Raw genomic sequence first — 63,192 nt, 5'->3', positions numbered from 1 at the left:
GTTTTCCACCGTTTTTGCTTAATTCATGGTTCAATATTTAGATACAATTTGTACCACTTCAGATCTGTACTCAGACAAAAATATAGTAACTTGAAATATTGTGTTTAAAGAAATTTGAGTGTTCTATCATTAAATTATTTACCTAAATAAAAATATTTATTGAATTCACACCATTTACAGTATACTGTATTGAGCTCTGGGTATTCAGATGTTAATGGTCTGGTTTCTGTTCTCAGGGATCTGATGGTCTAGATGTTTGTTTTCAGTCAGAAGAGCAATATTCTAGAATACAATTTAGAACAAAAAAATAGAATCCAAATTATGTGTGTATATGTGTGTGTGTGTATGTAAAATCAATGATGTGTATGTGTAAAATCTTTTCCTTAACTGTGTTTTTGTTTTTATATTGTGGTTTCTTTGTAGTCTTTAAATTAGTTTCATGGTATTTCTTTCTTTTTTCTTCCCCAGCTTTATTGAGATAGAATTGACAGATAACATTGTGCATGTTTAGGGTGTACAATGTTATGATTTTATATATGTGTTTATTATGAAATGATTATTACAATAAGGTTAATGTCCATCACCTCACAGGTTACTATTTATTTATTTATTTTGAGGTGAGATGGTATTTATTTCTAAGATTTAAGTTGGTCAACTCCATATTTCTGATGCCTAGCCGCATTTTAAACTTTACTACCACATAGTATAATTTATCCCTCAACTTTTTAAAAATTATTTTTTATTGAAGTATAGCTAATTTACAATGTTGTTAGTTTCCAGTGTACAGCAAAGTGATTCAGTTATACGTGTGTGTGTGTGTGTGTGTGTGTGTGTGTGTGTGTGTATACTCTTTCAGGTTCTTTTCCATTATAGGTTATTACAAGATATTGAGTATAGTTGCCTGTGCTAAACAGTAGGTCCTTGTTGTTTACCAATTTTATATATAGTAGTGTGTATATGTTAATCCCAAACTCCTAATTTATCCCTCCCTCCCCCACTCCCCTTTGGTAGCCATAAATCTTTGACTCTATTTCTGTTTTGTAAATAAGTTCATTTGTATCATCTTTTTAGATTCCACAAATAAGTGATATCATATATTTGTCTTTTTCTGTCTGACTTCACTTAATATGGTAAACTCTAAGTCCATCCATGTTGCTGCAAAAGGCATTATTTCATTCTTCTTATGGCTGCATAATATTCCATTGTGTGTGTGTGTGTATGTGTATGTGTGTATATATATATATATACATACCACATCTTCTTTATCCATTCATCTGTTCATGGACATTTAGGTTGCTTTCATGTCTTGGCTATTATAAATAGTGCTACTATGAACTTGTATGTATCTTTTAAAATTAGAGTTTTCTCTGCTATCCCTCAATTTTTTTTTTTTTTTTTTGGGCCATGGTGCAAAACTTGCAGGATCTTAGTTCCCGACCAGGGATTGAACCCAGGCCATGGCAGTGAAAGCACCGAGTCCTACCACTGGACTGCCAGGGAACTCCCTGGTATCCCTCAACTTTGAAAAATCTTATTATACCCTTTGGTCTACTGTCAGGACCAGATGGTATGCATCTTGCAATGCTATAGTGATACTTTAGCTAGAAATTCATTCTCTGTTCCAGCTTTCATGGGATCCTAATACCAAGCTACAGCAGTTAAGTATATGTAATATCTCAGAAGGACCATATCTGGCAGTGGAGTATCAAACTTGATCATTTTCTTGAATTAAACAAGAAAATGTCCCCAAGTTGTTGAACTTGGAAGAAAAAGCCTGTGCGTCCGGAGCCTGTGCTCCGCAGCAGGAGAGGCCACAACAGTGAGAGGCCCGCGTACCAAAAAAAAAAAAAGATCTGAACCCATTTGTCTCTGATATTCCAATCAGAAACCTCTCATATTAGTAGTTCTGGAACTAAGTCTTAGTGATGTTGACATCCCCAGAATGCTCAGAAGGTGGCCCTATGAGCAGCTCTCCACTGAAGGCTCCTTGTTCATCCTCCACATTTGAGTATCATTGAATAGGAGCAGAGAGAATTGAAAGAGGAAGATGGCTAAATCAAATTAGTGATCAAGAGGATAGAGCATGTGTTGGCTTGAGTAAACTTCTGTGGGTGGTTCAAGGAACAGAAGGTAGGGCTGGGATAGGTCCTAGACCAGGTATGGCATGATTATGCCAAATAGAAGGTGGCTTCTAGTTGTCTTTAGTAACAGCACAAGTTTGTGCCTGGCTGTGTCTGTCCCTTAGGAGCCTAGATATGCTTCAGTGCTCTATACTTCCAGGTTGTGGGTCCATGTGCTAAACATTAAGTACTTTGAGGCTTTGAATCATTGATAAAATAGTCATGAGTTATAGCTCATCACCATCCAGGATACCACCTTGTTCTACCTGGTACCAACTCAGTACACAATATAGGATTGCTTAGCAGTGGGTTTTCTTTGTCATCCAGCAAGTTGGGTGTGTCATCCAGGACCACCATATGCAGCACTGTCATGCATATTAATCAAGACCATGTGTTTTCCCTGTAGGTAATTCTCATGTATCAGTTACTTCAGTTACAACTCATTTTCCTCAAAATCAGCTTTACTCTAAGATTAAATCAGCTTGTTTACTCTAAAGATTGAAAAGTAAATGATGTCTTCATTAGCTCTCGTGTCTATAGCCTTATCAGACATCATGACAGCCAAGAAGCAGAGGGTGACAGTCCCTAAGATTTTGCTTCATAGAGCAAATGCAGAGCAGTGCCACCCAAGGGAGACTGGGGCCCAGCTCAAACACATCATTAGGTGTTGGTCCAGAACTTCTACTTGTGTGTGGCAAAGTTGAGCTAAGCTTCTTAATTCAGGCTTGGATTTGTAGAGCCTGAGGCTGCAACCACTTTGAGACTCCTTCCTCCCTTTGCAAGACTACCAAAACCAGTAATGGTATGAGGGAAACCTCCAATAGAACGTGAGTTCTCAATAAAATATCACCAACTAACAAGACTAACAGTGTGCAAAACAGACTCAACAAATAAAAGATGTATACAGAAGAAACAGAGATTGGAACAATATGGAAAGAACTTAAAAGTATAAGATATTTAATTTCCTCCAACAAAAAAGAAGGAAATGGCAATTGTTTAAAAAAAAAAAAAAAAAAGAACAAATTGTTGTGAAAACCTGCCAAATGGAAATTTTGGGGGAAAAAAGCCCACCAAAAACTATAGTTAATTTTTAAAAATTCAGTATATAGGGTGAATCTCAGGTTTAGACCTAGCAAATATCAGAACATCAAGAATAAAGAAAACATCTTAGAGTAAAGAAGTTTACAGATAAAAGAATGAGAACTAGACTGATAGACTGTTCATCAACAGGCTTCAATACCAAAAGAGGGAGAAGGAAAATTAGTTTACATTTTATTTTTTTATATAAATTTATTTATTTTTTTGCTGCGTTGGGTCTTCGTTGCTGTGCACGGGCTTTTGCTAGTTGCGGCGAGCGGGGTCTACTCTTCGTTGCGGTGCGCGCGCTTTTCATTGAAGTGGCTTCTCATGTTGCAGAGCATGGGCTCTAGGCGCGTGGACTTCAGTAGTTGTGGCTTGTGGGCTCTAGAGCGCAGGCTCAGCAGTTGTGGTTCACGAGCTTAGTTGCTCCGCAGCATGTGGGATCTTCTCATACTAGGGCTCGAACCCGTGTCCTCTGCATTGGCAGGCGGATTCTTAACTGCTGCACCAACAGGGAAGTCCCTAGTTTACATTTTTAAATCTATGACCAACCAAGCTATTGGCTAAGAACATGAGGATTAGACATAGAAATAACTGAATTATGCCTAATAGGTTGCCAGCTTTAAAACATGTAACAATCTACTCTAAGAAGCAAAATATAGTAGTGGAATATATTTTTTTAAACTGTCATTTTTTAAAGTCCCCATTTGCAAGGAAGCCATATTTAAGGATTAAGGAAGATGTATTAAAAGTGTGGTAAGTTAGTTCACTAGTTTTAATGAGTGATATCTGAATATAGTTTAGTCTTTTAACAACTCTACATAAAAGTTTAAAGTTCATTTTCATCTCTTTGCCTTTCAGTATTAAAAACTAGATTAGAATATTAGTAAGAGATCAATCTGGAAATAATCCACATTAATGAATTTGTCCATCCTTTAAAAGAAAAACGACTGGGAAATTGTTATGAACGTAGAAAGTCATCATTTTTACCTAGTGCTGGACTTTCGGTTAGGGGAATTCCAAAAAGTGGCAAAGATAGTTAGTACTATACATATAGTGCCCTCTCTGTCATGTACTTAATATAATATCCAGGTAAAGAAGTTTCTGAAAGTTGTCTTCAAATAAAAGGGTAAAAGGTTTCCAATAGCCAAGAAATAAAAGCAACTTTGAACCAAGAGTAAGGTATAATTTTTTCCTATCTTCAAAATTAGTCCATATGATCTTTTCTGGCTTTACTAAACTCTGATCACTTCTCAACAATATGTGAATTCAGTGCATCTATCAACTAAGATATTATTAAGTATCTGTTCTTCTTATGTCTGGGTCTAAATAACTCCCCGGTTATATAGTGCCTCCAATTTGAGTCCAAAATCATATACCATATTGGCCAAAAAAGAACTGGCCTCCATATTTTCTGTAGTTGAAAACTTCCCTGGTTCTGACATGAGCTGGAACTAAGCCAGCCAAATACAGAGAAGTCTTGATCAGAATTCTTTGCCTTTTCTCTGATCTTCATGAAAATTCAGCTAAGTATGAAAAGAAGAAAAAAAAATCTGACCAAAGAGCCAGATTCAATATCTCTATAAAGTACTTAATGAGTGAAAGGAAATACTGTCTTTCCCCTGATTACTAAGGATTCATATATTTGACTCTCATACATAAAATAACACCATTTTAATATGATTATAACTTTATGTGTGATTGAAGATATGTCAGTATTAAATTTTTTTGTTTTTTTTTACAGTCATTAAGGGGTTTTACATTTTTGAGCTGTAATTGACATGTAACACTATATTAGTTTCAGGTGTGACAATGATTCGATATTTGTGCATATGGCAAATGATGACATAAGTCTAGTTAACATCTAGTTAACAACATTCTTTTTCTCTTTTGAGAATTTTCAAAATCTTTGAGAAACTTCAGTTCTCTTTCTTCTAGTCATGAGTATTCAATTTCTGGAAAGTTCTATGCCTCTGGATGAGAAAATGCCTATGAGGAGAAATTTTATTTTTTCCCAATCAGATTTTTTAATTGGGGACTAAATATTTTGTACTTTAAAATAAGGGTTTTTTTCCATTTCTTTCAAAATAGACATAAAAATTGATGTTTGGTTGCTTCAAGAGTTTATTCTTAGTTGTAGTTAATTTAGACTTTCACAGTGATACCGCTCTCTCCCCTTTAGAACTTCCCATTCTTCTAATCTTCTTTTAATTACTCTGTAGGAGGTAGAATGCTGATGTGGTTGGGCAGTGTTTATCCCAGAAGGACCATACATAATCCTAAGTCATGTCAGGTTGACATCTGAAGGAGGGAACTAAGAGAGGAAACAAAGAAAATATTTCCTTCATATATCACCATATAAATGCCGAGTAGATATTAATTTTTTTAAAGTAGGATTGGATGGGACACCACTTTTGCTATAAAGCATTTAGAGAACATATATACATGTACTTTCTTGAAATTTTTTAAAAATGGCCCTCAGGTTGCTAATACTTACCTCTCAGAAGTTAAAAAACAACTTGTCATTCCACCAGACGCTTATTAAATAATCTTTTCATGCCAAACGGAAAAGCACGATCAGTTGTTCAAAATGCCTATGTTTAATTTTTTTTCTCAGTCATCCATCATAAATACACTTGAGGCAAATGTAAGAGTAATCTGACCTATTAACCTACATTTTTGGTCCACTTTTAGCCAATATAAGCATATACAGTGTTGAAATATTAATTGCAAATGTCAAAACAGAAAATGAATTATATGTGTAAGTTTTATTTGAGTACTCAGCCCCTACAGGATGATACACCTTAAAATGGTACATATTAAAACATTTTTAGTTATCCACTTCATTAACCACAGACAAAGCTGCTTTAGGAGTATTATAAAGAATATTCCCTGACTATATTCAATAGGGTAAATTATAATATTGGTGGTTCAGAACTCTCTCTACATTGCTTTGGATAGAGAATTTGAAATGACTACCTTAAATAAACCTATTTGAAATCATCATTAAAAGATAATGCATTTATTTTTACTCACCTATTAGAAAAAGAAAGAGGCATTAACACTGGATTGAAAAGGTAGGAAGCAGATGAAAAAAGAATATGCAGGGTTAACTAGACAGAAAGTAAAATCAAGATATAAACAAAATACTATATCAACTCAAGAGCCTTGACTTAAAAGAAAGCATTCATAGCCAGACAACTTTCTGATTCTTCTGTAAATGAAACCTACGCTATTCTTGCAATTGCCTTTTTGCACTAGCCCTGCCCAGTGTCTTGAACCAGACCACTAGGGAGAATCGGCTTCAAGACGTTAAACTCATTTAACCCGGAGCCTCCCGTCAGACACACCTCGTACTGGTAGCTCTGGGACAGGGTCCCCGTGCCGCTGACGTCCACCAGGTGGCCCGGAAAGGGGCCCTCGGGCACCGAGCAGCGACCCACCGAGGCCGCCCCGCCCCTCCTGCACAGCCGCACCGCGACGAACGCCAGCACCGAGAAGAGGAAGAGCGACGACACCGACGCCAAGGCGACCATCAGGTAGGCGGTGAGAGGGGTGGTCGGGGCCGCGTCCGCCGCTTCCGCTTCCGGGGCCGGCAGGTAGGGCTGCGAGAAGCCGTCCACCAGCAGCACGTGCAGCGTGACGCTGGCCGAGAGCGGCGGCTCGCCGTTGTCCTTGACCAGCACCAGCAGCAGCCTGTGCTTGGCCGCGTCGCGCTCGCTCAGCAGCCGGGCCGTGCGCACCTCGCCGTTGTGCGCCCACACGCCGAACAGGCCGGGCTCCGTGGCCTTGAGCAGCTGGTACGACAGCCAGGCGTTCTGGCCCGAGTCGCCGTCCACCGCCACCACCTTGCTCACCAGGTAGCCCGCCTCGGCCGCCCTGGGCACCAGCTCGGTGCAGGGCGCCGAGGCGTTCTGCAGCGGGTACAGCACGAAGGGCGCGTTGTCGTTGTCGTCCGCCACGAGCACGCGCACCAGCGCCTGGCTGCTGAGCGCGGGCGAGCCGCGGTCGGCGGCGCCCACGCGGAACTCGAACGCCCGCAGGGCCTCGTAGTCCAGGGACCTCAGGGCGAACAGGTGGCCGTTGTCCGGGTTGATGGACACCAGGGAGGCCAGGGGCACGTGCGCGTCGAGGGTCGGCAGCAGCGAGTAGGTGACCTGGGCGTTGGCGCCCTCGTCTCTGTCTGTGGCGCGGACGCTGCCGATGTGCAGGGCGGGGCTGTTGGTCTCGCGGACGGACAGGGTGTAGGAGGTCTGGGTGAAGGCGGGGGCGTTGTCGTTGACGTCGGACACCAGCACGGTTATGTTGTGCTGGGTTTTCAGTCTCGGTGTCCCCATATCTGTGACGGTGATGGTGATGTTCTATTCGGATCTTGTTTCTCGGTCCAGGGCTGTGTTTGTGGCTAAGTTTAGTAAAAATTCTCAACAGAGGGTTTAAGAATGAAGGGAAGATCGTCTTGGATGGAGCAAACCATCCTTCCATTGTCTCCAGAGTCAGGATCTGAAACGCTGAATACAGCAATTACAGTCTCCTGCAAGTTTTCTGGGATCTCAGTGATAAGCGTTGCCATGGTCAGTTCGAGCGGGTTGTCATTCAAATCCATCACTTGGACAAACACCACACAACTGCCCGAAAGGCCCCCACCATCTGTCGCCTGAATATTTAATGTATAAGTCTGAATAGATTCAAAATCCAGTTCCTGTGTTAAAAGGAGTTCTCCCGATTTTGCATTTATTCCAAATGTTTTCCGAATATCCTCAGATGCTTGGGAAAGTACATAAGATATTTCTCCATAGGTTCCAATATCTAAATCTCTGGCAGAGACAATGGCAACCTGGGATCCAATGGGGCTGTTTTCTAGGACATGCGCCTCATAGTGCAGCTTTGCAAACTCGGGGGCATTATCATTGATGTCTAAGACTTCAATGCGATTAGGGCGGTCCCAGACCTGGGTGGAATCCCGCCATCCAGTGCTGTGACGGTTAATCTGATCTCAGGCTGTTCCTCTCTATCCAGTGCTTTGTCCAGCACCAGCTGTGGTAATATTGTGCCGTCGGAACTGTCTTGTAATTTAAGATGGAAGTGGGAATTGGGGCTGACTGTGTAACTTTGGAGACTGTTGCTTCCTACATCTAAGTCCTGGGCACGCTCTATTAGGAAAGTAGTTCCAGGAGTGATACTTTCTGAAATTTTCAATATTATTTCTTTGTCTAGGAAAACTGGAGAATGATCATTTATGTCCCTAATCCGTAGCTCAGCCTGGAAAAACTTCAAGGGATTTTCCAGTAACATCTGGAAAGGTAGTACACAGGGTTCGGTAAGGCCACATAGCTCCTCCCGGTTCAGTTTCTCATTTAACAACAAATCCCCGGTCTGCCTATCAAAATGCAAACGCATTTTTTTCCCTTTGGAAACGACCCGGGGGGCCCGCGCAGCTAGATCATCTACCTCCAACCCCAAGTCTTTCAACAGATTGGCCACAAAGGAGCCACTGTCCATGTCCTCGGCCACTGAATAACGCCTAGGCTCAGAACCAGCCTGAGCTATGCCCAGCCAAACAAAGAATATCAAGACTTGCCTTTGTTTCAGAAAGCATTTCTTCCTCTCTCCTGCCTCCTTTGCTCTCTCGTCTCCCAGCAAACTTGACCCAGCTCGGATTCACGTTGTCGCTGATCTGTCTCCCAGTATCACTCAGACACTGGGATAAGTGGAGATGCCTATGGCCCTGATTTCCCGGAGCAACTGCCTTAGAAAGCCTCCTTTTCCTGCTTGCTTCTTTAGCAGAGCATCTGGCTAGAGGAGCGCAGACTGAGGAGCTTTCTTCCTTCTACTTCTAATGCTGCAGCGCCACCCTGCGTCCTTTCCGAGTGTTTATTTTTTCCAAAACATTAAGGAAATCCCAATCGTTTCTTTCAGACTGATGGCAATCTAAATGGAATATTTTCAAGTACTGTCTCTCAATGTACCGAAGTAACAATAATTCCATATTAACTAAAATCCAGTCCCTAATAACTTTTTAAAATTATCCTTCCATTATCCTCCCCCGGTTTTCATCAACTTAAATAAGAATTCATATTCACTCTTGAATTCCTTTTACAAATGCACTTATTTTCTTAACCACTTGACATAAGGAATGTCTTAGAAAATTTGTTTTTAAACCAAGTTTCATGATTGTATTGGTGCTACATCTGTTTATTCTAGAACAGTCCCCTGTATTTTATTGATATTGGATTTTTTGAAGTGTCCAGATCAGTTGTCTTATAGGTAAACAAAAGATAAAAATAGCTAAGGCATTGGTACTTGTGACTATAAATTAACAATTAGCTATGCTTCAGAAGAAAAGAAAACACTACTCAAGATAGAGCAATAAAACAACAACTATAGCATTATTCAGAAAGGGGGTGTTTCCTCTGCTTTTTACCCAGAGCCAAAAAAGCAAGAATGCCAAGGGTGATAGCTGTCTCCACATACTATCTTGTTTTTAGCTTCAAAGAACCTAATTTAATTGGAGATAAGGTGATGTTAAAGAGATGTATCTCCCGTCTCTCTGTCTTGCATTAGGTTGGCAGGATATGGGGATTTTTTTTTTTTTTTTTTTTTACATTCAATGGAAAGAAAATTCTGGAAGGAAGGACCAAGGCATTTTCTTTTTATTCCAGAGTTCTGAGATAATCCTTAAAGAGGTGAAGTCTTCTTCTGGAAGTACTTGTAGGATGAGCAGGTAAGTGTCAACATCACCAATTTTATGGAATTGTCATCCAACATCTTTTACATGAAGAAAGGTATTTCTGAAACTACTTCCTATGTAAATTGCCTGAATGTTTGCCATGTAGCCATGAAGTTGCCTGGTAATTTTCTTGCAGTGGATGTTTATAATGCACAGATATGAGTGGTATTTAAAATGTGTGGTGAGTACACACCAGAGATTGGAGAATTCAGTGAGCCTGGAGAATTCTGTGAACAGCTCCTTAATAGACTGAGATTAAATCTTGAGCAGGCTTTGACAACCAGGTTGCTGAAGAGCATGCATCTCAAAGGTTGTCACTGCTTGTCACGATCTGGACCTTAGGAGGTCTGAGACTAGTGTTGATACCTACCATTTTCTTCTGTGAGAGTTAAACTTACCATAGGTTGTTCTTCATCCAGTGATTTTCCCCCAAGAATGGGCAAATTACTCACCCCACTATTGCATCGCCTATTATTGTGAAATTAAACTCCCTGTGTGGTTTCCAATGGTGGGAAATTCAACCGAATCTCATGCACATCCCCATGCACATTCTGAAACATTCACAAGAATTTTTCGAAGGGGCAACATCTCAGATTCATGGATTTTTCTCAGAAAACAAAAAAGTTTACAGGTAATACTTGGAAATGTATAGTTTCTATAGGTCTGGCTTCCTATTCGGGAGGAAAGGCTCTTCTGTGGGTGTATCTAAAATATTCTTTGATCTCTTAATAGTTTAGATCCACCCACAGAAGAGCCTTTACTCACGAATCTTTGGTCAGTTTGGAAACCACCTTGCTCAGGTCTGTCTGCCCGCCGCTACGCAGACACTCCCCTTTCCGCTGCGAGGCCAAATCTCCAGGAACCGGCTATAAAAAGCAGCCTTCCTTTTCCTGGACTGCTTACGCTACGCCCAGGAAGAAAAGGAAAACTCACCACTTGCCTTTTTCTGCTGGATTTTCTCTCAGTTTCCAGCATAGCCTCTTTGACTGCGTTGTCTTTAAAGAAAGAAGCCTTCGGAAGTCTTCCAGTAGGGATAACATCAATATACGTCTAGTTCCCCTTTGTTTGAAGAAAGGTCTAAACTCTCAGCTTGCTGCCGACGTTTTCCAAGGCGCGTCAACCCCCAGCCCCTCTCAGTTTTGTCTTTTGTAAAATGGGGTCTGTGGCAAGCGCCTGGCTCCACCTCCATTTTTAGCCTGCAGCGCCGCCAGGCGTCTGAACTGCAAACCTGGTTTGTACAGTGCTTTCCCTCAGAAACTGTCAAAAACCAAAAAACTGTTCGTGTCACGTGGTCTAGTGGCACAGTTCTTACCTCCTGGTAGTTTAAATTACTTCTCCGGCTTTTGGTTTAGCTAATTACAATTTTTAATTAGTATACGGCTTTCTTATCAGCCAGCTGTACAATTTCTTTTGAGAGTAATTTGAATTTGATTTCTTCCATTTTAGACAGGCCAGTCGTTTGGCTGTACATTCACTGAGTTTTTAAATTCATCGGCAGGTGTTTATTACACACAGATTAATTTCAGGCACTGTGAAAGGCATTAGGGATCTAAAATGGAATAAAGCCTGGTACTTACACTCCAAGAGGTTACAGCCTAGAAGTAAAGTAAAGCGATAATTACTGTAGTGAGTCATAAGTGCTAGGACAGAGATTCGCACAGGCACTCTGAAGTACTCAAAAGGAATATTTAAGTAAGAACAGAAATGGGGTATCAGGAAAGATTCTCAGAGGAGGTGAGGTTCGAGCTAAGTTGAATTTTATGGTACCAACTTAAAAAGAAACCCATTGAAATAGTTTTCTACTGCAGATAAAGTATTTCTGATTTTACAGGAAAGAAGATTTACTCAAATGATGGGAACATCATGGCTTATTTGGGATACAGTCTTTTACTCAGTCAACATCACAGAGTTCTGTATGACGTGTTGTGGGGTGACAACTAACTAAAAGACTAGGGCTGGGCCCTTGTTTCCTATTTCAATTTGCTCATCTATCTAATACGCAACTTAAAGGAGAGTCCTAAGCATGAGTATGTGCGTGTATGAGTGGCTTGTTCTGTTAACAATATCTTTAGGAGATATTTTTGAGTGGTGATTAAGAGCACAGACTTTTATGTCAGGAAATATTCAAATACTGGCTCTGCTACATTGTATATGTTAAGTTAGGAAAATTCTTTACTCTCTTCAGACTTCAGTTTCCTCATCTGAAGGAAAAAAAAAAACACAATGGATGTAAGGATGGTATCTACTTCATGAATTTGTAAGAACTAAGTGAAACAATGCTTATGAAATAGTCAGCCTAGTGCTTGGAACATCATAGTGTTTCATAAGTGCTAGCTATTTTAAGTGGTGATACAATGAAAACAAGGAACTTATCTACATAGTTCGGTTTACTCCTACCAACAAATGTAAGTCTAAATGAGTCCCTTGTGTATGTCGGTGGGAATGTAAATTGGTGCAGCCACTATGGAAAAGAGTATGGAGGGTCCTCAAAAAAAGAACTATCATATGATCCAGCAATTCCGCTTATGGGTATATATCTGAAGGAAATGAAATCACTATCTCGAAGAAATATTTGCACCCCTATGTTCATTGTAGCATTATTCACAAAAGCCAAGACATGGAAAAAACCTAAGTGTCCATCCATGGATGAATAAAGAAAATGTGGTGAGTATATATACATGGTAATTATGTCAGAAAAAGGATATGTTGACTGACCTTACTGTAGTAAACATCTTGCAGCAGAAAGGGGAATATTAGAGTAGTGGCAAGAGGACAGACCCAAGCAGGGTGGTTTACAAAGAAACCAAAGAATATCTTAGATCCACCCACAGAAGAGCTTTTGGTTCCAAAGGGAAGGCAGATGTATAGAAGCACCACATTTCCAAGTATTACTTGTAGACTTCCTTTCTGTATTCTGAGAAAAATCTATGAATCTGAGATGTTCTCCCTTTGAAAAATTCTTCTAGAGTACCAGAATGTACATGAGGAAGTGCATGAGATTTGCGTGAATATTCCATCACTGGAAACTACACAATCAGTTCAATTTCCGTTTTGTTGTTGTTGTAATTATGGTGACAATATTGAGCTCCCCTCTCATAGCAACTTTCTATTATTGAAGTATAGTTGATTTACACTATCATGTTAGTTTCAGGTGTACAGCAAAGTGATATAGATATACATACATACATATTTATATATTCTTTTTCAGATTCATTTTCATTATAGGTTATTACAAGATATTGAATATAGCTCCCTGTGCTATATAGTAAATCCTTGTTGTTTATCTGTTTTATGTATAATACTGTATATCTGTTAATCCAAACTCCTCTTTTATCTCCTCCCCCTTCCCCTTGAGTAACCATAATTTTGTTTTCTGTGAGTCTTTCTAATTTGTAAACAAGTTTATTTGTATTATTTCTTATATTCCATATATAAGCAATACCAGATAATATTTGTCTTTCTTGCTCTGACTTACTTCACTTTCTATGATAATCTCGAAGTCCATCCATGTTGCTGCAAATGGCATTATTTCATTCTTTTACACGGCTGAGTAATATTCCTTTTGTATATGTACACCACATCTTTATCCATTCATCTGTTGATGGACATTTCCATTGTTTCCATGTTTTGGCGATTGTGAGTAGTGTTGCTCTGAATGTAGGGGTGCGTGTATCTCTTTGAATTATAGTTTTGTCTGGATTATGGCGAGGAGTGGGGTTGCTGGATCATATGGTACTCTATTTGTAGTTTTTACAGGAATCTCCATGCTGTTCTCCATAGTGGCTGCACCAATTTACATTCCTACGAACAGTGTAGGAGGAGGGTTGCCTGTTCTCCACACTGTCTCCAGCATTTGTTATTTGTAGCCTTTTTTTTTTTTAACATCTTTATTGGGGTATAATTGCTTCACAATGGTGTGTTAGTTTCTGCTTTATAACAAAGTGAATCAGTTATACATATACATATGTTCGCATATCTCTTCCCTCTTGCGTCTCCCTCTCTCCCACCCTCCCTGTCCCACCCCTTTAAAAGATGGCCATTCTGACCGATGTGAGGAGGTACCTTATTATAGTTTTCATTTGCATTTCTCTAATAATTAGCGATGGTGAGCATCTTTTCATGTGTCTGTTGGGCATCTGGATGTCTTCTTTGGAGAAATGTCTATTTGGGTCTTCTGCCCATTTTTTGATTGGGTTGTTTGTTTTTTGTTTGTATGTTTGTTTGTTTTTTGGTATTAAGTTGTATGAGCTGTTTGGATATTTTAGAAATTAAGCCCTTGTTGGTCGCATCGTTTGTAAATATTTTCTCCCGTGCTGTAGGTTGTCTTCTTGTTTTGTTGATGGTTTCCTTTGCTCTGCAAAAGCTAATAAGGTGGATTAGGTCCCGCTTGTTTAATTTTGCTTCTATTTCTTTTGCCTTGGGAGACTAATCTAAGAAAATATTGCTATAATTTATATCAGAGAATCATTTACCTATGTTCTCTTTTAGGAATTTTATGGTGTCTTGTCTTATATTTAAGTCTTTAAGCCATTTTGAGTTTATTTTTGTGTATGGTGGGAGGGAGTACTCTAACTTCATTAATTTACATGTGGCTGTCCAGAGTTCCCTACACCAGTTGAGAAGAGACTGTCTTTTCTCCACTGTATATTCTTCTCTCCTTTGTCAAAGATTAATCGACTGTCGGTGTGTGGATTCATTTCCGGGATGCTTGTTCTTTCCCATTGATCTGTATGGCTGTTTTTATGTCTATATCACACTGTGGGTTTTTTTAATAACATTTTAAAAATTTTGGATTGCACATGGGCAAGGGCGAGGGATCTGGTGTGTGTTTGTGTGTGTGTGTGTGTGTGTGTGTGTGTGTGTGTGTATGTGTTTTCCACTCATTGTTTTCAGAGCTTGGGACTGCTAAGGTCATTTCTTTGGTTAAGACCGTGCTGTGCGGCATAGGGGATCTTAGTTCCCTGACCAGGGATCGAACCTACGGCCCCTGTATTGGGAGCACAGAATCTTAAACAATGACTCGCAAGGGAAGTCCCCACACTGTGTTTTTTGTAATTTATTTTATTGAAGCATAGTTGAGTTATGATGTTGTGATGATTTCTGATGTAGAGGAGAGTGATTCACTTTTACATATATACAGATACTTTTTCATATTCATGTCCATTACTATTTATCGTAGGATATTGTGTATAGTTAAATGTGCTATACAGTAGTACCTCATTCTTGATCCATCCTCTATATAATAGTTTGCATCTGCTAATCCCAAACTCCCAATCCATATCTCTCCTTCCTGGCAACCACAGGTCTGTTATCTATGACTCTGAGTCTGTTTCTGTTTGCAGATGAGTTCGTTTTTGTCATATTTCAGATTCCACGTGTAAGTGATACCATATGGTATTCGTCTTTCTCTTTCTGACTTCCTTCACTTAGTTTTGGGAAGTGGTAGTGGGAAGATATTTTCCATACCATGTCACGGAAACACCAGAATGAACGTTTTGGCCAACCCAATGTGATAATCACTTGGTCCATCCATGTTGCTGCAAATGGCATTATTTCAGCTTTTTTTATGGCTGAGTAGTACTCCATTATATATGTATATATACACCATATCGTCTTGATCCCTTCATCTCTTGACTGACATTTAGGTTGATCCCATTTCTTGGCTATCGTGGGTAGTGCTCCTGTGAACCTAGGGGTGCATGTATCTCTTTAAATGATCGTTTTGTCTGGATGTATGACCAGGAGTGGAATTGCAGGATCATATAGTAATTCTAGCTGTACTTTTTTGAGGAACCTGCCTACCGTTTTTTATACTGGCTGCAACAATTTATATTCCCCCCCCACAGTGTAAGAGGGTTACCTTTTCTACACTCCCTCTCCAACATTTGTTATTTGTAGACTTTTTAATGATGGCCATTCTGACCCGTGTGAGGTGGTACCTCAGTGTACTTTTGATTTGCATTTCTCTACTAACCAGTGATGTTGAGCATCTTTTCATGTGTCTATTGGCCATCTGGATGTCTCCTTTGGAGAAATGTCTCTTTGGCTCTTCTGTGCATTTTTGACTGGGATGTTCATTTTTCTTTTATACATTTGTTACTATTAGCTGTTTATATATTTTAGCAGTTAAGCCCTTGTCGGTCACACGCTTTGCAAATCTTTTCTCCCATTCCGAAGGTGATCTTTTTGTTTTGTTGATGCTTTCTTTCGCTATGCAAAAGCATATAAGGATGATTAGGTCCCATTTGTTTATATTTGCTTTCATTTCTTTTGCACTGGGAGACCGATCTAAGAAAATATTGCTACAATGTATGTCACAGAATGTTTTGCCTATGTTCTAGGAGTTTTATGGTGTCCGGTCTTACATTTAAGTCTTTAAGGCATTTTGAGTTTATTTTTGTATATAGTGGGAGGGAGTGTCTACCTTCATTGAATTTCATGTGTCTGTCCTCATTCCCAGTACCACTTGCTGAAGAGACTGTCTTTTCTGCATTTTATATATTTGCCTCCTTCATGGAAGATTAATCGTCCATTGGTCTGTGGATTTCGTGCCGGGCTCCTTCATCTGTTACAGTGATGTATGTATCTGTTTTTTGCCTATACTACATTATGTTTCTTTCAATTTATTATATTGAAGTATAGTTCATTTACTGTGCTTTCTGCTGTAGAGCACGGTGATTCAGTTTTACATATATATATATATATATATATATATATATATATATATATATACACTTTCCACATTCCTTTTTAGTACAGTTTATCAGAGGATATCGAATGTACTTCCCTGTGCTGTACAATAGGACCTTGTTGTTTATTTATTCTCTATAGAATAGTTTGCATCTGCTAATCCCGAACTTGCCATCCATCCCTCTCCCAGTTCCTCTCCCCCTTGGCCACCACAGGTCTGTTTTCTATGTCTTTGAGTCTGTTTCTCTTATGTAGGTAAGTTCATTTGTGTCCTATTTCTGATTCCCTGTATAAGTAATATCACATGGTATTTGTCTTTGTCTCTTTGACTTCCTGCATGTAATATGATAATCTCTAGGTCCTTCCAGGTTGCTGCAAATGGCATTATTGCTTTATTTTTTACGGCTCAGTAGTACTGCATGGTATACATGTACCACATCTTTTTTTTCCAATTTTTTAATTTTATTATTATTATTGTACACCTTTATGGGAGTATAATTGCTCTACAATGGTGTGTTAGTTTGTACTTTATAACAAAGTGAATCAGTTATACATATACATATGTTCTCAAATCTCTTGCGTCTCCCTCCCTCCCATCCTCCCTATCCCACGTCTCTAGGTGGTCACAGAGCACTGAGCTGATCTCCCTCTGCTATGCGGCTGCCTCCCACTAGCTATCTATTTTACATTTGGTAGTGTATATATGTCCATGCCACTCTCTCACTTTGTCACAGTTTACCCTTCCCCCGCTCCATATCCTCAAGTCCATTCTCTAGTAGGTCTGTGTCTTTATTCCTGTCTTACCCCTAGGTTGCTCATGACATTTTTTTTCTTAGATTCCATATATATGTGTTAGCATATGATATTTGTCTTTCTCTTTCTGACTGACTTCACTCTGTGTGAGGGACTCTAGGTCCATCCACCTCATTTCAAATACTTCAATTTCGTTTCTTTTTATGGCTGAGTAATATTCCATTGTATATATGTGCCACATGTTCTTGAACCATTCATCTGTCGATCGACAGTTAGGTTATTCCCATATCTTGGCTTGTGAATAGTGCTGCTGTGAACATAGGGGTGCATGTATCTCTTTGAATGATAGTCTTGTCTGGATATATGCCAAGCACTAGGATTGCTGGATCATAATCTACCTCTTTTTGAACTTTTTGGAGGACACTGCTTACTGTTTCCTCTAGTTGCTACACCCATTTACATTCCCACCAATAGTGTAGGAGGGTTTCCTTTTGTCACACCCTCTCCAGCATTTCTTCTTTGTAGGCTTTTTAGTGATGGCCATTCTGACTGGTGTGAGGTGATACCACTTTGTAGTTTTGATTTGTGTTTTTCTAATAATCAGCAATGCTGAGCATTTTTCATGTGTCCATTGGCCATCAGGATGTCTTCTTTGAATAAATCTCTAAGTCTTCTGCCCATTTTTGGATTGGTTGTTTAGTTTGTTGGTTGGTTTGTATTGAGTTATATGTGCTGTTTGTATATTTTAGAAGTTAAACCCTTGTCGGTCACATCGTTGAAAACATTTTCTTTCATTCTATAGGTTTTTTGTTTTGTTTTGTTGATGCTTTCCTTTGCTGTAGAAGAGCTTATAAGGTTGATTAGTCCCGTTTGCTTATTTTTGTTTTAAATTCTTTTTTGTTGGCAGGCTGATCTAAAATAGCATTGCTAGGATTTTTGTCAGAGGATGTTTTGCCTATGATTTCTTCTAGGTGTTTTATGGTGTCATGTCTTTATATTTAAGTCTTTAAGCCACTTTGAGTTTATTTTTGGGTACAGTGGGAGAGAGTGTTCTAACTTCATTGATTTACATGTGGCTGTTTATCTTTCCCTATACCACTGGCTGAAGAGACTGTCTGTTCTTCATTGTACATACTTGCTCCTTCATCGCAGATTATTTCACTGTCGGTATGTGGATTTCTTTCTGGGTTCCTTATTGGGGTCCATTAATCTATATGTTTGTTTTTGTGCCAATACCATACCGTGGTGTGTTTTTTCAATTTATTTTAATGAAGTATATTTGATATACAATGTTGTGTTAATTTTCTGCTCTGCAGCACAGTATTTAGAATTAGTATATAAAGATTCTTTTTCATATTCCTTTCTCTTACACTGCATCACAGGATGTTGTTTATAGTTGCCTGTGGTATACAGAAGGACCTAGCTGTTTATCCAGTCTCCGTGTAATAGATTATATCTGCTAATCCCAAACTCCCATTCCATCCCTTCCCTGCCCTTCTGCCCCTTGGCAACCACTGGTCTGTTCTTTATGTCTCTGAGTCTGTGCGGATGAGTTCCTTTTTGCCGTATTTCAGGTTCCACGTGTAAGTGATACCATATGGGATTTGTCTTTCTCTTTCCGACTTCCTTCACTTAGTTTTGGAAAGTGGTAGTGGGAAGATGTTTTCCGTACCATGTCAAGGAAAGACCGGAATGAAATTTTAGGCCAATCCAATGTGATAATCTCTTGGTACAGCCGTGTTGCTTTAAATGGAATTATTTCAGCTTTTTTTTATGGCTGAGTAGTACTCTATTATATATGTATATGTATACCATATCGTCTTGATCCCTTCATCTCTTGACTGACATTTAGGTTGATCCCATGTCTTGGCTATCATGGGTAGTGCTCCTGTGAACCTAGGGGTGCACGTATCTCTTTAAATGATAGTTTTGTCTGGATGTATGACGAGGCGTGGAATTGCAGGATCATATGGTAATTGTAGCTGTACTTTTTTGAGGAACCTGCGTACTGTTTTGTATAGTGGCTGGAACAATTTATATTCCCCGCCCTAGAGTGTAAGAGGGTTACCATTTCTCCACACCCTCTCCAGCATTTGTTATTTGTAGACTTTTTAATGATGGCCATTCTGACCCGTGTGAGGGGGTACCTCAGTGTACTTTTGATTTGCATTTCTCTACTAATCAGTGATGTTGAGCATCTTTTCATGTGTCTATTGGCCATCTGGATGTCTTCTTTGGAGAAATGTGTTTGGCTCTTCTGTGCATTTTTGACTGGGATGTTCATTTTTCTCTTATACATTTGTTTGTATGAGCTGTTTGTATATTTTAGAAGTTAAGCCCTTGTCGGTCACATGATTTGCAAATCTTTTCTCCCATTCCAAAGCTGATCTTTTTGTTTTGTTGATGCTTTCTTTCGCTATGCAAAAGCATATAAGGATGATTAGGTCCCATTTGTTTATATTTGCTTTCATTTCTTTTGCACTGGGAGACCGATCTAAGAAAATATTGCTACAATGTATGTCACAGAATGTTTTTCCTATGTTCTAGGAGTTTTATGGTGTCCTGTCTTACATTTAAGTCTTTAAGGCATTTTGAGTTTATTTTTGTGTATAGTGGGAGGGAGTGTCTATTCATTGATTTCCATGTGTCTGTCCTCATTCCCAGTACCACTTGCTGAAGAGACTGTCTTTTCCGCATTGTATATACTTGCCTCCTTCATGGAAGATTAATCGTCCATTGGTCTGTGGATTTCGTGCCGGGCTCCTTCATCTGTTACAGTCATGTGAGTATCTGTTTTTTGCCTATACCACATTATGTTTCTTTCAATTTATTTTATTGAAGTATAGTTCATTTACAGTGCTTTCTGCTGTACAGCACAGTGATTCAGTTTTACATATATATATACACTTTTCACATTCCTTTTTAGTACAGTTTATCAGAGGATATCGAATGTACTTCCCTGTGCTGTACAATAGAACCTTGTTTATTTATTCTCTATAGAATAGTTTGCATCTGCTAATCCCGAACTTGCCATCCATCCCTCTCCCAGTTCCTCTCCCCCTTGGCCACCACAGGTCTGTTTTCTATGTCTTTGAGTCTGTCTGTCTTATGTAGGTAAGTTCATTTGTGTCCTATTTCTGATTCCCTGTATAAGTAATATCACATGGTATTTGTCTTTGTCTTTTTGACTTCCTGCATGTAATATGATAATCTCTAGGTCCTTCCAGGTTGCGGCAAATGGCACTATTGCATTACATTTTACGGCTGAGTAGTACTGCATTGTATACATGTACCACATCTTCTTTTTTTTTCCAATTTTATTTTCTTTTATTATTATTGTACACCTTTATGGGAGTATAATTGCTTTACAATGTGTGTTAGTTTCTACTTTATAACAAAGTGAATCAGTTATACATACACATATGTTCCCATATCTCTTGCGTCTCCCTCCCTCCCATCCTCCCTATCCCACCCCTCTAGGTGGCCACAAAGCGCTGAGCTGATCTCTCTGTGCTATGCGGCTGCCTCCCACTAGCTATCTGTTTTACGTTTGGTAGTGTATATATGTCCATGCCACTCTCTCACTTTGTCGCAGGTTACCCTTCCCCTGCCCCATATCCTCAAGTCCATTCTCTAGCAAGTCTGTGTCTTTATTACTGTCTTACCCCTAGGTTCTTCATGACATTTTTTTCCCTTAAATTCCATATATATGTGTTAGCATACGGTATTTGTCTTTCTCTTTCTGACTTACTTCACTCTGTATGACAGACTCTAGGTCCATCCACCTCGTTACAAATACTTCAATGTCGTTTCTTTTCATGGCTGAGCAATATTCCATTGTATATATGTGCCACATGATGTAGAACCAGTCATCTGTCGATCGACACGTAGGTTATTCCCATATCTTGGCTTGTGAATAGTGCTGCTGTGAACATAGGGGTGCATGTGTCTCTTTGAATGATAGTTTTGTCTGGATATATGCCAAGCACTAGGATTGCTGGATCATAATGTACCTCTTTTTGAACTTTTTGGAGGTCGCTGCTTATTGTTTACTCTAGTTGCTACACCCATTTACATTCCCACCAATAGTGCGGGAGAGTTCTCTTTTCTCACACCCTCTCCAGCATTTCTTCTTTGTAGGCTTTTTAGTGATGGCCATTCTGACTGGTGTGAGGTGATACCACTTTGTAGTTTTGATTTGTGTTTTTCTAATAATCAGCAATGCTGAGCATTTTTCATGCGTCCATTGCCATCTGGAAGTCTTCTTTGAACAAATCTCTATTTAAGTCTTCTGACCATTTTTCGATTGGTTGTTTGGTTTGTTTGTTGGTTTGTATTGAGTTATATGAACTGTGTGTATATTTTAGAAGTTAATCCCTTGTGGGTTGCATCGTCTGAAAACATTTTCTTTCATTCTGTAGGTTTTTTGTTTTGTTTTGTTGATGCTTTCCTTTGTTGTGGAAGAGCTTACAAGGTTGATCCCGTTTGTTTATTTTTGTTTTTAATTCTTTTTTGTTGGCCAGCTGATCTAAAAAAACATTGCTAGGATTTTTGTCACAGGACGTTTTGCCTATGATTTCTTCTAGGTGTTTTGTGGTGTCATGTCTTTATATTTAAGTCGTTAAGTCATTTTGAGTTTATTTTTGGGCACGGTGGGAGGGAGTGTTCTAACTTCCTTGATTTACATGTGGCTGTTTATCTTTCCCTATACCACTGGCTGAAGAGACTGTCTTTTCTTCATTGTTCATACTTGCTCCATCACAGATTAATTCACTGTCGGTATGTGGATTTCTTTCTGGGTTCCTTATTGGGGTCCATTAATCTATATGTTTGTTTTTGTGCCAATACCACACCTTGGTGGTTTTTTTCAGTTTATTTTAATGAAGTATATTTGATACACAATGTTGTGTTAATTTTCTGCTCTGCAGCACAGTATTTAGAATTACTATTTAAAGAACCTTTTTCAGATTCCTTTCTGTTACAGTGTATCACAGGATGATGTTTATAGTTGCCTGTGGTATACAGAAGGACCTAGTTGTTTATCCACTCTCCGTGTAATAGTTTATATCTGCTAATCCCAAACTCCCAATCCATTCCTTCCCTGCCCTTCTGCTCCTTTGCAACCACTGGTCTGTTCTTTATGTCTCTGAGTCTGTGCAGATGAGTTCCTTTTTGTCATATCTCGGATTCCATATGTAAGTGATACCATATGGGATTTGTCTTTCTCTTTCCGACTTCCTTCACTTAGTATTGGGCAGTGGTAGTGGGAAGATGTTTTCCGTACCATGTCACGGAAAGACCAGAATGAACTTTTTGTCCAAGCCAATGTGATACTCTCTTGGTCCATCCGTGTTGCTGCAAATGGCAGTTTCAGCTTTTTCTATGGCTGAGTAGTACTCCATTATATATGTATATATACACCATATCGTCTTGATCCCTTCATCTCTTGACTGACATTTAGGTTGATCCCATGTCTTGGCTATCGTGGGTAGTGCTCCTGTGAACCTAGGGGTGCGTGTATGTCTTTGAATGGTAGTTTTGTCTGGATGTATGTCCAGGAGTGGAATTGCCGGATCATATGGTAATTGTAGCTGTACTTTTTTGAGGAACCTGCCTACTGTTTTTTATAGTGGCTGCAACAATTTATATTCCCCCCCACCAAGAGTGTAAGAGGGTTACCTTTTCTCCACACCCTCTCCAGCATTTATTTGTAGACTTTTTAATGATGGCCATTCTGACCCGTGTGTGGTAATAACTCAGTGTACTTTAGATTTGCATTTCTCTACTAATCAGTGATGTTGAGCATCTTTTCATGTGTCTGTAGGCCGTGCAGCTGGATAAGTCTTGGGTTCTGCCTTCGGAGGGTGCCGCGGAACCATTACTGTCTTTTGTAATGCATCAAGGATTTTAGCACACACCGCTTTTTATTTTTAATTCTCTGCCTCTGTTTTTATGCTTGCCTCTGCACTTCTCTGTGCCGTGTGGAGTCAAAGCTGAACCATGTCGATAAGAGCCTTGCACTATATCCAAGTGTTTTTCCTCCAGGTTGATTCTGGTCTGTTAGTGCGAAGAACTAGGCAGGAAGTCTCCTGGGTTTCAGGACTTTCGCTCCTTGAGAGAAGGTCTAAAGGCTTGGTTGAGCTTAAACATTTTTGGCAAGAATACTTCATTGGTGATTCTGTGTGCTTTATATTCTCTCACATGTGCTGTTTTGTTTTATTTTTATATGGTTGGACCTCAAGTTCACAGAATTGGATTATGATAAACTGTCATCATTAGTCCATACCTGACCTGAATTGTTTATTTACTTACCTATCCAGTATCATTAGCTGTATATCTATATATGTAGTTATCTATCGAAATAGTAATAAGAATTTGTGAACACAGTACCTCCCCACAAATGCCAGGACCTTGGTAGTAATATACATCTGATCGTACAAATGGTCCCTCCTACCACTCCCTGGACCCAGCAAATCAAGGTAACTATCATCCTGAATTCTATGTGCATCATTCTTTGCTCCTCTGAATTTTTTTTTTTTGTATTATATGTTACTCCCACATATGTATTTTTCTAGTTGTTTTAAATTTTATAGTAAGGGTAAAATACTGTGTGTGATACTTTGGTACATTTTTTTCTCTAATATTTATTTTTAAAATCCAATCATCTTGTGTTCCTGTAATTCATTTATTTAGACTACTGTAAAACATTCCATTTTGTGAGTATGCCGTAGCTTATTCATTCAGTTGATAGGCATATGGATGGTTTCCTGATTTTTGCTCCTGTTGCCCACTGTCAATATAAACATTCTTATATATACCTCCTGATGCAAATGTGCAAGAATTTCTTTTGGGTATATAACTAGGAATAGAAATTCTGGAACTCGCAAGTATTTATCTAGGAGTAATCGTTATATTTAATAGCTAACATGCAACTCTTTTGCAAAGTAGTTGTACTGATTTTTACATGCACTTGCAATATATAGGCCTGAATCTCTTGTATCCACAGGCTTTCCAACACTTGGCATTGTCAGGCTTTTAAATTTTTGTCAAACAAAAAAATCTACCTGATCTTGATTTTGATCTATATTTCTCTAATTACAGCAAAAGAACATCTCTTTGTGCATCTATTGGTTATATGTTTCTTCTGTGAAATGTTTGTTCATGTCTTTTACCATTTTTCTATTGTTATTTTTATTTATATTGGTTTGTAGGAGTTCTTTATATATCCTTGATATTAATTCTTTGTCAGTGTGTATATGTGAGTATCCTCTCCTGGTTTGTACCTTTTCGCATCTTTAAGATGTCTATTGATAAATGAAGTTTCTTGATTTTATTACAAATGTATTAATCTTTTATTCTATGGTCAGTGTCTTTTTAAAGAAATTATTTCTCGCCCAAGGTCTAAAATCCATTAATCTGTATTTTCCACTAAGAGCTTGAACGTTGTTTTGGGTTTTGTTTTTGTTTTTGACATTTGAGTCTTAGAACCCTTAGAAGTTGATTTTTAAATTAAGACCCAATTTAATATTTTTCTCTTTGGATAACCATTTTTAACTGAACATTTCATCTTTTCACATTGATCTGTGTTATGGACTGAATGTTTGTGCCCCACCCCCTACGCTAGTTCATATATTGAAGCCCTAGCCCCCACTGTGATAGTGTTAGGAGGAGGGGCCTTTGGGCACTAATTAGGTTTAGATAAAGTCATGAGGGTGGAGACCATGATGGGATTAGTGTCTTTATAAGAAGAGGAAGAAATATCAGAGCTGCTTCCTTACCCCATGTATACATACGTGGTGTATGTATACGTACATGGTGTATGTATACGTACATGGTGTATGTATGCGTACACGGTGTATGTATGCGTACATGGTGAGGAGGCTGCAGCCTGCAAGCCAGGAAGAAGACCATCATTAAGAAACCAGCTGCTACATGGAGAATGGACTTGAGGACACGGGGAAGGGGAAGGGGAAGCTGGGACGAAGTGAGAGAGTGGCATGGACCTATATACACTACCAAATGTAAAATAGATAGCTAGTGGGAAGCAGCCACATAGCACAGGGAGATCAGCTCCGTGCTTTGTGTCCTCCTAGAGGGGTGAGATAGGGAGGGAGGGAGACGCAAGAGGGAAGAGATATTGGGATATATGTATATGTATAGCTGATTCACTTTGTTATAAAGCAGAAACTAACACACCATTGTAAAGCAATTATACTCCAATAAAGGTGTTAAGAAAATTAAACAAAATTAAAATTTCAGTTCCCTGGGATTTGCCTGGCAGTGTAGTGGTTAAGAATCTGCCTGCCAATGCAGGGGACACGGGTTCGAGCCCTGGTCCGAGAAGATCCCACATGCCGCGGAGCAACTAAGCCCGTGAGCCACAACTACTGAGCCTGCGTGCTGCAAGTACTGAAGCCCGCGCACCTAGAGCCCGTGCTCTGCAACAAGTGAAGCCACCGCAATGAGAACCTCACGCAATGCAACGAAGAGTAGCCCCCCGCTCGCTCCGACTAGAGAAAGCCCGCGCGCAGCAACAGAGACCCAATGCAGCCAAAAATAAAATAAATAAATAAAATTCAGTTCCCCAGTCAAAACAACAAGAACAACAACTGGATTTATCAATAGACATTAAGGTAATGGTGATGTGGCAGTGCCCTTAGCTTTAAGATCAGTGTAACTACCCCTCAAAACATAGCATTCAGAAAACGTATTAAACTCAAAAACAGAAAATATGTTTCAGGATTGAAGGAGGTAGATACTTTAGGGGACACTTCAGTTGATCCTTTTAATTAACTCTGACAACCTTCCATTTCAAGGTTTAATAACTAAATACACCATAATTTTGGCAAATCTGAATTGCCCAGAATTTATCTCAAGTTATCTTCTGTGACAAAGATATTTGAGCATCATAAAACTCATAGGCAATTAACATGCAAAGCAATCTTTGGATTATTTTCATGTATAAGCATGGCCTCACATTTTATAGGGTTAAATAAAGCATTATGCAAAGGCTAGCATGCTAAACTCATATCTATGAAGTAAGTAAAATCAGGTACAATTAAGGGACAAGCACATTGGAAAAACTTCTTCAAAAAGAGGAAATAGATCATCCTGGAAATTACATATACATCAGCTAACGTTCTTCAACACATTACAGTACAAAGAACTAAAGTACAGTTATGTAGAAGAGCATAATTTTCCTTCACACTTAACATAAAAAACCAGACTGGTACCAAACCATTTAAATTCCACCCCATGACACACAGTAGCACAGTCTACGAAACAAAAGGGGTCACATTCACACACGCTATTTGCAAACTTCTGGCCTCCTAACAATTGGCACGGTCCGTGACTGGAGAGGAAATGTATATATAAAGTGGCTCTATCTCATTTTAAGGCGACACAGAATGTATTTTCTGACAAACTATGATAGGATTTAGATTGTATTTATGTTCTTTCTGGATGGATCAATTGTTTCATTCAATTAGCAGATATTTTTTATCTCCCACGTTTTGACACTAGGCACTGGGACCGGATGAACATGATATTAGACTCCTGATTATCATGGAGCTTCCAATCTTAGGTGAGGGAGACAATAAGTACATAAAGAAATAAAGTGAATTTTATAAATGTTAATCACATTTTAAGTGAATTCTCTAAAACTTAGATGCAGGTGTTGATATATTAGAGAATAGAAATTGAAATTTTAATGACCTCGATAGTCTACCAAATTGATCCTATTAATAAGTAAATGGAAATGAATAGGAATAAGTGGAAACTTGTTACACAGTTAGACTGAAGAACTATAAATACATGTTGAAGAATACTTGACCACCTAAAGAAGAGGCAGGCAGAAAAGTTATCCAAACAGTAGAGGTGGATTTTTTAAAATTCCAAACTAATTTAAAAATTAACTGGCAAATGAGTAGAAGGAAGTAATACTTCAATTATATTCTACTTTAATCAGACTATTCGTCTTTCAGCCAACTGTCCTAAATGAACGTGGGCCTCCAGAAGAACACTACCTTCTCTGTTTACATTTATATCTACGTCAAACACATTAAAAAGCGGAATCACTACTCAGCCATAAAAAGGAACGAAATTGGGTCACCTATAGAGACGTGGATGGATCTAGAGACTCACAGAGTGAAGTCAGAAAGAGAAAAACAAATATCGTATATTAACGCATATATGTGGAACCTAGAAAAATGGTACAGGTGAACCGGTTTGCAGGGCAGAAATTGAGACACAGATGCAGAGAACAAACGTATGGACACCAAGGGGGGGAAGTGGCAGGGGAGGGGAGGGCGGGGATGAACTGGGAGATTGGGATTGACATGTATACACTAATATTTATAAAATGGATGACTAATAAGAACTTGCTGTATAAAAAAATAAACTAAAATTAAAAAAGAGGAATCACCCTTGTTCCCTCACGGTGTGTGTGTGGGGGGGGGGGTCTTCAAAAGAGAAACAGACCGAGTCACGGGCCCCCTACAGCCATCTTGATAATCAACAAACACAGACTTAGAATTATCGTGGGCTGCACGTCCTCACTCCACTGACTTGGGTACTTTAAAATCCACGGTATGGTTAGTTATGAGTTTTTTTTATCGGCTCCAGATTGAATATAGCCTGTGGAGATGCCGAGATGTTTCCAGAAACAAACACCATTTCCGCACGGCCGCCCTATCTCCGGCAATCACGCGGAAGCCTAGGAGGTATCCGGCCCCACAGAGATCCGGTAAAAGCCCTGGCTTAGCGGAGGCGGGGAGAATCTATGTCCTTTTTATAACGGTTTTTTCTAAATACTTTTAAACCAACAGCTTTTTTGTGTGTGTGGTACGGGGGCCTCTCACTGTTGTGGCCTCTCCCGTTGCGGAACGCAGGCTGCGGACGCGCAGGTCCAGCGGCCACGGCTCACGGGCCCAGCCGCTCCGCGGCACGCGGCGATCCTCCCGGACTGGGGCACGAACCCGCGCTTCCTGCGGTGGCAGGCGGACTCCCAACTACTGCGCCACCAGGGAAGTCCTAGACCAACAGCTCTTTACGAAACATAGTCTTCGTCCCGTTAAGGCCAAGTTCTCGCGAGACGACAAGACACGCCGGATAGCGTATTCGGGCGTTGCGCCTGCGGGCGCTGGGGCAGCCCGCACTTCCGCCCGAGGCGTGTTGCGACTCCCAGCAGCTTCCCGTCCCGTGTGGTGACGTAGCTCTCTTCTCGGCTAGGTCGGCCGTTAACGGACTCAGGCCCGCTGAGCTGCGGAGTTGCAGAATCTAGCGTTTGGAGCTGCGGTCCTTGGCGAGATTTCGCGTTGCCCGTCCTCAGCCGTTTCACCGATTATCAGCGGATCGCTTTGCCAAGTGCCGGGAAGAACAAAGGAATTCGGAAGGAGACGCTCGGCTCCCGGCCCCCTTGCTCTGAGTGGCTTCCTTTTCCGCTCGCGCCTGTCCGGAGAAACTGGACTTATAATCGTCACTGGATCGTAAGTACCCGAGGCGAAGAGAGCTCACTACGCCCCGCTTTTTGCGTATCTTTGTTCCGGGAGAGTTTGTGGATTGGGAGTATCTGCTGAGCCTTACTTTCTGTGCCGAACATCATTCCGTAGGAGCCGCCATTTGCTTTCCCTGCGTTGTCCTGCAGCGGCATCTAGAGGTTGGAACTTGGCATTGCAGCTGATAGATTTAAATGGACTTGAGTAAGGCAATGCGTCAGTAACGACTGGTATTGTTACAGCATATTTATACAGACTTGGGACTTAATTCAGAATAGACGCTTAGTTGCTATTCCACCTAGAACTCTTTGTAATTAAAGACTTCAACTTATAAAGAACTGGTCTTTCTGTTGAAATAGCTGAAATTTTTTAGTGCAACAAGTGGTTATTAGAGAAAAAGTGAGTCACCAAGGAATAAAGATGAGTAAGAGCAAAGATGATGCTCCTCACGAACTAGAGAGCCAGTTTATCTTACGCCTACCTCTGGAGTATGCCTCTACCGTGAGGCGGGCGGTACAGTCTGGTCATATCCACCTGAAGGACAGACTGACAATTGAGTTCCACCCTGATGGGCGCCATGGAATTGTCAGCGTGGACCAGGTCCCATTGGCGTCAAAATTGGTAGATCTGCCGTGTGTTATGGAAAGTTTGAAAACCATTGATAAGAAAACCTTTTACAAGACAGCTGATGTCTCTCAGATGCTTGTCGCTACAGTTGACGGTGATCTCTATCCTCCCGTTGAGGAACCAGTTGCCACTGCTGATCCCAAAGCAAGCAAGAAAAAGGATAAGGACAAAGAGAAAAAGTTTGTATGGAACCATGGAATTACTCTGCCTCTAAAAAATGTCAGAAAGAGAAGGTTCCGTAAGACAGCAAAGAAGAAGTATATTGAGTCTCCAGATGTGGAAAAAGAAGTAAAGCGGTTGCTGAGCACAGATGCTGAAGCTGTCAGTACCCGTTGGGAAATAATTGCTGAAGATGAAACAAAAGAAGCAGAAAATCAAGGCCTTGATATCTCTTCCCCAGGAATGTCTGGCCACAGGCAGGGCCATGACTCATTAGAACATGATGAGCTTCGGGAGATATTCAATGACCTTAGTAGCAGCAGCAGTGAAGATGAAGATGAGACACAGCATCAAGACGAAGAAGACATAAACATCATCGACACTGAGGAAGATCTGGAAAGGCAGCTACAGGACAAGCTAAATGAGTCAGCTGAACACCACCAAGAAAACGAGGGAACTAATCAGCTGGTTATGGGAATTCAGAAACAGATCGATAACATGAAAGGCAAGCTCCAAGAGACCCAGGACAGGGCAAAGCGACAGGAGGATCTCATCCTGAAAGTGGAAAACCTGGCTCTCAAGAACAGATTTCAGGCTGTGCTGGATGAACTGAAACAAAAGGAAGACCGAGAAAAGGAGCAGCTCAGCTCTTTGCAAGAAGAGCTAGAATCACTCCTAGAGAAGTGAGGAGAGTTCTGATACTTCATTTCATTCCTGACAGTGGTCAGCCTTGAAAGAAAAACTTTGTTTTCATCACCTGGACTAGATAGTAAAACTTTGCAGTAGTTCCCAATTTCCTCCACTGCCTTCTATTGGATTTGTCTTGTAGTCAAATATAACTGTGAATTTCTATCTCATTTGTCTTCTGGAACCACTTTGGTGGGTGTTTGTCCTGTAGTAAGTAGGAATGTATAGACAGATAAATGCAGGGAAGTTGTAGGGTTAGTGGAGTGAACAGTTCAGTTTAGTAATTAATCACAGCTTCACTGCAGGACTTTGCTGCTGTTTCTCCGTTTACCAGAAGCTGCCATTGCTACTCTGTGATGCCATCTGAGATAAATTAGTAGAGTCTAGTTTGGTGGCAGTGAAGTTTGTTTACATATGTTTTCCCATGCTGTAGCTATTGTCCCAGTTATTCAAAGCAGTTTTCCACGTTTTGCATTGCAAATCATTTCATAAAGTTGTTTTCACAATAAATAAAAGCAAGTAATTTTCACCTTATAATGTGTGTTGCTCTTTTAGGGGTAGTGGGTATCAGATCCTCTCCTGAAGTGGTTTCTTTATGGGGTTTAATGGACTGACCAATTGGATTCTCTTTTGTAGGAAAAGAAGCAGTTGTGTTAGAATTTAAGAAAAAGAGGAACAGCAGAGGCAAAGAAATGGGGAAATGTCATCTTTGCATTATGTTTCCAATCCACCTGCTCCATTTGGAGGTCAGGAGATAAAGAACGTTCCTAAACTATCCTAAATTCTTCTCTTTCAGCCTGATCTCACCACATTCTCTCAGTATTTTCAATCCTGAGCTTATTTACATTTTTTTCAAGGAGTTTAATTACTCCTCTTTCTCTATAATAGTCTACTGGGATAAATACTATTATGCATCTGTCACACCAAAGTCTAACTTACCGGTTGCCCATGTCCTCACTAGGCGGTAAATTCACCGAGATTACATACTTTGCCTTGTTAGTCACTGTAAACTTACTAAAGAAGAGTAGAGATTAAAATCACAAGGTCAGGAGATGTGGTGCCTGTGTTTGTTTCCTACTTCAGTGACCTAGTTGAGATTGATCTTGGGCAAGTAAATTAATCTGTTGGTTTCAGTTTCCTCATCTCTAAAATGGAGGTGATAATATTACCTGCCTCGGGGCCCTTGAGTTGTTGGCTATTGAGTTGACACACATAAGGACTTAGAACAATTCCTAGAATAAAAGCAAACTATCATTGCCTATTTACTAGGGTCTGAACGTACAGGGATCAAAAATTCGATTTAAAGACTGATTGAAATGGTAGAAAAGTGTATAAAGAAACAGCTGCTTTAAATGGGGTTGACTGATTTCAAATTAAAGAATCATTCTAAAAGTTTATAAATTACAGCAGAAACAAAGTTTGCTTCAAATACCTCCGCAGCATAAGCAAACTGAGTTTACTACTGTAGCTCTGGTTTTTATTTGATTCATTTACGGCTTGGTCTTGCATAAATATTAAAACCTCCATAATGAAGAGTAATTATCTGTTATGTAAACTTCAAAAGAGAAAAACTTAACTGAAGAAGATTGGGATCCATTTCCCTTCATGTAAATCCAGAGTTACCAAAAAAGACTCACTTTTCTCACAGCTCCCTTGCCTGATGAGTGTGATGTATAGTTGGGCTACGGTTTTCAATATTTCTGAGTTCATGAATGGAATTTGAATTTTTTAAATTAGTGTTTTAAAATACTATAAGAAAAAACTCAGTGAAAATTTTAAGCAATGCAGAAATTTTACAAATTCTTACTTTTATTCACTCCCCTATTGCCGGTCACTTAGGTTGTTCCATTTAAAATTTGCTATTACACAGAATGCTGCAATAAGCATGTCAGCGTGGTCTCTGTTTTGCATTATTTCTATAGATTAGGTAAATGGGGTCTTTATGTTCACATCTAAATGTCATAAAGCCTGACGTTTTGAATTTGTAGATCAAATGTTTGAGACAAAAAGTTTGGACAAATTGGGACCAATCATGTCTCTGAAGGACTGTCTTCAACTCTGCTTAAACTTTTATTACCTGGTAAGAATTGTGTGAAAACACAGACTAGGAAGACTGCTCACCACACAGCAGGTACATTGGCCTTCTTTCTATATTTCAAACGCCCAGCTCTTTCACACTACAGAGCTTTACTTATATTACACTTACATTTCCCTTTTCCTGGAACGGTCTCCAGATAGTCTCATGGCTAGCTTTTTGTTACTCAGCCCTCAGCTCAAACCTTACTTTCTCTGGTAATCCTATCTGGCTACTCAGTCTGATTGCTAGGGAACATGTGATGTGGGTGTGCATCTTCACTGAAAATTTGGAAGTTCCTCTGCCATTGTTTTCCATGTATGCGTGGGAGTACATGTGCTTCAAGTCCAGCTGTTTAAATATATTTCGTGGAACTTGAGATCTGTGTATTATTGCACAACCATGTCTGATAATTCAATGAAATTACAGACGATTTCCCTATTAATGCCCTCATGATCCCTGGCGCTGATTACTAACTTGGTTTCTCCAAAACATACACATATATGAATTTAATGCAAAAGCAGTTGATGATTTATTGTAGTATCCTGCATCTCTTGTGTTTGTAAAAACAGTATGTGCTTTTAAAAAATAAACAATGAACCATAGGTAATTAATGGACAGTTTTAAAAAACCAAAACAGTTTTTAAAAACCCTCAAATGTGAGGGACTTCCCTGGTGGTGCAGTGGTTAATCCACCTGCCAATGCAGGGGACACAGGTTTCAGCCCTGGTCCGGGAAGATACCACATGCTGTGGAGCACCTAAGCCCATGTGCCACAACTACTGAGCCTGCATGCCACAACTACTGAAGCCTGTGCATCTAGAGCCCATGCTCTGCAACAACAGAAGCCAGCACAATGAGAAGCCCGTGCACCGCAACGAAGAGTAGCCCCCGCTCGCGGCAAGTAGAGAAAGCCTGAGCACAGCAACAAAGACCCAATGCAGCCAAGAATGAATAAATATATAAATAAATTTAATTTTTAAAAAACCATCAAATGTGATACGAAATTTAAAAAATTTTTTAAATTAAAAAAATTTTTTTCTAGTTTAAAATGGCACATTGTTCTCATGAATCTCTTTTCTCTGTCAGGTCGCCTGCTAATATAGTAACCCCCAAGGGCAAGGAAAATAGGAGATGAGACAACAGTGGATGAGAGATGTTAATGTTTTCAGAAGGCCAAATCAGATGAAGAAACGATAAATTCATAGATCACAGAAAGTTACGTGCTAAATGTCTGCAAGGAGGTATACCAAGGAGAAACAAACCCACGCACTTGATATAGACACTGAGGCTCAGTTTTTGCAGGCAGTTTCCAAGGAGGAGGGAAGGTGTGAGGCTAGAAACAGGATTCATTAATATCTGTGTTCAGGGACTTCCCTGGCAGTCCAGTGGTTAGGACTCTGGGCTTCCACCGCAGGGAGCACAGATTCCATCCCTGGTCTGGGAACTAAGATCCTGCGTGCCATGTGGCACAGACAAAAAAAATAAGATAAAATCTGTGCTCAGAGCTGTTGGATGTCCAGGAGCCCTATCTCACTCAAGCCAGATGACTTTTCCTTACCCATGCCACAGACAGAAAGTTTATTTTCTGGGTAAATTGAACCAAAGAAGGCACAGATGGAGGCTGGGGGTCCATAGCATTGAACAAGGGAATTGTGTGAAAGTCTGTTTTCTGACTGCAGGATGTCAACCCTCTTCTCCCACTTGGTGTCATTAAATCAGTACCCAAGGTAAACACCACCCGCACCCCCCGCCCCCCGCAAACACACACAGTCAAGACTGGAAGATTATTCTCTGAAGAAACCATATGGTACCAGAGAAAAGAAATCCAGATACATTTGGGCACTCTCCAAAGAAAAGGCCAAGTCACTACTTACTACAATGAAGTCTACCTGTTGACAAACAGTATCCACGCACAATCTGCTTTTTAGGTGCCTCACTTTTAAATATTAACTGATATCCAAAGAATCAGACAAGGAAAGCTTTCTAAATGAAAGAATCCTTTTAGCATACTTTCTGCTGCCCCCCTCCACCATTTTGTTTTTACCCCCAAAGCAAAATACCGCCTAGGGCTTAAAATGTAAACTTTAAGAGAATTCGTTCCAACGCTGGGATTATAAGCATATGGGAGGATAAGTGTGTCCTGACAGCGGTACCCTCACTGATGCCCCAAACTGCATCTTGCCTACTAGGCCTGTAGTCAGTTATATCCAGAACTTCTGCTGCCTAAAGCTGCATGGCTCCTCAGCAAGAACCCCGAGACTTAGCACGCACAGAGCGCTGGAGCCACGCAGGTCTTTTATATCAAGTTTTTTAGCTGTATATAAATGTTTTCCAATGCGATTGTACACGGCCTTGACTTAACCTCTAGAAATAACGAGGGTGTGCGTCCCACCAGCTCACAGGGCTTCAGGCCAGGATCCTCGGCGATGTTACCACGAAAGAGGGGATCTGCCCGCCTCAGGCCTCCCCCGGCGTCGCCCCCGGCGAGCAAAGAGCTACACCTGGAGAGGCGCGGCGGCCGGCACCTTTGTGGAGCCGCCATTCCTCTCCGGAGACGATTAAGGGTTTTCTGATCCGAAGGAGCCACCGATTGTCAGGTAAACCCCGCAAAGTGTTTGTTCGTTTTCCCTATTTTAAACCTTTGTCTCTGTAGATTGACCCTTTGACCCCAGGCGCGATCTAGCACCTCCCATTTTGTTTTGCCGGGAGGTGGGGGTCTCTGGCCGAACAGGAAGGCAAGTCTTCGTCCGCCGCAGCAGCGCCTAGAGTTTCTGGCCGTAATCGCAGGAGTTTATCGGACAGCTTTCTACTGCTGTATTGAGAGTCATTAGAAGGGTTTCTCTAGTCTGCCCCGGGGCCCGCGGGCGCTGGGACTGCCGGGCGGCGCGGAGCGAGCGGGAGGGCGGCTGACGGGTTTAGGGCCCAGACGCGGCGGCCGCAGGGCGCCAGGAGAGGCGCGCGCGGGCCCGCGGGCCGGGGGTTATTTCAGTGCGTGGGGAGGGCGGCCCGCGGCCTAGTCTGGGGTTAAGCGGCTTCTCCCGCGCCGGAGCAAGCGGCTGGACACGGGACGGCCTCCTAAGCTCCAGAGAGTTGCCTTCCTCGGAGACCAGCGGAAGAGTGGGCGAACATGAAATCCAATCCTGCCATCCAAGCCGCCGTCGACCTCACCGCGGGGTCCCTTGGGGGCACAGCCTGCGTCCTGACCGGGCAGCCCTTCGACACAATGCAAGTGAAGATGCAGGCGTTCCCTGGCCTGTACAAGGGCCTCGTCGACTGTGGCCTGAAGACGTACTCCCACGTGGGCTTGCGGGGCTTCTACAAAGGGACCGGCCCCCGCGCTGATGGCCTACGTCGCCGAGAACTCAGTCCTCTTCTTGTGCTACGGCTTCTGCCAACAGTTCGTGAGGAAAGTGGTTGGATTGGACAAGCAGGCGAAGCTGAATGATCTGCAGACTGCGGCCGCTGGTTCCGTCGCCTCTGCGTTTGCCGCGCTGGCCCTGTGCCCCACTGAGCTGGTGAAGTGTCGGCTGCAGACCATGCACGAACGAACTGGAGATGTCAGGGAGGATAGCAAAAAGCCATAATACAGTTTGGTCCGTCGCGAAGAGTATCCTTAGAAAGGATGGCCCCTTGGGCTTCTACCACGGACTCACGAGCACTCTGTTTCAAGTAGTACCAGGCTATTTCTTCTTCTTCGGTGGCTATGAACTGAGCCGCTCGTTTTTTGCCTCGGATGGATGAAAAGGTGAACTAGGCCCTGTCCCCTTGATGTTAAGCGGTGGAATTGCTGGAATTTGCCTTTGGCTTGTCATATACCCAGTGGATTGTATCAAATCCAGAATTCAGGTTCTTTCCATGTTTGGAAAACAGGCAGGATTTATCAGAACTCTTTTAAGTGTTGTGAAAAAGGAAGGAGTAAGCAGCTTTATATTCTGGTCTGATAGCTACTACTTTGATTCGAGCGTTCCCTGCCAATGCGGCACTATTTTTGGCTTATGAATACAGCAGGAAGATGATGATGAGCCAGTTTGAAGCATACTGAAGTGTCTTGGTGAATCTGGATCCAAGTACACGCCTTTGAGGACTATAATTTGAGGACTGTAAGTCTGTCAGAGTTTCATGGAGCACTGGACCAGTGTGGTATTATTTTTGACTTCATGGGAACTTTTGCTTTTGTCTTCCCTGCTTATGTGCTAAATCTTAACCTTTATGGAAGAACCTCTATTTTATATCATATAATTTCTGCCCATAATTGTATTGAGATAGAAAAGTTGCTGCTCTTGTGTTTGGTGAGATAATACAGGGCGAGTGGATGGCCGTATGTACCTAATCTGAAAAGCTAAACGTAGTTGTATCACCGGGCTGTTGCATAAATCTACACATGTCCGTGCAGTTTGTTTGCTTATATGTTGTGAGTGAAACACAGTTTGGTTTCCATGTTTAATCTCATGTCACTAGAAAAACCGAGTTCAACATGTTTCAAGATGGTTATAAATGATGACTTAACCCACTCAAGATGTGGGGTCTCTTTAAAAGTCTGCTTAACATGTGCACTATATTAGCCAATTAAAGTTTTAAAAAAGATTTTGGTGCTTGAAAACGAAAATATCCATCTACATTTTTCCATTTACAATGATTTATTTTATTTTTTATTGAGGTAATCTTGATTTATGGCATTATATTTCTACATCTGTATACCCTACAATGTGCTCACCACCAAAAATTTATTTTTCATCTATCACCATACAGTTGACCCCCTTTTTCCACTTGGTCTCCCTCGTTTACCTACCCGCCCTGATAACCACTACTCTGTTCTCTGTAATGACATGTTTGTTTTATTTGGTTTTGGTTTGTTCATTTATTAGGGGTTTTGTTTGTTTATTATAGTTTTTCATATTCCAGATATGAGTGAAATCCTATAGTATTTATCTTTCTCTGTCTGACTTACTTCACTTAGCATAATACCCTCAAGGTCCCTCCATGTTGTCGCACATGGCAAGATTTCATATTTTTTCTCATCTAGATTTTTTTTTTTAATATTTATTCATTTATTTGGCTGCACCGGGTCTTAGTTGCGGCATGCAGGATCTTTAGTTGCAGCATGCAGAATGTTTTTTTAGTCGTGGCATGCGGGATCTAGTTCCCTGCCCAGGGATTCAACCTGGGCTGCGTGCACTGGGAGCGTGGAGCCTTAGTCACTGGACCACCAGGGTGGTCTCTGTCATCTTAGATTTTTAAGAGGAGAATATACCTGCATACTGATGTGTCTTCCACAGCCTCGAGTTAAAGTTTCAGAGTAGGCATCCTGGATTTTCCCAAGATGTTCTGCTCTTAAAATAGTGCTATTCATCTTCAAAGTGGGATCATATTCCACACTCTTAGTTAGGTGTGGCCTAGAGCATTAGGCCTCTGGGAAGTAGCCTGGCCTTTGTCTGTACCAAATGTCCTTCCTCTCTTCTCCCAAAGAGCTTCCCCTCTGCTCTGCTTTAGACTGAGGAAGGGGTGAGGGATGGGGCTGTGCTTCTGTGCTTGGATGAAGACCCATGTAGTTGACAACAGTTCTTAGCTTCCAGTCTCAGGGTCCTGGCCTGGGTAGGATTCCAGGATGTACTATTGGCCCATTTACGGGTTGTTGATTCCTTTTGGGTCGTTCGCTGTCCTCTCTGCCTCCACCAGTCAGAAACCCTTCCAGGGAACAGAGAGTGCCAAAGCCATGAGAACTTTTTGTTCCCTGATGGTGATCAGGTGCCGTTACCAGTGGATGAAGTCCTCTCCTCTCAAATAGAACTAGACAGAACTTAGTGCTTGCAGTCCACAGTGATTAATGTTAGGGCTGACCCATCCTGAAGTTTACCTGAGGGCTACTAACTCCTTGTCATTTTTTTTTTACAGTGTTGGAAACTTCTAAATTTTGTACTGGCCATCTGTGAGTTTTATTGATAGTCACACATATATGATGTGACTTTACAAAGCAATGAAACGTAAGAAAAGCAACTTTATTAAACTATACCATATGTATGTATATAGGCACTGACAAAAACCAAAAACAAAAAAACATAGTTCGTCTGATCCCTACACACTTGTGCATCTGTTCTCTGGCCCTCTAATGTAAGAGAGTCATTCTTACTGAAGTAAGCCTCATCGTTCCATGATGATCCAAGACCAGCAGAGTCTCTCTCAATAAGAAGTGTTCTTAAGCAGCCTGTAAAGCTGAAAACAGGCAGGCTCCCAGTGTTAATGATCGCACGTAGCATGTGTGTCAATCACTGCTGGTGGAATGTGCACCTGGTATGGAATCCCCAGTTTCCTTCAGCTTTCTTCTATCTGGGAAACCTCTGAGGTAAGTCTAGCCATATTGCCAGAGGCAAGAGGGTCAGGGTGATGGATGTTGACATATGGGGGCTGGGGCAGACATTTGGGGAGGGGATGCTCAGTGTCATGCCTGGTGTGCTCCAGAGCGGTGGCTGGTCTTCCATTTGCTTTTTCTTCAAAAGAAAACCATTTTTCTACTTTACTTCTAAGTTATTTATACACTTAAGTTATATATTACGTACGTAAGTGGTCAGTAGCTACTTAATGGGGCTTCATTCAAGCAGGTCTGGATTAAAGCAGAAAAGAGAACAGGAATGGCTTCTGCAGGAAGTGGACCTTTCAAAGTCCGAAGGCCCCCTGCTCAGTACCCATGAGGTTGTCTCAATTAGCCCTATAGTCAACGGACCTTTTCACATGTTGTCCATTAAAGGTTTACCTAAATATCTTCAATAGAAATTATTTGAGCCAAGCAAGAGTGGGAGTAAGGAATTGAAACCTAAGTCAGAAGAGTTGTTTTCCACCGTTTTTGCTTAATTCATGGTTCAATATTTAGATACAATTTGTACCACTTCAGATCTGTACTCAGACAAAAATATAGTAACTTGAAATACTGTGTTTAAAGAAATTTGAGTGTTCTATCATTAAATTATTTACCTAAATAAAAATATTTATTGAATTCACACCATTTACAGTATACTGTATTGAGCTCTGGGTATTCAGATATTAATGGTCTGGTTTCTATTCTCAGGGATCTGATGGTCTAGATGTTTGTTTTCAGTCAGAAGAGCAATATTCTAGAATACAATTTAGAACAAAAAAATAGAATCCAAATTATGTGTGTATATGTGTGTGTGTGTGTGTGTATGTAAAATCAATGATGTGTGTGTGTAAAATCTTTTCCTTAACTGTGTTTTCGTTTTTATATTGTGGTTTCTTTGTAGTCTTTAAATTAGTTTCATGGTATTTCTTTCTTTTTTCTTCCCCAGCTTTATTGAGATAGAATTGACAGATAACATTGTGCATGTTTAGGGTGTACAATGTTATGATTTTATATATGTGTTTATTATGAAATGATTATTACAATAAGGTTAATGTCCATCACCTCACAGGTTACTATTTATTTATTTATTTTGAGGTGAGATGGTATTTATTTCTAAGATTTAAGTTGGTCAACTCCATATTTCTGATGCCTAGCCGTATTTTAAACTTTACTACCACATGGTATAATTTATCCCTCAACTTTTTAAAAATTATTTTTTATTGAAGTATAGTTAATTTACAATGTTGTTAGTTTCCAGTGTACAGCAAAGTGATTCAATTATACGTGTGTGTGTGTGTGTGTGTGTATATATATATATATATATATATATATATATATATATACTCTTTCAGGTTCTTTTCCATTATAGGTTATTACAAGATATTGAGTATAGTTCCCTGTGCTAAACAGTAGGTCCTTGTTGTTTACCAATTTTGTATATAGTAGTGTGTATATGTTAATCCCAAACTCCTAATTTATCCCTCCCTCCCCCACTCCCCTTTGGTAGCCATAAGTCTTTGACTCTATTTCTGTTTTGTAAATAAGTTCATTTGTATCATCTTTTTAGATTCCACAAATAAGTGATATCATATATTTGTCTTTTTCTGTCTGACTTCACTTAATATGGTAAACTCTAAGTCCATCCATGTTGCTGCAAAAGGCATTCTTTCATTCTTCTTATGGCTGCATAATATTCCATTGTGTGTGTGTGTGTGTGTATGTGTATGTGTATATATATATATATATATATATATATATATATATATATATATACATACCACATCTTCTTTATCCATTCATCTGTTGATGGACATTTAGGTTGCTTCCATGTCTTGGCTATTATAAATAGTGCTACTATGAACTTGTATGTATCTTTTAAAATTAGAGTTTTCTCTGCTATCCCTCAATTTTTTTTTGGGGGGGGGGCCATGGTGCAAAACTTGCAGGATCTTAGTTCCCGACCAGGGATTGAACCCAGGCCATGGCAGTGAAAGCACCGAGTCCTACCACTGGACTGCCAGGGAACTCCCTGGTATCCCTCAACTTTGAAAAATCTTATTATACCCTTTGGTCTACTGTCAGGACCAGATGGTATGCATCTTGCAATGCTATAGTGATACTTTAGCTAGAAATTCATTCTCTGTTCCAGCTTTCATGGGATCCTAATATCAAGCTACAGCAGTTAAGTATATGTAATATCTCAGAAGGACCATATCTGGCAGTGGAGTATCAAACTTGATCATTTTCTTGAATTAAACAAGAAAATGTCCCCAAGTTGTTGAACTTGGAAGAAAAAGCCTGTGTGTCCGGAGCCTGTGCTCCGCAGCAGGAGAGGCCACAACAGTGAGAGGCCCGCGTACCAAAAAAAAAAAAAAAAAATCTGAACCCATTTGTCTCTGATATTCCAATCAGAAACCTCTCATATTAGTAGTTCTGGAACTAAGTCTTAGTGATGTTGACATCCCCAGAATGCTCAGAAGGTGGCCCTATGAGCAGCTCTCCACTGAAGGCTCCTTGTTCATCCTCCACATTTGAGTATCATTGAATAGGAGCAGAGAGAATTGAAAGAGGAAGATGGCTAAATCAAATTAGTGATCAAGAGGATAGAGCATGTGTTGGCTTGAGTAAACTTCTGTGGGTGGTTCAAGGAACAGAAGGTAGGGCTGGGATAGGTCCTAGACCAGGTATGGCATGATTATGCCAAATAGAAGGTGGCTTCTAGTTGTCTTTAGTAACAGCACAAGTTTGTGCCTGGCTGTGTCTGTCCCTTAGGAGCCTAGATATGCTTCAGTGCTCTATACTTCCAGGTTGTGGGTCCATGTGCTAAACATTAAGTACTTTGAGGCTTTGAATCATTGATAAAATAGTCATGAGTTTTAGCTCATCACCATCCAGGATACCACCTTGTTCTACCTGGTACCAACTCAGTACACAATATAGGATTGCTTAGCAGTGGGTTTTCTTTGTCATCCAGCAAGTTAGGTGTGTCATCCAGGACCACCATATGCAGCACTGTCATGCATATTAATCAAGACCATGTGTTTTCCCTGTAGGTAATTCTCATGTATCAGTTACTTCAGTTACAACTCATTTTCCTCAAAATCAGCTTTATTCTAAGATTAAATCAGCTTGTTTACTCTAAAGATTGAAAAGTAAATGATGTCTTCATTAGCTCTCGTGTCTATAGCCTTATCAGACATCATGACAGCCAAGAAGCAGAGGGTGACAGTCCCTAAGATTTTGCTTCATAGAGCAAATGCAGAGCAGTGCCACCCAAGGGAGACTGGGGCCCAGCTCAAACACATCATTAGGTGTTGGTCCAGAACTTCTACTCGTGTGTGGCAAAGTTGAGCTAAGCTTCTTAATTCAGGCTTGGATTTGTAGAGCCTGAGGCTGTAACCACTTTGAGACCCCTTCCTCCCTTTGCAAGACTACCAAAACCAGTAATGGTATGAGGGAAACCTCCAATAGAACGTGAGTTCTCAATAAAATATCACCAACTAACAAGACTAACAGTGTGCAAAACAGACTCAACAAATAAAAGATGTATACAGAAGAAACAGAGATTGGAACAATATGGAAAGAACTTAAAAGTATAAGATATTTAATTTCCTCCAACAAAAAAGAAGGAAATGGCAATTGTTTAAAAAAAAAAAAAAAAGAACAAATTGTTGTGAAAACCTGCCAAATGGAAATTTTGGGGGAAAAAAGCCCACCAAAAACTATAGTTAATTTTTAAAAATTCAGTATATAGGGTGAATCTCAGGTTTAGACCTAGCAAATATCAGAACATCAAGAATAAAGAAAACATCTTAAAGAAGTTTACAGATAAAAGAATGAGAACTAGACTGATAGACTGTTCATCAACAGGCTTCAATACCAAAAGAGGGAGAAGGAAAATTAGTTTACATTTTATTTTTTTATATAAATTTATTTATTTTTTTGCTGCGTTGGGTCTTCGTTGCTGTGCACGGGCTTTTGCTAGTTGCGGCGAGCGGGGTCTACTCTTCGTTGCGGTGCGCGCGCTTTTCATTGAAGTGGCTTCTCATGTTGCAGAGCATGGGCTCTAGGCGCGTGGACTTCAGTAGTTGTGGCTTGTGGGCTCTAGAGCGCAGGCTCAGCAGTTGTGGTTCACGAGCTTAGTTGCTCCGCAGCATGTGGGATCTTCTCATACTAGGGCTCGAACCCGTGCCCTCTGCATTGGCAGGCGGATTCTTAACTGCTGCACCAACAGGGAAGTCCCTAGTTTACATTTTTAAATCTATGACCAACCAAGCTATTGGCTAAGAACATGAGGATTAGACATAGAAATAACTGAATTATGCCTAATAGGTTGCCAGCTTTAAAACATGTAACAATCTACTCTAAGAAGCAAAATATAGCAGTGGAATATATTTTTTTAAACTGTCATTTTTTAAAGTCCCCATTTGCAAGGAAGCCATATTCAAGGATTAAGGAAGATGTATTAAAAGTGTGGTAAGTTAGTTCACTAGTTTTAATGAGTGATATCTGAATATAGTTTAGTCTTTTAACAACTCTACATAAAAGTTTAAAGTTCATTTTCATCTCTTTGCCTTTCAGTATTAAAAACTAGATTAGAATATTAGTAAGAGATCAATCTGGAAATAATTCACAGTAATGAATTTGTCCATCCTTTAAAAGAAAAACGACTGGGAAATTATTATGAACGTAGAAAGTCATCATTTTTACCTAGTGCTGGACTTTCGGTTGGGGGAATTCCAAAAAGTGGCAAAGATAGTTAGTACTATACATATAGTGCCCTCTCTGTCATGTACTTAATATAATATCCAGGTAAAGAAGTTTCTGAAAGTTGTCTTCAAATAAAAGGGTAAAAGGTTTCCAATAGCCAAGAAATAAAAGCAACTTCGAACCAAGAGTAAGGTATAATTTTTTCCTATCTTCAAATTTAGTCCATATGATCTTTTCTGGCTTTACTAAACTCTGATCACTTCTCAACAATATGTGAATTCAGTGTATCTATCAACTAAGATATTATTAAGTATCTGTTCTTCTTATGTCTGGGTCTAAATAACTCCCTGGTAATATAGTGCCTCCAATTTGAGTCCAAAATCATATACCATATTGGCCAAAAAAGAACTGGCCTCCATATTTTCTGTAGTTGAAAACTTCCCTGGTTCTGACATGAGCTGGAACTAAGCCAGCCAAATACAGAGAAGTCTTGATCAGAATTCTTTGCCTTTTCTCTGATCTTCATGAAAATTCAGCTAAGTATGAAAAGAAGAAAAAAAAAATCTGACCAAAGAGCCAGATTCAATATCTCTATAAAGTACTTAATGAGTGAAAGGAAATACTGTCTTTCCCCTGATTACTAAGGATTCATGTATTTGACTCTCATACATAAAATAACACCATTTTAATATGATTATAACTTTATGTGTGATTGAAGACATGTCAGTATTAAATTTTTGTTTTTTTTTACAGTCATTAAGGGGTTTTACATTTTTGAGCTGTAACTGACATGTAACAGTATATTAGGTTCAGGTGTGACAGAGATTTGATATTTGTGCATATTGCAAATGATGACATAAGTCTAGTTAACAACATTCTTTTTCTCTTTTGAGAATTTTCAAAATCTTTGAGAAACTTCAGTTCTCTTTCTTCTAGTCATGAGTATTCAATTTCTGGAAAGTTCTATGCCTCTGGATGAGAAAATGCCTATGAGGAGAAATTTTATTTTTTCCTAATCAGATTTTTTAATTGGGGACTAAATATTTTGTACTTTAAAATAAGGGGTTTTTTCCATTTCTTTCAAAATAGACATAAAAATTGATGTTTGGTTGCTTCAAGAGTTTATTCTTAGTTGTAGTTAATTTAGACTTTCACAGTGATACCGCTCTCTCCCCTTTAGAACTTCCCATTCTTCTAATCTTCTTTTAATTACTCTGTAGGAGGTAGAATGCTGATGTGGTTGGGCAGTGTTTATCCCAGAAGGACCATACATAATCCTAAGTCATGTCAGGTTGACATCTGAAGGAGGGAACTAAGAGAGGAAACAAAGAAAATATTTCCTTCATATATCACCATATAAATGCCGAGTAGATATTAATTTTTTTAAAGTAGGATTGGATGGGACACCACTTTTGCTATAAAGCATTTAGAGAACATATATACATGTACTTTCTTGAAATTTTTAAAAAATGGCCCTCAGGTTGCTAACACTTACATCTCAGAAGTTAAAAAACAAATTGTCATTCCACCAGACGCTTATTAAATAATCTTTTCATGCCAAACGGAAAAGCACGATCAGTTGTTCAAAATGCCTATGTTTAATTTTTTTCTCAGTCATCCATCATAAATACACTTGAGGCAAATGTAAGAGTAATCTGACCTATTAACCTACATTTTTGGTCCACTTTTAGCCAATATAAGCATATACAGTGTTGAAATATTAATTGCAAATGTCAAAACAGAAAATGAATTATATGTGTAAGTTTTATTTGAGTACTCAGCCCCTACAGGATGATACACCTTAAAATGGTACATATTAAAACATTTTTAGTTATCCACTTCATTAACCACAGACAAAGCTGCTTTAGGAGTATTATAAAGAATATTCCCTGACTATATTCAATAGGGTAAATTATAATATTGGTGGTTCAGAACTCTCTCTACATTGCTTTGGATAGAGAATTTGAAATGACTACCTTAAATAAACCTATTTGAAATCATCATTAAAAGATAATGCATTTATTTTTACTCACCTATTAGAAAAAGAAAGAGGCATTAATACTGGATTGAAAAGGTAGGAAGCAGATGAAAAAAAGAACATGCAGGGTTAACTAGACAGAAAGTAAAATCAAGATATAAACAAAATACTATATCAACTCAAGAGCCTTGACTTAAAAGAAAGCATTCATAGCCAGACAACTTTCTGATTCTTCTGTAAATGAAACCTACGCTATTCTTGCAATTGCCTTTTTGCACTAGCCCTGCCCAGTGTCTTGAACCAGACCACTAGGGAGAATCGGCTTCAAGACGTTAAACTCATTTAACCCGGAGCCTCCCGTCAGACACACCTCGTACTGGTAGCTCTGGGACAGGGTCCCCGTGCCGCTGACGTCCACCAGGTGGCCCGGAAAGGGGCCCTCGGGCACCGTGCAGCGACCCACCGAGGCCGCCCCGCCGCTCCTGCACAGTCGCACCGCGACGAACGCCAGCACCGAGAAGAGGAAGAGCGACGACACCGACGCCAAGGCGACCACCAGGTAGGCGGTGAGCCGGACGGCCGGGATCGCGTCCGCCGCTTCCGCTTCCGGGGCCGGCATGTAGGGCCGCGAGAAGCCGTCCACCAGCGGCACGTGCAGCGTGACGCTGGCCGAGAGCGGCGGCTCGCCGTTGTCCTTGACCAGCACCAGCAGCCTGTGCTTGGCCGCGTTGCGCTCGCTCAGCAGCGGGGCCGTGCGCACCTCGCCGTGTTGTGCGCCCACACGCCCAACAGGCCGGGCTCCGTAGCCTTGAGCAGCTGGTACGACAGCCAGGCGTTCTGGCCCGAATCGCCGTCCACCACCACCACCTTGGTCACCAGGTAACCCGCCTCGACCGCCCTGGGCACCAGCTCGGTGCAGGGCGCCGAGGCGTTCTGCAGCGGGTACAGCACGAAGGGCGCGTTGTCGTTGTCGTCCGCCACGAGCACGCGCACCAGCGCCTGGCTGCTGAGCGCGGGCGAGCCGCGGTCTGCGGCGCCCACGCGGAACTCGAACGCCCGCAGGGCCTAGTAGTCCAGGGACCTCAGGGCGAACAGGTGGCCGTTGTCCGGGTTGATGGACACCAGGGAGGCCAGGGGCACGTGCGCGTCGAGGGTTGGCAGCAGCGAGTAGGTGACCTGGGCGTTGGCGCCCTCGTCTCTGTCTGTGGCGCGGACGCTGCCGATATGCAGGGCGGGGCTGTTGTTCTCGCGGACGGACGGGGTGTAGGAGGTCTGGGTGAAGGCGGGGGCGTTGTCGTTGACGTCGGACACCAGCACGGTTATGTTGTGCTCGGTTTTCAGCCTGGGGGTTCCCAGATCTGTGACTGTGATGGTGATGTTGTACTCGGCTCTGATCTCTCTGTCCAGTTCTCCTTCTGACACTAGGGTATAAAAATTCTCTACAGATGGTTTCAGGATGAAGGGGAGATCGTTCTCGATGGAACACACCATTTTCCCATTGTCTCCAGAGTCTAGGTCGGAAACACTGAAAACAGCCACCACAGTCTGGCGAGTTCTCTGGGATAGGGCTGGTATTTGAGGACAAGGTCTGTTCTGGTGGGTTGTCGTTCACATCAACCACCTGAACTATCACTGTTGATTTTCCTGAAAGGCCTCCACCATCCTTGGCTTCTATGTCCACTTCGTAAGTATGGATCGCCTCAAAATTCAAATATTTGATTAGTCGGATATCACCAGTAATTAGATTTAGTTGAAAAGTTTTTCTGATTTCTTCAGAAACATGAAAAAATGCATATGATATTGTCCCCAAATTTCCTGTATCTAAGTCAGAAGCTGAAACAGTGACAATAAGAGAGTTAACGGGGCTGTTCTCTAGAACTTGAACCTCATAGAGGGACTGTGTAAATTCTGGGGTGTTGTCGTTTATGTCTAAGACCAGGATGTGAACCTGGACGGTCCCAGACCTCCGTGGGCTCCCGCCATCCAGCGCAGTGAGCATTAACCTGAGCTCTGGCTGCTCCTTACGATCCAGTGCTTTGTCTAGTACTAGTTCTGGGTACGTCCTTCCATCCCTACGACTGCGTGTGAGAACGTGGAAATGGGAATTAGGAGTGATCGTGTAGTTTTGGAGACTGTTTCTTCCCACATCCAAGTCTTCAGCATTACCCAAAGGAATTATTGTTCCTGGTGGAGTGTTTTCTAGGATTTTCAGCTGCATTTCATTTTCAGAGAATGCCGGAGAATGGTCATTTACGTCTGTCACCTGGAGCTCATTTGTAATAAACTGCAAGGGGTTTTGCAGTAATATCTGAAACTGCAGTATGCATGGTTCCTCCCGGTCCAATTTCTCATGCAGGAGCAAATCACCGGTCTGATGGTTGAGCTGAAAATACTGTCTGTTCCCTTTAGACACAACTTGGGCCCCTCTCGCGGCCAGTTTCCCTACACTCAGCCCCAGATCCTTTGCTAGATTGGAGATGAAAAACCCCCTCTTTTTCCTCAGCCACAGAGTAGCGTCTCGACTGGGACCCAGCCAGAGACCCACCCAGAAAAACAAAGAGAAACAGGACTTGCCTTTGTCTAAGAAAGCGCTCTCCTCCGGCCTCCATTGCATTTTCTGCCCTGTTCTTCCGAGAAATATTGTCAAGCTAGCCTCCAACAGCACTGGGAAACGCAGTCTTTTGCCTCCTAACCTTTGAAGAAAACCTAGCGAATAATCCTTACCAGAGTCTTAGATTTGCTTGCTTAAAAATCTACCCCGGCTCACAACCCCTTGTTTACTGCACTGAATCATTGTGTTACAGAGTATATACACAGTGCCTTCGGTTTAATTCTCCTTCTTAGTCAACAGCGCCGCCGTGCGTTCCCTCACAGTTTTAAAATCTTGGAGAAGGTGATGTTTGCTGGGCTTTTTGTTTTGATTTTTTTAATCGCTTATTCCCTTTTATCAAACCGAGTTGATGCTACTGTAGGAATTTCTTCTGTTATATGGTTCAAATAAACACAATCTAGGGAGAAGAAATGCGCTCTTATCTAAAAGAAGTGACTGTCCCTGGTAGAGTCCCATTTCCATGATTTTGCGGAAGTGGGCACCTGCTAGAACTACTCACCCCACCTCCTGTAATTATTACAGAAAAAGTTTTACAAGATTTTGCTCTAAGTGATGAAGCTTCGCTTTCCTACTTGTGTTTTTCTTTATCTTTCAAATTTTGGAAAATGCACACAAGTTGCATTTATACTCAGAAAAATGCTACGAAAAGACAACCTCAAGCAAGGTGATAAAAAATTATAATAGGTCATGTCAGGGGATATATCCAGAGACCACAAATGCCTAATTCTTTCCACATTTTCGCACTCACTCAAGGAACACAGAGCTTTCTCCTCTTCCTATTTCACAGTAATTCTATGATTACTGGTTTCATCTGTATTAACTCTTTAATCTACATAACTGTATTTCACCTGTGGAAACCCATATTTATTGCGTTTGTAGAAGTTAGATGTATTGTAATAAGACAGACTATGTCTATATATCTTATAGAGTTTCCCATCTAATGGGGTGAACAGAGTTTAAACAGATGTTTAAACAGTACTATTCAGGAAATGTATAATGAGTGCACTGGAAGTATACAATATGGAGACCTAACTTAATGGGGGGGGGATTCAGAAAGTTTCCCAAAGATGTCCCATTTCATCTGGAATATGAAGGATGAGAAGAAGTTTGCCAGGCTAAAACTAAAATGGGAAGATTCCATATATAAGGAATGCAAAGGCCTGGGGACAGTAAAGCATAGCTATTCTAGATAATGAAGGTAGGATAGTGTACCCAAAGTTTAGTGTCTCAAGAATAAGTGTGGGGCTTCCCTGGTGGCGCAGTGGTTAAGAATCCACCTACCAATGCAGGAGACACGGGTTCGAGCCCTGGTCCAGAAGATCCCACATGGCGAGGACTAAATTAGCCCGCACGCCCTAGAGCCCGTGCTCTGCAAGAACAGAAGCCACCACAATGAGAAGCCCATGCACCACAACGAAGAGCAGCCCCCACTCGCCGCAACTAGAGAAAGCTGGTGCGCAGCAACGAAGACTCAACGCAGCCAAAAATAAATAAATAGACATTAAAAAAAAGAAACATAAATATCACCTATTAAAAACAAAGAGTAAGTGGGAAGAGAAGGCTGGACAGGGAGGCAGGGGCCAAATAATAGGTGGCTGGATTTTATTCTAAGAGTGAAAGGAAGCTATTGCAAGGTTTTGGGCAGAGCAACGAAACAGCACAAATATCATGTGTTCACTATAGCTTCTTCACAATTATAAGTAATGTTGTATGAAGGACCATTTATTAAATTTACTCTTAATATTAGTGATACTAAAAATAACAAAATTACACTTCTTATCCTTATGTTATCTTATTTGGACATAACTGCAAGCTATTTAAATAGCTGTTATCATTTCTGGGGGGACAGAAATTATACGACTTATCCAAGATCCAACAGGTAATAATTTGATACCAAGATACTTCTCTATACGAATGCTAAACTCAAAATGACACCTTTAACTTTTATATTATAATTTTAATAGTATGTTCAAATAAACATAAAATAATATAAAAATTTAAAGACAGTCTGAAGAACATTAAAAATTAAAATTCCGTTTTAATGTGTGGATCAGAAATTGAACTGCAAGAAATAAATAAGAATAAAGAAAGTTAAATGAATCATTTAAGGAATTATGGAAGGAAAATATAAATCATAAAATTGAAAACACAATTTCCCCATGTGGATTCCTTAAGCTAGTGGGCAGGAGAGGAGATTAAAATTAAGCAGAAAAAGAAAAAGGAAAAATATCTTGAAGGAAGGAGACACCAAGCACTAATAACGGCACAATGTTTGAATAACAGTGAAGTTCTGTTAATAACCAAAAATTAAATCAGAGAGCATTTAATTCCAGCAGAATTTGTCCTGTGAGTATTTTAATGTATTTGAGTGTCAGTATATCACAGATAAAATAAAGACATTTCTTTCCTTCAATCAGTCATTTAAAAGTTTTATGAAGAACCTAGTCTTGCAGTCATTGTGCTAATCATGCAGTAAATGGAGAGCTACTGAGAAACATAACTCAAGCACTAAAAAGGAAACCAAAAAGCATTGAAAAGTCCAGGAAACTGAAACGGGGAAAATGGAAGTAGTCAGTGAAAAAAAATAGAATGAGCAAACCAAGATAAATATTTTTTCCATGGGCTTATTTCCAATTGAATCATAAATGCTCCAGATATTTTTTTAAAATGCAATGCCAAATTACGTATGAAGTTTCTAAAATTTGGTCATAGACAAAAACATGCACTCTCTCAGATCTTTTGGATTTTAATGAAGTACTCAAAGAATAGATGGTTTTAAATAATTAAAACAGATTTTTAAATGGAGGGATTGAAACAGTCAGAGGTTTTAAAATTTTTAATAAAAAGCATGAATAATTAGCATGTCTGAAAATGACTGGACATGGTATTTATTTAACTACATTTTAGACTATTGGTAGTTGATTTATTGAAGACTTTTAATGTGAATGATTTGTAGAATCCAACAGTCAAGGTTTTCACAATCTCTGAAGAATCATAATTATCAGGTATGAACATTTTAAGGAAGTATATATTTAGAAAAGTGTGAGAGGGTGCTTTGTTATTCATGAATGTACCTATGTTAATGGTTTTAGCCAATGTGAGTTCGCAGGAAGAAAGTTTAAACTAGCTTAAGAGACTACTCTATACAAACACAAATATTCTGGGTAGGAGAAAGTAACCCTGTGTACTTATTGCAAACGTTCAAAAATGTAGGAATGCAAAAATTACCTAGGGACTATGGAAGGTGAATTTTGAAAAAAGTGCTCTAAAAATTAAAGACTTCAGAAAATACAAAATATACTTTCACACATTAAATCGAATTAAGTTACAGTGATATTACAGTAAAAAGGAAAATCTGCATTCATTATACCACAGAGCAGCACATCTAGAAACACCAGTAACATGCGCTGAATTGGAATAAGATAGTTACATTTCAACTACAAAGAAAACAACTCCAATGGGCAAGGCAGTAAAAAAGGACTTTCCACAATTTAACTGAGATGGCATCATAGACCCTTATTAAAATTTAACTGAATTCAAAACTATTCCTGAAACTGGGGTTTACCTCACTAACCCTCTCCTCATCTTGAGTAAGGAAGTTTGGGATAACCGGCTTGAGGAATTTGAAAGTCCTAGAGCCTCCCGTTAGACACACCTCGTACTGGTAGCTCTGGGACAGGGTCCCCGTGCCGCTGACGTCCACCAGGTGGCCCGGAAAGGGGCCCTCGGGCACCGAGCAGCGACCCACCGAGGCCGCCCCGCCCCTCCTGCACAGCCGCACCGCGACGAACACCAGCACCGAGAAGAGGAAGAGCGACGACACCGACGCCAAGGCGACCACCAGGTAGGCGGTGAGAGGGTCGGTCGGGGCCACGTCCGCCGCTTCCGCTTCCGGGGCCGGCAGTTAGGGCTGCGAGAAGCCGTCCACCAGCAGCACGTGCAGCGTGACGCTGGCCGAGAGCGGCGGCTCGCCGTTGTCCTTGACCAGCACCAGCAGCCTGTGCTTGGCCGGGTCGCGCTCGCTCAGCAGCCGGGCCGTGCGCACCTCGCCGTGTTGTGCGCCCACACGCCGAACAGGCCGGGCTGCGTAGCCTTGAGCAGCTGGTACGACAGCCAGGCGTTCTGGCCCGAGTCTCCGTCCACCGCCACCACCGTGTTCACCAGGTAGCCCGCCTCGGCCGCCCTGGGCACCAGCTCGGTGCAGGGCGCCGAGGCGTTCTGCAGCGGGTACAGCACGAAGGGCGCGTTGTCGTTGTCGTCCGCCACGAGCACGCGCACCAGCGCCTGGCTGCTGAGCGCGGGCGAGCCGCGGTCGGCGGCGCCCACGCGGAACTCGAACGCCCGCAGGGCCTAGTGGTCCAGGGACCTCAGGGCGAACAGGTGGCCGCTGTCCGGGTTGATGGACACCAGGGAGGCCAGGGGCACGTGCGCGTCGAGGGTTGGCAGCAGCGAGTAGGTGACCTGGGCGTTGGCGCCCTCGTCTCTGTCTGTGGCGCGGACGCCGCCGATGTGCAGAGCGGGACTGTTGTTCTCGCGGACGGACAGGGTGTAGGAGGTCTGGGTGAAGGCGGGGGCGTTGTCGTTGACGTCGGACACCAGCACGGTTATGTTGTGCTGGGTTTTCAGTCTCGGTGTCCCCATATCTGTGACGGTGATGGTGATGTTCTATTCGGATCTTGTTTCTCGGTCCAGGGCTGTGTTTGTGGCTAAGTTTAGTAAAAATTCTCAACAGAGGGTTTAAGAATGAAGGGAAGATCGTCTTGGATGGAGCAAACCATCCTTCCATTGTCTCCAGAGTCAGGATCTGAAACGCTGAATACAGCAATTACAGTCTCCTGCAAGTTTTCTGGGATCTCAGTGATAAGCGTTGCCATGGTCAGTTCCGGCGGGTTGTCATTCAGATCCATCACTTGGACAAACACCACACAACTGCCCGAAAGGCCCCCACCATCTGTCGCCTGAATATTTAATGTATAAGTCTGAATAGATTCAAAATCCAGTTCCTGTGTTAAAAGGAGTTCTCCCGATTTTGCATTTATTCCAAATGTTTTCCGAATATCCTCAGATGCTTGGGAAAGTACATAAGATATTTCTCCATAGGTTCCAATATCTAAATCTCTGGCAGAGACAATGGCAACCTGGGATCCAATGGGGCTGTTTTCTAGGACATGCGCCTCATAGTGCAGCTTTGCAAACTCGGGGGCATTATCATTGATGTCTAAGACTTCAATGCGATTAGGGCGGTCCCAGACCTGGGTGGAATCCCGCCATCCAGTGCTGTGACGGTTAATCTGATCTCAGGCTGTTCCTCTCTATCCAGTGCTTTGTCCAGCACCAGCTGTGGTAATATTGTGCCGTCGGAACTGTCTTGTAATTTAAGATGGAAGTGGGAATTGGGGCTGACTGTGTAACTTTGGAGACTGTTGCTTCCTACATCTAAGTCCTGGGCACGCTCTATTAGGAAAGTAGTTCCAGGAGTGATACTTCCTGAAATTTTCAATATTATTTCTTTGTCAAGGAAAACTGGAGAATGATCATTTATGTCCCTAATCCGTAGCTCAGCCTGGAAAAACTTCAAGGGATTTTCCAGTAACATCTGGAAAGGTAGTACACCGGTTCGGTAGGGCCACATAGCTCCTCCCGGTTCAGTTTCTCATTTAACAACAAATCCCCGGTCTGCCTATCAAAATGCAAACGCATTTTTTTCCCTTTGGAAACGACCCGGGGGGCCCGCGCAGCTAGATCATCTACCTCCAACCCCAAGTCTTTCAACAGATTGGCCACAAAGGAGCCACTGTCCATGTCCTCGGCCACTGAATAACGCCTAGGCTCAGAACCAGCCTGAGCTATGCCCAGCCAAACAAAGAATATCAAGACTTGCCTTTGTTTCAGAAAGCGTTTCTTCCTCTCTCCTGCCTCCTTTGCTCTCTCGTCTCCCAGCAAACTTGACCCAGCTCGGATTCACGTTGTCGCTGATCTGTCTCCCACTATCACTCAGACACTGGGATAAGTGGAGATGCCTATGGCCCTGGTTTCCCGGAGCAACTGCCTTAGAAAGCCTCCTTTTCCTGCTTGCTTCTTTAGCAGAGCATCTGGCTAGAGGAGCGCAGACTGAGGAGCTTTCTTCCTTCTACTTCTAGTGCTGCGGCGCCACCCTGCGTCCTTTCTGAGTGTTTATTTTTTCCAAAACATTAAGGAAATCCCAATCGTTTCTTTCAGACTGATGGCAATCTAAATGGAATATTTTCAAGTAGTGTCTCTCAATGTACCGAAGTAACAATAATTCCATATTAACTAAAATCTAGTCCCTAATAACTTTTTAAAATTATCCTTCCATTATCCTCCCCCGGTTTTCTTCAACTTAAATAAGAATTCATATTCACTCTTGAATTCCTTTTACAAATGCACTTATTTTCTTAACCACTTGACATAAGGAATGTCTTAGAAAATTTGTTTTTAAACCAAGTTTCATGGTTGTATTGGTGTTACATCTGTTTATTCTAGAACAGTCCCCTGTATTTTATTGATATTGAACTTTTTGAAGTGTCCAGATCAGTTGTCTTATAGGTAAACAAAACATAAAAATAGCTAAGGCATTGGTACTTGTGACTATAAATTAACAATTAGCTATGCTTCAGAAGAAAAGAAAACACTACTCAAGATAGAGCAATAAAACAACAACTATAGCATTATTCAGAAAGGGGGTGTTTCCTCTGCTTTTTACCCAGAGCCAAAAAAGCAAGAATGCCAAGGGTGATAGCTGTCTCCACATACTATCTTGTTTTTAGCTTCAAAGAACCTAATTTAATTGGAGATAAGGTGATGTTAAAGAGATGTATCTCCCGTCTCTCTGTCTTGCATTAGGTTGGCAGGATATGGGGATTTTTTTTTTTTTTTTTTTACATTCAATGGAAAGAAAATTCTGGAAGGAAGGACCAAGGCATTTTCTTTTTATTCCAGAGTTCTGAGATAATCCTTAAAGAGGTGAAGTCTTCTTCTGGAAGTACTTGTAGGATGAGCAGGTAAGTGTCAACATCACCAATTTTATGGAATTGTCATCCAACATCTTTTACATGAAGAAAGGTATTTCTGAAACTACTTCCTATGTAAATTGCCTGAATGTTTGCCATGTAGCCATGAAGTTGCCTGGTAATTTTCTTGCAGTGGATGTTTATAATGCACAGATATGAGTGGTATTTAAAATGTGTGGTGAGTACGCACCAGAGATTGGAGAATTCAGTGAGCCTGGAGAATTCTGTGAACAGCTCCTTAATAGACTGAGATTAAATCTTGAGCAGGCTTTGACAACCAGGTTGCTGAAGAGCATGCATCTCAAAGGTTGTCACTGCTTGTCACGATCTGGACCTTAGGAGGTCTGAGACTAGTGTTGATACCTACCATTTTCTTCTGTGAGAGTTAAACTTACCATAGGTTGTTCTTCATCCAGTGATTTTTCCCCCAAGAATGGGCAAATTACTCACCCCACTATTGCATCGCCTATTATTGTGAAATTAAACTCCCTGTGTGGTTTCCAATGGTGGCAAATTCAACCGAATCTCATGCACATCCCCATGCACATTCTGAAACATTCACAAGAATTTTTCGAAGGGGCAACATCTCAGATTCATGGATTTTTCTCAGAAAACAAAAAAGTTTACAGGTAATACTTGGAAATGTATAGTTTCTATAGGTCTGGCTTCCTATTCGGGAGGAAAGGCTCTTCTGTGGGTGTATCTAAAATATTCTTTGATCTCTTAATAGTTTAGATCCACCCACAGAAGAGCCTTTACTCACGAATCTTTGGTCAATTTGGAAACCACCTTGCTCAGGTCTGTCTGCCCGCCGCTACGCAGACACTCCCCTTTCCGCTGCGAGGCCAAATCTCCAGGAACCGGCTATAAAAAGCAGCCTTCCTTTTCCTGGACTGCTTACGCTACGCCCAGGAAGAAAAGGAAAACTCACCACTTGCCTTTTTCTGCTGGATTTTCTCTCAGTTTCCAGCATAGCCTCTTTGACTGCGTTGTCTTTAATGAAAGAAGCCTTCGGAAGTCTTCCAGTAGGGATAACATCAACATATATCTAGTTCCCATTTGTTTGAAGATAGGTCTAAACTCTCAGCTTGCTGCCGACGTTTTCCAAGGCGCGTCAACCCCCAGCCCCTCTCAGTTTTGTCTTTTGTAAAATGGGGTCTGTGGCAAGCGCCTGGCTCCACCTCCATTTTTAGCCTGCAGCGCCGCCAGGCGTCTGAACTGCAAACCTGGTTTGTACAGTGCTTTCCCTCAGAAACTGTCAAAAACCAAAAAACTGTTCGTGTCACGTGGTCTAGTGGCACAGTTCTTACCTCCTGGTAGTTTAAATTACTTCTCCGGCTTTTGGTTTAGCTAATTACAATTTTTAATTAGTATACGGCTTTCTTATCAGCCAGCTGTACAATTTCTTTTGAGAGTAATTTGAATTTGATTTCTTCCATTTTAGACAGGCCAGTCGTTTGGCTGTACATTCACTGAGTTTTTAAATTCATCGGCAGGTCTTTATTACACAACAGATTAATTTCAGGCACTGTGAAAGGCATTAGGGATCTAAAATGGAATAAAGCCTGGTACTTACACTCCAAGAGGTTACAGCCTAGAAGTAAAGTAAAGCGATAATTACTGTAGTGAGTCATAAGTGCTAGGACAGAGATTCGCACAGGCACTCTGAAGTACTCAAAAGGAATATTTAAGTAAGAACAGAAATGGGGTATCAGGAAAGATTCTCAGAGGAGGTGAGGTTCGAGCTAAGTTGAATTTTATGGTACCAACTTAAAAAGAAACCCATTGAAATAGTTTTCTACTGCAGATAAAGTATTTCTGATTTTACAGGAAAGAAGATTTACTCAAATGATGGGAACATCATGGCTTATTTGGGATACAGTCTTTTACTCAGTCAACATCACAGAGTTCTGTATGACGTGTTGTGGGGTGACAACTAACTAAAAGACTAGGGCTGGGCCCTTGTTTCCTTTTTCAATTTGCTCATCTATCTAATACGCAACTTAAAGGAGAGTCCTAAGCATGAGTATGTGCGTGTATGAGTGGCTTGTTCTGTTAACAATATCTTTAGGAGATATTTTTGAGTGGTGATTAAGAGCACAGACTTTTATGTCAGGAAATATTCAAGTACTGGCTCTGCTACATCGTATATGTTAAGTTAGGAAAATTCTTTACTCTCTCCAGACTTCAGTTTCCTCATCTGAAGGAAAAAAAAAAAAACACAACGGATGTAAGGATGGTATCTACTTCATGAATTTGTAAGAACTAAGTGAAACAATGCTTATGAAATAGCCTAGTGCTTGGAACATCGTAGTGTTTCATAAGTGCTAGCTATTTTAAGTGGTGATACAATGAAAACAAGGAACTTATCTACATAGTTCGGTTTACTCCTACCAACAAATGTAAGTCTAAATGAGTCCCTTGTGTATGTCGGTGGGAATGTAAATTGGTGCAGCCACTATGGAAAAGAGTATGGAGGGTCCTCAAAAAAAGAACTATCATATGATCCAGCAATTCCGCTTATGGGTATATATCTGAAGGAAATGAAATCACTATCTCGAAGAAATATTTGCACCCCTATGTTCATTGTAGCATTATTCACAAAAGCCAAGACATGGAAAAAACCTAAGTGTCCATCCATGGATGAATAAAGAAAATGTGGTGAGTATATATACATGGTAATTATGTCAGAAAAAGGATATGTTGACTGACCTTACTGTAGTAAACATCTTGCAGCAGAAAGGGGAATATTAGAGTAGTGGCAAGAGGACAGACCCAAGCAGGGTGGTTTACAAAGAAACCAAAGAATATCTTAGATCCACCCACAGAAGAGCTTTTGGTTCCAAAGGGAAGGCAGATGTATAGAAGCGCCACATTTCCAAGTATTACTTGTAGACTTCCTTTCTGTATTCTGAGAAAAATCTATGAATCTGAGATGTTCTCCCTTTGAAAAATTCTTCTAGAGTACCAGAATGTACATGAGGAAGTGCATGAGATTTGCGTGAATATTCCATCACTGGAAACTACACAATCAGTTCAATTTCCGTTTTGTTGTTGTTGTAATTATGGTGACAATATTGAGCTCCCCTCTCATAGCAACTTTCTATTATTGAAGTATAGTTGATTTACACTATCATGTTAGTTTCAGGTGTACAGCAAAGTGATATAGATATACATACATACATATTTATATATTCTTTTTCAGATTCATTTTCATTATAGGTTATTACAAGATATTGAATATAGCTCCCTGTGCTATATAGTAAATCCTTGTTGTTTATCTGTTTTATGTATAATACTGTATATCTGTTAATCCAAACTCCTCTTTTATCTCCTCCCCCTTCCCCTTGAGTAACCATAATTTTGTTTTCTGTGAGTCTTTCTAATTTGTAAACAAGTTTATTTGTATTATTTCTTATATTCCATATATAAGCAATACCAGATAATATTTGTCTTTCTTGCTCTGACTTACTTCACTTTCTATGATAATCTCGAAGTCCATCCATGTTGCTGCAAACGGCATTATTTCATTCTTTTACACGGCTGAGTAATATTCCTTTTGTATATGTACACCACATCTTTATCCATTCATCTGTTGATGGACATTTCCATTGTTTCCATGTTTTGGCGATTGTGAGTAGTGCTGCTATGAACGTAGGGGTGCGTGTATCTCTTTGAATTATAGTTTTGTCTGGATTATGGCGAGGAGTGGGATTGCTGGATCATATGGTACTGTATTTGTAGTTTTTATAGGAATCTCCATGCTGTTCTCCATAGTGGCTGCACCAATTTACATTCCTACGAACAGTGTAGGAGGGTTGCCTTTTCTCCACACTGTCTCCAGCATTTGTTATTTGTAGCCTTTTTTTTTTTTAACATCTTTATTGGGGTATAATTGCTTTACAATGGTGTGTTAGTTTCTGCTTTATAACAAAGTGAATCAGTTATATATATACATATGTTTGCATATCTCTTCCCTCTTGCGTCTCCCTCTCTCCCACCCTCCCTATCCCACCCCTTTAAAAGATGGCCAGTCTGACCAGTGTGAGGAGGTACCTTATTATAGTTTTCATTTGCATTTCTCTAATAATTAGCGATGTTGAGCATCTTTTCATGTGTCTGTTGGGCATCTGGATGTCTTCTTTGGAAGTCATTTGGGTCTTCTGCTCATTTTTTGATTGGGTTGTTTGTTTTTTGTTTGTATGTTTGTTTGTTTTTTGGTATTAAGTTGTATGAGCTGTTTGGATATTTTAGAAATTAAGCCCTTGTTGGTCGCATCGTTTGTAAATATTTTCTCCCGTGCTGTAGGTTGTCTTCTTGTTTTGTTGATGGTTTCCTTTGCTCTGCAAAAGCTAATAAGGTGGATTAGGTCCCGCTTGTTTAATTTTGCTTCTATTTCTTTTGCCTTGGGAGACTAATCTAAGAAAATATTGCTATAATTTATATCAGAGAATCATTTACCTATGTTCTCTTTTAGGAATTTTATGGTGTCCTGTCTTATATTTAAGTCTTTAAGCCATTTTGAGTTTATTTTTGTGTATGGTGGGAGGGTGTACTCTAACTTCATTAATTTACATGTGGCTGTCCAGAGTTCCCTATACCAGTTGAGAAGAGACTGTCTTTTCTCCACTGTATATTCTTCTCTCCTTTGTCAAAGATTAATCGACTGTTGGTGTGTGGATTCATTTCCGGGATGCTTGTTCTTTCCCATTGATCTGTATGGCTGTTTTTGTGTCTGTATCACACTGTGGGTTTTTTTAATAACATTTTAAAAATTTTGGATTGCACATGGGCAAGGGCGAGGGATCTGGTGTGTGTTTGTGTGTGTGTGTGTGTGTGTGTGTGTGTGTGTGTGTGTGTATGTGTTTTCCACTCATTGTTTTCAGAGCTTGGGACTGCTAAGGTCATTTCTTTGGTTGCGGCATAGGGGATCTTAGTTCCCTGACCAGGGATCGAACCTACGGCCCCTATATTGGGAGCACAGAATCTTAAACAATGAATCGCAAGGGAAGTCCCCACACTGTGTTTTTTGTAATTTATTTTATTGAAGCATAGTTGAGTTATGATGTTGTGATGATTTCTGATGTAGAGGAGAGTGATTCACTTTTACATATATACAGATACTTTTTCATATTCATTACTATTTATCGTAGGATATTGTGTATAGTTAAATGTGCTATACAGTAGTACCTCGTTCTTGATCCATTCTCTATATAATAGTTTGCATCTGCTAATCCCAAACTCCCAATCCATATCTCTCCTTCCTGGCAACCACAGGTCTGTTATCTATGACTCTGAGTCTGTTTCTGTTTGCAGATGAGTTCATTTTTGTCATATTTCAGATTCCACGTGTAAGAGATACCATATGGTATCCGTCTTTCTCTTTCCGACTTCCTTCACTTAGTTTTGGGAAGTGGTAGTGGGAAGATACTTTCCTTACCATGTCACGGAAACACCAGAATGAACGTTTTGGCCAACCCAATGTGATAATCTCTTGGTCCATCCATGTTGCTGCAAATGGCATTATTTCAGCTTTTTTTATGGCTGAGTAGTACTCCGTTATATATGTATATATACACCATATCGTCTTGATCCCTTCATCTCTTGACTGACATTTAGGTTGATCCCATGTCTTGCCTATCATGGGTAGTGCTCCTGTGAACCTAGGGGTGTATGTATCTCTTTAAATGATAGTTTTGTCTGGATGTATGACCAGGAGTGGAATTGCAGGATCATATAGTAATTCTAGCTGTACTTTTTTGAGGAACCTGCCTACTGTTTTTTATACTGGCTGCAACAATTTATATTCCCCCCACACAGCGTAAGAGGGTTACCTTTTCTACACACCCTCTCCAACATTTGTTATTTGTAGACTTTTTAATGATGGCCATTCTGACCCATGTGAGGTGGTACCTCAGTGTACTTTTGATTTGCATTTCTCTACTAACCAGTGATGTTGAGCATCTTTTCATGTGTCTATTGGCCATCTGGATGTCTTCTTTGGAGAAATGTCTCTTTGGCTCTTCTGTGCATTTTTGACTGGGATGTTCATTTTTCTTTTATACATTTGTTTGTATTAGCTGTTTGTATATTTTAGCAGTTAAGCCCTTGTCGGTCACATGCTTTGCAAATCTTTTCTCCCATTCCGAAGGTGATCTTTTTGTTTTGTTGATGCTTTCTTTCGCTATGCAAAAGCATATAAGGATGATTAGGTCCCATTTGTTTATATTTGCTTTCATTTCTTTTGCACTGGGAGACCGATCTAAGAAAATATTGCTGCAATGTATGTCACAGAATGTTTTGCCTATGTTCTAGGAGTTTTATGGTGTCCGGTCTTACATTTAAGTCTTTAAGGCATTTTGAGTTTATTTTTGTATATAGTGGGAGGGGGTGTCTACCTTCATTGATTTTCATGTGTGTGTCCTCATTCCCAGTACCACTTGTTGAAGAGACTGTCTTTTCCACATTGTATATACTTGCCTCCTTCATGGAAGATTAATCGTCCATTGGTCTGTGGATTTCGTGCCGGGCTCCTTCATCTGTTACAGTGATGTATCTGTTTTTTGCCTATACCACATTATGTTTCTTTTGCTTTATTTTATTGAAGTATAGTTCATTTACAGTGCTTTCTGCTGTACAGCACAGTGATTCAGTTTTACATATATATATATATACTTTCCACATTCCTTTTTAGTACAGTTTATCAGAGGATATCGAATGTAGTTTCCTGTGTTGTACAGTAGGTGCTTGTTGTTTATTTATTCTCTATAAAATAGTTTGCATCTGCTAATCCCAAACTTGCCATCCATCCCTCTCCCAGTTCCTCTCCCCCTTGGCCACCACAGGTCTGTTTTCTGTGTCTTTGAGTCTGTTTCTCTTATGTAGGTAAGTTCATTTGTGTCCTATTTCTGATTCCCTGTATAAGTAATATCACATGGTATTTGTCTTTGTCTTTTTGACTTCCTGCATGTAATATGATAATCTCTAGGTCCTTCCAGTTTGCTGCAAATGGCATTATTGCTTTATTTTTTACGGCTCAGTAGTACTCCATAGTATACATGTACTACATCTTTTTTTTTCCAGTTTTTAAATTTTATTATTATTCTACATCTTTATTGCAGTATAATTGCTCTACAATGGTGTGTTAGTTTGTACTTTATAACAAAGTGAATCAGTTATACATATACGTATGTTCTCATATCTCTTGCGTCTCCCTCCCTCCCATCCTCCCTATCCCGCGCCTCTAGGTGGTCACAGATTGCTGAGCTGATCTCCCTGTGCTGTGCGGCTGCCTCCCACTAGCTATCTATTTTACGTTCGGTAGTGTATATATTCCATGCCACTCTCTCACTTTGTCACAACTTACCCTTCCCCCGCTCCATATCCTCAAGTCCATTCTCTAGTAGGTCTGTGTCTTTATTCCTGTCTTACCCCTAGGTTGCTCATGACATTTTTTTTCTTAGATTCCATATATATGTGTTAGCATACGGTATTTGTCTTTCTCTTTCTGACTTACTTCACTCTGTGTGAGGGACTCTAGGTCCATCCACCTCATTCCAAATACTTCAATTTTATTTCTTTTTATGGCTGAGTAATATTCCATTGTATATATGTGCCACATGTTCTTGAACCATTCATCTGTCGATCGACAGTTAGGTTATTCCCATATCTTGGCTTGTGAATAGTGCTGCTGTGAACATAGGGGTGCATGTATCTCTTTGAGTGATAGTCTTGTCTGGATATATGCCAAGCACTAGGATTGCTGGATCATAATCTACCTCTTGTTGAACTTTTTGGAGGACACTGCTTACTGTTTCCTCTAGTTGCTACACCCATTTACATTCCCACCAATAGTGCGGGAGGGTTCCCTTTTCTCACACCCTGTCCAGCATTTGTTCTTTGTAGGCTCTTTAGTGATGGCCATTCTGACTTGTGTGAGGTGATACCACTTTGTAGTTTTGATTTGTGTGTCTCTAATAAGCAGCAATGCTGAGCATTTTTCATGTGTCCATTGGCCACCTGGAAGTTTTCTTTGAACAAATCTCTATTTAAGTCTTCTGCCCATTTTTGGATTGGTTGTTTGGTTTGTTTTTTG

At 40.7% G+C, this 63,192-nt stretch overlaps 2 protein-coding genes and 3 pseudogenes across 3 annotated transcripts; 2 read left to right on the top strand and 3 right to left on the bottom strand.

Moving 5' to 3' along the window:
- Positions 1 to 5,238: 5,238 nt before the first annotated feature.
- On the bottom strand, positions 5,239 to 29,020 carry LOC136120264 (protocadherin beta-2-like; annotated as a pseudogene).
- Positions 29,021 to 29,285: 265 nt separating this feature from the next.
- Positions 29,286 to 30,338, top strand: LOC136120948 (transcription initiation factor TFIID subunit 7-like). 2 transcript variants are annotated; one of them, XM_065874685.1, is made up of 2 exons: positions 29,286 to 29,923; positions 30,110 to 30,338. In XM_065874685.1, exons 1-2 carry the CDS (start codon positions 29,286 to 29,288, stop codon positions 30,336 to 30,338), a joined length of 867 nt encoding a protein of 288 aa, XP_065730757.1. The 2 variants fall into 2 exon arrangements, with proteins under 2 accessions (XP_065730757.1, XP_065730756.1); XM_065874684.1 differs by having other exon boundaries at positions 29,286 to 30,338.
- A 5,204-nt stretch (positions 30,339 to 35,542) lies between these two features.
- On the top strand, positions 35,543 to 36,457 carry LOC136121087 (mitochondrial ornithine transporter 2-like; annotated as a pseudogene).
- A 9,275-nt stretch (positions 36,458 to 45,732) lies between these two features.
- On the bottom strand, positions 45,733 to 48,064 carry LOC136120263 (protocadherin beta-3-like). The gene is given in 4 exon segments (XM_065873703.1): positions 45,733 to 46,221; positions 46,224 to 47,007; positions 47,009 to 47,944; positions 47,946 to 48,064. Coding segments are annotated over 4 exon segments (2,328 nt in total).
- Positions 48,065 to 51,592: 3,528 nt separating this feature from the next.
- LOC136120261 (protocadherin beta-2-like) overlaps positions 51,593 to 63,192 on the bottom strand; it is a 16,349-nt pseudogene continuing 4,749 nt past the window's right edge.

The sequence above is a fragment of the Phocoena phocoena genome, chromosome 3 (assembly GCF_963924675.1).
Source record: "Phocoena phocoena chromosome 3, mPhoPho1.1, whole genome shotgun sequence".
Lineage (NCBI taxonomy): Eukaryota > Metazoa > Chordata > Mammalia > Artiodactyla > Phocoenidae > Phocoena > Phocoena phocoena.
Note: the sequence above shows the minus strand (reverse complement) of the source record. Positions and strands in the feature narration are given on the sequence as shown.

Coding starts and splice junctions, on each gene's coding strand:
- LOC136120948 (XM_065874684.1), top strand. CDS start 29,286: ATGAGTAAGAGCAAAGATGATGCTCCTCACGAACTAGAGAGCCAGTTT.